The 65432-nt window shown below is 44.0% G+C and overlaps 2 protein-coding genes across 2 annotated transcripts in view; both read right to left on the bottom strand.

The window, feature by feature from the left end:
- Positions 1–4750: 4750 nt before the first annotated feature.
- Positions 4751–41550, bottom strand: LOC128848855 (uncharacterized). The gene is made up of 5 exons (XM_054049080.1): positions 41055–41550; positions 29541–29717; positions 24869–25075; positions 8346–8559; positions 4751–5752 (listed from the first exon to the last, which is right to left on the bottom strand). The coding sequence occupies exons 1-5, from the start codon at positions 41508–41510 to the stop codon at positions 5574–5576; spliced, it is 1233 nt and encodes a 410-aa protein (XP_053905055.1). The 5' UTR covers positions 41511–41550; the 3' UTR covers positions 4751–5573.
- A 21663-nt stretch (positions 41551–63213) lies between these two features.
- Positions 63214–65432, bottom strand: part of CLEC3A (C-type lectin domain family 3 member A) — a 6100-nt gene continuing 3881 nt past the window's right edge. Inside the window, exon 3 of the mRNA XM_054048966.1 lies at positions 63214–65222. Within this exon, the coding sequence (XP_053904941.1) occupies positions 64831–65222 (392 nt within the window). The 3' untranslated portion in view covers positions 63214–64830. The remainder of the gene's footprint in view (positions 65223–65432) is intronic.

Below are 65432 nucleotides of genomic sequence, written 5' to 3' on the forward strand. Positions count from 1 at the left end.
AAAACTTTAGATTTTAGTTACTAAAAGAAAAAAAGAGTTAATAAATCATATACATACAGATAATTGCAGAGTCCTTATATCAGGTTTGTTGCAGTGATGGAATAAACTGCAGGCTTGTAAAATTTCTCTGGTATCTTCCAAAAACATTTTAGTTGTAAATCTATAGTCCAGAGCAGGGATCGGCAACGTTCGGCACGCGGCTCGCCAGGGTAAGCACCCTGGCGGGCTGGGCCAGTTTATTTACCTGCTGACACGGCAGGTTCGGCCGATTGCGGCCCCCACTGGCCGCGGTTCACCGTCCCGGGCCAATGGGAGCAGCGGGAAGCCGCAGCCAGCACATCCCTCGCCCACACCGCTTCTCAACGCCCCCATTGGCCCGGGACAGCGAACCGTGGCCAGTGGGGGCCACGATCGGCCAAACCTGCCACGTCAGCAGGTAAATAAAGTGGCCCGGCCCACCAGGTTGCTTACCCTGGCGAGCCGCGTGCCAAACGTTGCCGACCCCGGGTCCAGAATGAGAGCAGTAAAGAGGCAAAATGGAGAAATCTCAGGATCTTTTATACCCTTTCCCATGCCTGGAAATGTACTGGGTCAAACAAAGCTCACAGCCTTTGTTTGTGGAAAGTTACTGACTCAAAATGGAGTCCAGGTTCACCTGAGCATATCACATGTCCTTAGATGGTTTGATGACTCACCTATATTCTTGCTGAGACATCCATAGGAAGAGGACCTGGAGAGTTGATTCTTCTTAATGGCCTGTCAAGCTTGAATAGTTATTCACAATGGGCTGGCGAGACTGGGAGTGTTACCCCAGGAACAAACACATTTGCGATACAGATACAGAGCCAATATTCATAACTTTAGATACAGCGATGATACATAGATTTAACCAGAATAATCGTACTTGATAGACTGTAACTTTTTCATTGACACCTTTCATGGTACATTTCATAAAAAATTTCCTGCAATTGTAAAACAGTGGTAGCAACAATGATACAAATGGACATTTTCAATTAGACAGCATCACGAAGGGTTATATTAAAGTACATGTATAAATACACTTCAGATCACACAGAGAATGACAGCAAGTTTAAAAGTAGGCGTGTGTGTATATATACACACATGCACTGTAAATAACCACTATCTTTCATGTGACATGTTCAGTATGAAAGATAAAATACAAAAGAGTTTTGTCTTAAAATCCCTGTCTTCGTGTCCATGTGAGATACCTTTATGGCATCCCTCAGGGTTTACAGTGTTTTCTGTGAAATAGCCATGTATCCAATATTACTGCTTCAGGAGTAGAAATATTTATATTTATCATGATAAATTACAAATGATAACACCCAGCTCTTTCCATCAGTAGAACTCAAAGCACTTTTTAAGGGCAATCAGTATCATTATCCCCCTTTTACAGATGGGTAAACTGAGGCACACAGATGAAGGTCCAGATCCTCAATCAGAGTTAGGCACCTAAATACTTTTGATGATATGGGCTGAAGTGACTTGCTCAAGGAAGGTAACCCAGCAGTCTAGAAGCAGAGCCAGAAAACCTGAGTTCCAATCCAGCTCTCTGTCCACACTGAAAACCCACTTTTGAACCGCTGCTTACTGCTTTTCACCCAGAACTAACTGCAGGTGAAAAATGGTTAACACTTAACTGTCTAACAATCTTATTTATGGGCACAATCAGAAACTTAGAAATGGAAGTTCTACCATTTACATCAAGAATTTATTGTGGGTGCTACTGTTTGCAGGCACAAAACGAGATAGGTCTAGGATTTAAACAAAAATCCTCTGATGATTTTTGGGTGTCTGATTAGTTTTGCATCCTTTCAGATTTAGTATACTTTAGGTATATGTTCTTATCTCAACACTCAATGATGTAGGGGTGAGTTTTTCAGAAGCATCTAACCCACTTAGGCATATCACAAAATCCCACCCTAAAGCACAGATTCATTTACAACATTCATTTCTCTCAGCATTAGTTAGGATTCAGTGTGTAAACCCATGAGCCCAAAAACACTGAGCTGAGTTACCCTAATGTAATAAAGTCCTTTTTTCATCATTTACGCACTCTGTACCAAAATTGCACACACACCTGTACTATTTTAGTTTTGAAAACTAAATATTTTATTTTTTAGTTTTGAAAACTAAATATTTATATACATATAGCAATGTTATTTTTACATCCTCTCCCCCCCCACCCTACCTCCCCTCCCCTCACCTCCCCATCCCAGACAGCAACTCTTTAAAATCACCAAGATAAAATCTCTTCTCTTACCTTTGTTTGGACAAGTCACCAAATACAAGTACTTCTTTGCAGCAATTACAAAACCAACTTTTATGAAACTTCTTGGGTTTAACCTTCAAGTCCCTCACATTTTATTAAAATGAAAAGCCACAATAAAATGGAGCAAGAAAATGTCTAGATAATCACAATGAAGCAGCCCTTTAAAAAAATCCAGAAATTTCACAGGATACATAAGACTCTCGCGAAGTTTTATTGTAAGGAAAAAATATGCAAGTTAAATTAAACTACTATGCTTTTGCAATACATGTGTCATGCAGCTAAGACAAAAAAGGATGAATTTACCACTTCGTGGAATAATACTTACCATTAATATAGCACTTTTCACCCATACGTCTCAAAGCACTTAATAAAGGTGAGTAAATCATTGTTCCCATTTTGCCAAAGAGGAAACAGAGGCATGGAAGTTAAGTGACTTGCCCATAGTCATGCAGCTAACGAGCAAGAGATGGGAAGAGAACACAAGCCTCCTCTGCCTGTCTACTTCAGTACATCAATTCTATGTTTTTTTCCATAAAAAGCCTTTACCATAATCAACACATGTTAATGCTTTATATTTCTTAACAAATCAGGTAAATTGTGCATCCAGAAGCGTGGCTGTAAACAGAAGACAAAAAACAGTCAGTCAAAACAGAATAATCTGCCTTGATCAGAGAATTACATCTTTTCAAGAAAAAAAATTTTCTAAGGCATTCTGCAGAGACATGTCTCTACCTAAATTAGTGTAATCCATCCCAAATATAGATGGGGTGTGAATCAGCAAATCATGTAAATGCTGTTGTGTATAATGGGGTATAGAAGGATAATTTGGTCCATAGTACATTATGATAGATGAATATTGTACTCAATGACAGTATTTATATAGAATGTCCTCTAAAAGAGTAGAACATTTCAAACAAGATTATTATTTTATGGACCAAAAATCTGCTCTAACAGCTATCCCCCTCTATGCAGCCCCAATGAAAATCATATTTCTTACTGGAAAAGTTTGTTTTCCAAGTTATATACATTTATTGTAAAAATTTAAACGAAGATCCAGATCCATAAAGCCCAGATTTAGGTCAATCTACAAAACACCTGCTCACTTACACTACAAAGTCATTCTCACTCTCTCTCTCTGGCCCGCTGTATATTCAGTACACAATAAAACAGCTTCAATGGGACTGAGAGCAGCCCACATCAGAATATTCCATAGTCAAGTAATTAGGAAACACACTTGGGAAATGAGAAACCCCTGTTCAAATCCCTTTTCTTCATCAGGAAGAGGGGGGAATTGAACGAGGTCTCCTATATCCCAAGTGAGCTCCCTAACTCTGGGCTAAAAGGTAGCCAGGTGGATGAAGAGGCCTCACATATGTTTTGTATGGAGTGACACATGTGCCACTTAGGTACCTAAGTATGGACTGGTGGGAGTTATGGGATATGTGCGCTTCAGATACACAGTCAGGAACCTCTCGTGGAGTCAGGTGCCTATCTTCCTAAGAGGTGTGAGGCTTAGGAAACTCCCTCAGTTTGGCATCTGATATTGGCTAACTTACATGGTGTCTTGTCTAGCATGCCAGGTTTTATAGAGCCCATTCTTTGGTGCCTGTCTCTCCCCATGCATGGTATAAGGGGCCTAGGCCCCTATCTCAGGATTTGTGGATTTCAGTGATTTCCAAGGCACCTAGAAGTTAGGTATTGTAAACACTTAAGTCCATTTATGGATCCAGGCCAAATTATTGAAATTCTTGTTTCAAACTAAATTTTTAAAAATCACATATAAGTGATTTTAAAAAGTAAAAAATATGTATGTGTGTGTGTGTGTGTGTGTATATATAAATTTTTAAAAATCACATATATGTGATTTTTAAAAATTTATATACACACACACACACACACACACACACATTTTTTACTTTTTAAATTCTGACTTGAATCAAGAATTTCAAGAGTTTAGGTTTATTATATATATGGTAGAAATACCATAGCAGTTATTTGCCCTTTTGACAAACACTAGCCAAAATAATCTGATACAATAAATAATAATTTGACCTTAGAACTGTGATTTAATGAAAGTGCGTTTCTGAAAATTGAGGATACATGTAAATATTTAGTTATCTGTACAAGAACCTTCCTAAGATTCCACTGACTGTAGGTTTTCACCAGTTTGCCTGTTGCAGTGGTAAGTAGAAGTCTCAAATACTTGTTTCATAATTCAAGTTGATACAATACACACTGGATTAACCTTTAAAACAAACCCTTTCTCTGTGGTAAAATGGAAAAGGGAGAAGGGGGGGGGGGAGAAACACCAAACCTCCTCCCAAAATAGGAAGGAACACCCCTCCCCTCCAATATTCCAAACGGAGTTTTTTTATTGAAAATTTCTGTGAAAATTTTCAAAAACAGACAAAAAATGTTTTCCCTTCCAAAACCTATAGAACAAAAATTACATCATACTCACATCTTTCACCATTTTATTTTCCATGTTTTGACCAGCTCTAGCTGGAACCATGACAACAAAATTTATACCCGAAGGAAACAGTTGCAGTCTTTACAATGATGTTTTGGCCACTACTACTTGATTCTCTTAGAGCAGCTGGGAATTTAACCCTACCCTTAAACTGCAAATTCTGACAAGTAGGGGACACATCATCTCTCAAGAGAGCACCCAAACCCTTTGCCAGATCCAGATTTATTCCCCAATCTACCAGCATTACTCTCATCTCATTTGTATTACCCCAGAGTAGGAAATAGATACATGAGTCTTCAACCAGACATCTGAGATTAAGCTGTGACTTCTGTGGAGCTCCATGTGGGCCCAAGGATCTGCCCATGTGCATCACATTGCAGAACTGGGGCTTGCACCACTGGAATCGGTGGGAGGTTTGCCAATAATTTCAATAGGAGCTGGACCACAATCTCAGAGGACAAGCTGAGGCCACTTAATTTTTTTTTCCCTATTAAGGGCTTGACCCTGCAGCCCGGTATCACATGAGCATCCCAGTGAAGTCACTCAGACTAGTCCATGGAGCAAGGACTGTAGGATCAGCAAAAAGAACATCAGTTCCTCCATTGGGGCGGGCGGGGGGGGGGGGAGGGGGAAGAAAGTGACTTTGGATCCTAAAACGGTTGAGCCACCCCTTTAAGTTTTAGATAGCTGTGCTGAATTTGAGGTCCTGGATTTTTTTTGCAGTCAGAGTTATGCAGTTACCACTCATTTTGTTTGTCCTATAAATAGGCCCAGATCTCCACAGGGCTGCATTGCATTCCTTCTACCTGTTTATTCAAAAACTGTGGTAAATAATCCGTTCTGCTTAAAATCCTCTGACACTTGCTTGGAGTGTCGTATCTTGGCAGACAGTGCTTCAAAGATATCATTCTGATCCACTGCTGTAGCAACCCTGTAAATTAATTCTTCCAAGGATTCCAAGCCTCTCAATCCAAGATTAACTCCACAGCCTGCCAGAAAAAGGGGATAAAATAAAAAGGCATTTAGAAACGGGGATTAATGTCACAATGAAATATTTGCCAATTAGCACATGAAGTAGAGTTGTTGATCTCCTTTGCTTTAAGCAATCAAAATCAAGTGTCTTATAGGTTTCACCACTAGAAATATTGATTTAAACTTGATTATATATAATCTGTTGGCAACCCTGATCCAGCAAAGCACTTAAGTATCTTCTTAACTTTAAGCATGTGCTTATGTATTTTACTGGATTGGGACCTGTATTGTCTGCCAGGGACTGGGGGATGGAAGAGGATAAAACAAAAGTAATGCTGATATGTTGCAGAAAGCAACCCAATGATCAGAGACAGATTAAGGTTTCCTGGGCCCCTGGGCTAGAGCAAGCGGGGGGCTCCTCCCCATCCCTTCTGTCTGCAGTCCCACCCCCATCCCACTCCTTCTGACTGTGGCCACTCCCACAGCCCCACCCCTTTCTGCCCCTTCCCCGGGAACCCGCCCCTATTCCTCCCAGGGTTCCCCCCTCTTCCACCCACACCACAACCTGTTTGCTTCTTTCCGCCCCCTATCAACTGCGGCCCCAAGACTGGAGAAGCTCTGGCCCCATGCCACGGCCACAGGGTCATAGCAGGAAGGGATTGTTCCTCCAGTCTCAGGGTTGCAATGGGCATCTGGGTCCTGAGGCTTCCCCTGCCACCCTCTGCGCTTCTTCAGGGAACCAGGGTCGGGGCGCTGGGGCTTCTTTTGGAGACTGGGGTCGGGGCACTGGGAGCTTCCTCTGCTGGGGATGGAGTTGCAGGCCACTGGGGGCTTCTGCTGGGGAGGCTTCCCCTGTTCCGTGGCTTCTGTCAGGGTTGGGAGAGCGTGCTGTGGTGGTTTCCTCTGTCCTGCAGCTTCTACTGGGGATGGGGTTGGGGGGCGCGGGGACTTCCCCTGCCCCACCCGCCAGGCGCGGAAGCTGGGGGGCCCCAGTTGGTGGGGCCCAGTGGCTATTCAACCACTGCTGATGATATGGCAAAGAGTTTATTTCACAATTTAGAGATATGATAAATTCCCTGCTGCTCTCAGATGATCAACTATCAGCAGCAGTCATGGTGTATTTATAAAGATAGCAACTGTTTCTTCCAGATACAGATCTTGTCTCCATGATTCATGCCTCAAGATTAGACTACACAGTGCATTTTACATGGGGCTATATTTTAAAGCCATTGGGAAATGATTGAAAATCTGTAGTAATATCTGACTCTCAGGCTCTTGCCCATTTGTAATAGTTCATATTTACTTCTATAGCAGAGCTAAGGACAGAGCTAGCTTGCTAGAAGCTACATGTAGGCCATAAAACAAGTGTACTACATCATTATTTAATTTAATTTAATTCCAATTTAAGATCATTCAATGTTATTGCAAGATCCATTTAAGCTTTCTAGATCCCTTAGTTTTTATTTAAATTTAGTTTTAGGAATTGCTAGTATGTCCAAGAAATTAATTTTAGTTTGTATCTTTTGCATACAAAGACAAACAAACAATCTCAAATATTTTGAGGTTGGAATAGGATTCAAATGGACCTTACTGATAAGTATGTTTAAATTTTCTCATTTCTAGCCAGAAGCAATCTTGTACATAGTTGGCATGATCAATCCGTAAATGAATTCCATCCATGGAATCCTGCATAGTTGGAATCACAGTCAGGCGGAAAACAAATTGAAGATAAACATTGATAACTTCTTAAACGATTCTCTGTTGCTCTAGTTATAACAGATAGTTTTGTAGTTCTGAAATTACACTTTTAAGGTAGACTCCAAGGTCAAGGCTGGTGAGGAGCAACAGTGATTTTTTCATAGTTTCCTAGATTACAAGCCCAGAAGGGACTACTGTGATCATCTAGGGAATGTCTACACCCAGCCGCTAATTCGGCGGCTGGCAATCAAAGTTTTGGGTTTGACTTATCGCGTCTTGTCTGGACGCGATAAGTCGAACCAGGAAGTGCTCGCCGTCAACTGCGGTACTCCAGCTAGACGAGAGGAGTACCGCGGAGTCGACGGGGGAGCCTGCCTGCCACGTGTGGACCGAGGTAAGTTCGAACTAAGGTACTTCGAACTTCAGCTATGTTATTCACGTAGCTGAAGTTGCGTACCTTAGTTCGATTTGGGGGTTTAGTGTAGACCAAGCCCTAGTCTGCTCTCCTGTATATCACAGGCTATAAAATTTCCCTGAATTAATTCCTGTTTAAACTAGAGCATATCTTTTAGAAAGGCACCCAATCCTGATTTTAAACTGCCAGTGATAGAGAATCCACCCCAACCCTTGGTAAACTGTTCCAATGGTTAATTACCCTCACTATTACCTTGTGGGAAACTAGCTGACCTTGATTTGCTTGTTACATCAGCTAACTGAGATACTGTTTGACTGTTCTAAAGTCCGTATAATTCTACCACTGCTTACCTTCATAGGAGCAACCAGATTGCTCAATTACTGATACTGAATAATAGAGGTCATTATCTCATTTTGTGTACACAGGATGTTTTTTCTCCTTTCTACCTTCTATTGTGGTGTTATGCTTACAAATCTGTAACATAAATTCCAACTCACCAGTGTCGAAATTCAGCACTCTGGCTGCTTCTCCTTCCACAGTGACCACTACATTGTCCCCCTCAATGAAGGCTGCTGTTACCCTCCTATGAGAAAGCATGATCTCAAAGAGTCTTCTACTACACTGGACATGATGGAGAGTCAATTCATTCACCCTGGGTTCAATATCCATCTTGTAGGCATTGAAAGATTGGTGGAATATGTTCTTCATTATCTAAAAAACAACAAAGTGACTAGTGAAAGGTAACAATCTTAATTGCAAACCCCACATTTGCACACCCAACAAACATCTGTGCATGCATATTAGGCAGTTGTGCATCTACACAGACGCACAAAGTTGGGTAATCATAGGCTCAAAGAGAGAAATAAATGTCTTGCACCTGGCAAGGAAAAAGGTGGGAGTGAAGAGTGAGCAAAAGAAAATTAGTGATGTTTCTTAGGGCCCCCTCTCTCAAGGCAGCAAAAACTTATGCACATGCTTAATTTTACACATGAATAAGGCTACCTTCAGAGGACATAGAAGTCACAGAATCCCTGACTTCTAGAGACCTCCCTGACATTCTCTGCTTCAGCCCCAGGGGCTGCAGGATTCTGGAGCTGGCAGCCAGCAGGGCCCTGGCAGGGTTCCAGCGACAGGTGACAGACTCCTGAGGGGGCCGTCCTCAGGGTTCTAGCAACAGACGACAGCCTTGCACGGGGGAGGGATGTCCCTTTTTTTCCCAGCCAATGTGGGTGGAGCGCCCCCCCAGCTGCAGATGGCAGAGAGGGAACCCGGCAGTTCCCAGCCACCATGCGGGCGGGGGAAACAGAGTCGCAGCAGCAAAAGTCACAGACAGGTCACGGCTTCCATGAATTTTTGTTTATTGCCCATGATTTGTCCGTGACTTTTACTAAAAATTACTATGACAAAATCTTAACCTTACACATGAATAGTCCAAATGACTTCAAAAAAGTTAAGAACATGGGGAAGAGTTTGCAGGTTGGGGGCCCCGGAGGTTCCTCAGGGAAGGGACTGCATCATTTTTGCTTCTGTATAACCCTTAGCAAAATGGGTTCTCATTAGGCCTTTACTCCATGTTTATTCCAGGAGTTCCTAATAATAAACTACTAAAAATGGAATGGGAAGGGTGATTACCAGTCCCTTTAGAAAGGAGAATGGAGTTGAACATTAACTACAAAAATGAAAATAAATGAAGCTTTCACTGTGAAGGCTTTAAAACGGGGGTTAGATAATTAGTTAATTACAGAGGAGAAATCAAGGAGATGGAGCATAAGTAAAAGGAAGTAAAAAAAAATCATTAACATTGTTTATGAATATTAATCACAAGCACTCTTTCTTCATCAAATGAGCCATCACTAGTAGCAATCTTCACTACTGATCAATGCTATCCTTAGTTTCTTTACACTGATAACAATACAAACAACCCCCATGCATGACACTGTTCCTTTACTTCTAAGATCTAAATATGTCTCTTAAAAGAAAGCAGAATGCTGTGTTCAAAGAATGTTTTTTGCCCATGTTCAAATAATGATTTGATTTGGTCTTTCTTGCTTGCTTAAACCATTTGCTCTGTAAGGAATTGGATATCAGAAGAAGCTTTGCTTACTTTTTGCGAATATCGGATGCTAAGTCCAGGTTCCCACAGGTTGCATGGCAATGTATGGTTATTACTAAAATGAGTGTGGGGTGGGGGGAAATCCAGGAAATTTCATGATATGGAATAATATCACTACACTTTCCCCTGAAACTGAATTATCCTCAGTTACATGTACAAACTTGAATCAAAAGAATCAATTCACTTATAAGAGGCTTCCACCCCCTCCCACCTCCAACACACACAAACCGGTGATCATCAGCTGGCTTTTCTAACAAACCAATTTCTTAGCACAAAAATTGTGACTCAGGAAAAAATGAATAGCAAGAAAATAGGCCATAATTTTTTGAGCAAAATGAAGCCATGACTACAACACAAAAGGCAGGGAAGCTACATAACTGTTATTGTTAACTACAGGGGAAGAAAAAAAGGAATACTAACACCAGAAGATAGCATCACAATGCTCAACACTTACATAGCACTTCCCATCAATAGCTTGGACTGATCCTTTATCAGTAATGTCAACACTATTTTTGTCATTTTTTCAGTAGGAACAAGATAAGTCCCAACCCTATAAACCCTTATTCATGTAAATTAATACTTATTCACACAATAGTTCCATTGAAGTCAATGAGACACTACTCCCATAAGTAATCCTTTCTTATGTGTGTCAAAGTTGAAGGGTGCAGCCCTAGCCAATCCTAACACCACTCCCATAGAATACAAGCCATGGGTATGATTCAGCAATGTGCTTAAGTTCCTGTCAAGTCTGTTAAAGCACATGCTCAAGTGATTTGTTGGTTCAAGGCCATGAATCCCATTTTGCGGAAGCTGAGATCCTGGAATTAAGTGACTTGGCCAAGGCTATGCAACGAGTCAGCAGCAGAGTTGAAAATATACCTCCAGAGTTCCTGGCTCCAAATCAGCCAGTCAGCACTTAAATTCCCCCCAAGTTCTGAATCACACTTGTTTTGCTAAGCAGCTGCCAGAATGCTAGGGATTCTTTATGGCTAGGGAGATGGTCCTTTTTCCTAGTGGATAGAGATGTCTATACTTTGTTCACAGAATTGACAAAACCATAGAGAACATTTATATTTTTAGTGCATTTCTGTAAAATGAAAGGAATTGACCATTTCAGCTGATATTTTTGCTAATAAAAGTCCTAGTTCTGTCTCCTCCAGAAAGAAATATAGCTGATTTTCCATGTAATGGGAGGGAGAAAGACTGCTAACTTTTCTCTTCGGGCTTCACCTCTACTTTAGGTTCTACCTTGTTTTGGGTGGGTTCTTGATTTCCTAATGGATTATTGTTCCAGCTAGCATGTAGCAGTGAAGTATATCAACCTGTTAGAGTGCCTGATGTTTCTTGAAGTTGCATTTTTGCATAGTTATTTAGTAACTTCAAACTCACTCACTTGCAGTGGGAAACTGGACATCCTTTCCCCCTCTTGAACCTCATGATTCTTCACTTTTCTTTCTTCTATCATTCAGCCTGGCTATAAAGAGTTAAACTATCTAATCAGACTTAACGGTGGTCCCTTCACTAAGGATAGAGCCATACTGGAAAAAACAACCACCATCCTCCAGTAGTGAATCTCAGAGCTCGGGTTTACAGACTTGGGCTCACAGTACAGCACTAAAAGTAGCCAGGTAGACGGAACTTGGGCTCTAAAGCTTTGGAAGTATGGTGGGCTTCCAAGCCCGAGTGCCAGCCTGAGCACAGCATCTACATGACTATTCTTAGCATTGTGACATGAGCCTCAGTCTGTAGACCCAGGCTCTGAAACTCACTGCTATGGGTTTTTTTGTTTATTTGTTTGTTTCTTGTAGTGTAGAGATATCCAAAGATGAGCTTCCCAGTTCACTTCACCATAGCATCTGCCAGTGGATAAATGCTGGGAGTTTTATCCTTAGTAATGGTCATTTATAGTCAAGCTCCTTAAACCAAGACACTGCAATTGTGACAGAGCGTGTTTAGCCTAAGGCTCACTCACCACTCTGTGCACTTGGCAAGTGTCACCACTGGGACAAACGGAGGAAATAATTGTTTAAGAACTGGATGATTAACCAAATAACAAGGTGATTCAGCTTAAGCAGGGCCAGAGAAACTGAGGATCTCAGGCAGGTAAGAATCCCTCACCATCCCCCATGTCTAAGAGAAGGTAAAAACCTGGGGAACAAGGACTTGGGGCAAATCTACACTACAAAATAGTCGACCTAAGTTATGTCAACATACAGCCACCACAGTAATAAAATTGCTTTTGCACGTCTACACTATGGTGGCCTGCGTCCTCACCAGGAGCTCTTGCACTGATTTAACTGTCAGTGTGGAGCATCGTGGGATGGCTTCTGAAAGGCAGCAACAGGCGATGTAAGCAACATGGCGTCTGCACTGACACTGCGTTGACCTAACTACACTGACCTAAGCACTATGCCTCTTGCGGAGGTGGAGTTATTAAGTCGGTGTAGTGGGCAAGTCACATCGGTGGGAGCTACATTTTAGTGTAGACGCTTACAGAGTTAGGTCGACATAAGGCAGCTTACATCGACCCTAACTCTTTAGTGTAGACCAGGCCTCATGGTATATAGCATAATGGAAATAAAGTACATGGTATCGAACTTGCCACAGGTGAGGGTAAGGACTGTATGCAGCAAGGAATCCAGGGTGAGGGAGACCTGCCCTGTGACAGCAACATTACATTTACTTTTAAAATGGGTTAACACAGTAGAACAGTCTCCTTTCAGATATTCTGGAGATACCCATAATGTTATCAGAGAGCTCAGTTAATTATTTTCTAGCTGAACGTGATTAAGATACTAGAAAAGTTTGAGTCGTTAACAGTATAATCATTATCTGGGCTGGACTTTTAACTGGTTGCCTCATTTTCAAGCTATTGCAGTATCCTAATTTCCATGCTACCGATAAAGGGGGAGGATTTTAGATTTTATCTGCATCATCAAAACTGCATACCAGCTTTGTGGAGGTGTGGAGTGGGACAGGAAAACACTGCACTTCATTTAAATAAAACAAAACAACAGAAACCAACCCTCTCTCATTGTAATTAGAAGAAAGAAGTGAACAATTCTCCAATAAAGTTAAAAGGGAGCTACAAATATTACATGCATTGAAGGGAAGTAGAAAACCTGTATTTGTGATACATGTTTTGCTTGGTTGGTTCCCCCCACCCCCACATTCATAGCAAGAGAACATGAAATGTATTTTGCCTGGCAGCACTACAGCTGGAAAATGAACAGCAGCTATATTTCAGGTTGGACGAGGTCTTCCATTCATCCTCCTTGCCAAGTTGTCAGTTTCTCATTACTTTTTTAAGTTTCCCCCTCTCTGGCTTAAGTTTCCTTAAATAATTAAAAATTCATTGAAGCAGACGGACTAGATCCTGGATCTCCCACCTTGAGTGCTCAGACTTCCTCAAAGCACCAGCTATGATGTCATTCTCAAGTTTGCAAGCTCCCTCTGGCTCAGGGAATCTTTTGTTGTATCCACCGTGGAATGGCTGCAATAGGAGAGGGACTATCTCATCAGAATATCCCATAGGCCACTGGCTAGAGCACTCACTTGAAAGAGAGCAGATCTGAGTTCAAATCCCTTTTCCCCCCTCTAGTGGAGTGGGGAATCTGAACCAGTGGCCTCCCACGTCCCAGGCAAGTGTCTTAGCCTGTGGGCTAAGAATAATGAGGGAGATCGTTCTCTCCCCCAGCTTTTTGCTAAAATAGCACAGGTGCCTAACACCAAGAGAGGGTGGGTAACTTTGAGAACCCGAAGCAGAGGGAGATGCCTCCCTGCACCTAGACATAAGCACCTATCTCTGAGAGATGGGGCGGAGCTTAGCACCACATCTCCCATTGGCTAGCAGAGGTTTGACGCTGCATAGCATGGTGACTTTTGTGAATCTCTCCCCATTAATTGTATAATGAGAGGAGCTTAGGAACCTTATCCAGGCTGTGTGAATCCCAGTGATTTTCTAGGTATGGTGATGCTCCCACTAACCATGCCCTGCCTTCACACACAGAGAACCAGATTAAAATCAGGCAACAACCCAAAGGTCAATTATGTACAAACCAATAGAAAGATCACTAATGAGAAGCAGAAACCAGTCACAGGGGGCATGATTTTGCATTTATCTGGAAGCGTACAGCATGTTTGCTTTAAACATATCTATCAATAAGAAAACAAATGTACTTTAATAAAGAACAGTGAATTATCCACATTTATCTAATATATCAAGCAAAGGGCATAAAGTAATTCTATTAGGGAACCAGTTTATTTCCTTAACTTGTTTTTCTTAAGCACGCTAGTACTGATCCTGTAATGTGCTAAGCACTCACAGCTTCCGTTGACTACAATAGGAGCACTGGAAACTGATCTTGGAGCGGAGTCAGAATTTCTTGCCTTGTCCCTGTCCTTCGTATTAATGATGGGTTGAACCAACTTACTTTCCAGATTTCAACAGCCCTGTAGATTGTGCAGAGTAGGATTAAAAACTGGGCTGGGATTTGGATAAGGTTCATTTAATTGCCTCCCTTCCAAAGGGGGGGGGAGGGATAGCTCAGTGGTTTGAGCATTGGCCTGCTAAACCCAGGGTTGTGAGCTCAAGCCATGAGCGAGCCATTTAGGGATCTGAGGCAAAAAAATTGGTTCTCCCTAGTGAAGGCAGGAGACTGGACTTAATGACTTTTCAAGGTTCCTTCCAGTTCTATGAGATAGGTATATCTCCATATATTAAAGTGATACACAAAGAGCAAATTAAACATCTGTACTCAAAAAAGACTCATTCTTAACTTTTTAATTTGACAAACAATGAATAAATTACTCAACTGCCTGGTTAATGTTCTCCATCTGAGCTCAATGCAGCATGGTAAATAGACATGCATAGCTGGAGATTTATGGTCTGTCCTTGCCAATAGATAAAGAGCAGAAGTTACTGGTTAAATGCAGACAAGACTTTTGTTCTTTCAAGGGCTCCCTTGAGATTGAGAGTGTTTGTCGCAAATTTGTTGCTACTGTAACATATTTTAATTGTGAAACTGCTTATCTGAGGACTTTCTCCATAGAATAAATTCCATTGGCCAACCCCGAAGTTCCTATTTTAAATAAAGAAACCAAGCTCTTCTCTCTTTGGGGGGGTGGGGAAGGATAGGTGAAATTTTAAGGATCTAGGGCTGTGTGATTTTTAATAAAATTGGCAATACTTTTTTTGGGGGGGCTCTTTAACTTTTCCAGAAGCACTGTTTATCGAAGGCCATAGGCTCCAGTCTTGGTCTGGCCACTTTGCACAGCTCAAACAGAACAAAGCAGCCCTAAAGGGAAACCTTTACTCCGTGTAGGGGGCAGAGGAGGGAGGCCAAGGTCATGGCTAGAAGTAGATGGGGACAGGGCTGCAGTGCAAGGCACTCTTCCCAATACTGCTTGTGGGGCTGCTGCTGCTGTCAGTGTAACACAGAACAGCCTGACCACCTGCCCTTTGAAAATCAAAATGCCTTAACTTGGGCATCCAAAAATTCAGGAATCCATTTGAAAATTAGGCCAGTATATACAGCTTGTGTGTTCAAAACCTCAGCTCCCAATTTAACTGTCAATCAGGAGCTTTGCCTCATTACCCCAGTCTTTTTCAGTGAGAACCTGGAAGCTTTAGCCAAGAATTGACTATTTCCCTGGTAGGTTTTATAGAGCCTGTTCACATACCGGATTATTTGTATACAGAGATTGATGCTGCTTGCTGGACTGCTGATCACCAATTCCTTGGATATTTAATTTAATTTAATTTAATTTCCAGAAGAATCTCTGGTGCCAGAATGCTAAAGTTACTGAAAATGCACTTGGAGAAATTGTGTCATTTTGGGGAAAAGGAAAGGGTGTTCATGCAGGGGGTAACATTACCTGCTAAGCTACTGAAGCTATGTGGTCACATGGCTGGCTTTATAGTAGACTGTTTAGAGTGGCACAGAGTAATACCCATCCTTACGTGCCATTCTATCCAAGATGCATGCCTAACTGACCTCATTGTTTCCTTCTCCTAATCTCATTTGTGTCTTCTTCCATGTGTCCTGCTATGCCCAGAACTCCTTTCCTAGCCTGTTCTGACATGTGTCCAGCCTTGTCTCCTGAAAACACACTTCTTCTGTGAAGTCTATAAACCCTCATCCTCTCCATAAAGAAGTGTTATTAAAAAAGAAAGACAACTGAACAAAAGATAATTACTCTACACCATGGTAAATAAGCCAAAATGGTCAGACTTCCTGGCATTTTGATCTTTAGTAAATACTAAGATTAAAGAATAGAGAGTAATTGTATTCCTTAATATTCATGTGTTTCAGGGCATGGCCAAAATTGTCATATCGCCAGTGTTTATGAAAACTAGTATGCACCACTCTGATCAATATGTACCACGCAAACAAGATTAAAAACACATGTAATTCCTAAGGCTAAAATTAGCTCGGACGTCCTATACTCATACTTCATGGTTAATGAATAGTTCTATCATCAACATTGGTATTTTATAGAAAAGCAATTATCTTAAAAAATGGTGGTATCAAAACAGACAACTTATGTTACAACAATAAGCTAACTAGTCACAGTATTCAGCCCCAACATCAAAAGTGTCTTTGTTGCTCTGAGGCTAAATGCAAGGTTTGGTTTGGTTTGGTTTTTGAGTACTTACCAAACCACTATACATTGATAAGTCGTAGAAATGAACTGTTGACTTTTTGTAGCAGATGCTTGCGTCACTCACAAAGAACATAGTGATTTTATTCAAAAAATTCTAGAGTTCAGTAAACAAAAAATGATCAGAGATTATTTAGAAGATGGTAGGTCTGCAGAATTGTTTTTCCTGTTAACCTTTAACAATAATTTCACCTTGTATAAGATATTCATTGTGTTCAAATAAAACATATTATTCAATTACAAAAGGTAACCAGCTTAGAACTTGTTCTAATCTCTTCCTGGTGCAAAATCTTATCTTCTTCGCAACTGTATCTGCCTAACATTTTGCAAAGTAAAGTTGTTTGCTTTTGAGAATAATCTCCAGCATTCTTCTCTGAAAAGGCTCGTTCTATGCTAAGATTCACTCAGCACAACAGACAATTGCCACTTAAGTGGTAACTAAGTAACCACATGGTCATTTCCTTGATCTGGCAGGTTAGTAACCTAGCACAAGACTATTTATGAAGATGACTCACCAGTATGACTATTAAACGCTGATGATATGTAGAAGAAAAGGTATTATTTAGATATAGAAAAAAAGTCAAAAGGAAAGCACAATATTACTACAAAATAAAAATAAAACCCGGTCCTGTGCATTTCAAATAGCCATATTGTGAATGGGGAAAGAGGGAAGGAAAAATCCTTGCTAAACTGCCGTGAAGAAAACTATTTCTAATGTATAGATTATATCAAATAGTGTTGAATTTTGTCAAAGGCTGACTCTGCTATGATAAGTCATGCAGTAACAGGGCTCATACAATGATAGGGCACCAGAAACAGGAAAGAATAAAGAACAAAACTGCGAGGAAGGCATTTCAAATTGAGGATTGTGGTGTGCATTTTCAATACTCATTCTACTCTCCCCTTCACCCACCTGTTATATCTTTCCTTTCTCCTGTAACGTATGCTGGAACTGCAGAAACTAGTAATGCTGCTACTAGTAAAGCAGGATCCTGCAACGTAGTAGGGTTAGGTGTGCTTACTCAGAGTAGTTAGATAGGGTTACCATATTTCAGCAAGCAAAAAAGAGGACGGGAGGAGCCCTGCCCCTGCCCCTCCCACTTCCTGCCCCCCCAGAATCCCCAACCCTCCCCCCGTTCCTTGTCCCCTGACTGCCCCCTCCTGGGACCCCTGCCCCTAACTGCCCCCCAGGACTCCACCCCCTATCTAAGCCTCCCTGCCTCTTGTCCCCTGACTGCCCCAACCCTTATCCACACCCCCACCCCCAGACAGACCCCTGGGACTCCCACGCCCCATCCAACCACTCCCCACCCCCTGACAGCCCCCCACAGAACTCCCAACCCATCTAAACCCCTCTGCTCCCTGTCCCGACTGCTCCGATCCCTCTCCCCACTCCTGCCCCCTGACAGCTCCCCCCCAGAACTCCCAACCCCCCACCCCCCCGCTCCTTGTCCCCTGACTGCCCCCTCCTGGGACCCCTGCTCCTAACTGCCCTCCAGAACCCCACCCCCTACCTAAGACTCCCTGTTCCTTGTCCCCTAACTGCCCCCTCCTAAGACCCCCCCCAACTGTCCCCCAGGACCCTACCCCCTACCTGTACCCTGACTGCCCAAAACTTTCTCCACTCCCCCCAAAAAGCCCCCCCCCGAACTCCCGACCCCCCCGTCTCTTGACTGCCCCCTCCAGAACCTCCCTGCCCCTTTTCCTGCCCCCCCTTACCCTGCTGCTCAGAACATGGTGTTGGGCTCTGTGCGAGCCGGACACGTGGCTGCGCTCCCCAGCGCAACACACAACCCGGTCCCTGCCCCTGCACAGTGCTGCGGGAACAGGGCGCTGGGCTGCAGGGGAGGAGGAGCTGCCGGCTCAGAATGCGGGGAGGGAGGGAGGGGGGGGAGGAGGAGCTCTACAGCTGCTCCGGAGTCCAGCCTGCGACTTTCCTGCAGCCCTCCCAGCCGCTCGCTCTGCTCTGCCTGGGGGGGAAATCCCGGACATTTTGAGGATTTACAAATTCCCCCCCGGACGCTATTTTTAGCACAAAAAGGAGGACATGTCCGGGTAAATCCGGACGAATGGTAACCCTAAGTTAGACTCAAAGACTCTAAGGCCAGAAGGGACCATCATGATTATCTAGTCTGACCTCCTGCACATTGCAGGCCACAGAACCTCACCCACCCACTCCTGTAATTGACCCCTCACCTCTGGCTGAGCTACTGAGTCCTCAAAACATGATTTACAGAGAATCTACCATTTACTCTAGTTTAAACCTGCAAGTGACCTGTGCCCCATGCTGCAGAGAAAGGCAAAAACAAAACAAACAACAAAAATCAGCCTCTCTGCCAATCTGTTTTTAAATTGTATCTATCTAATTCAGGGGTGGGCAAACTTTTTGGCCTGAGGGCCACATCGGGTTTCCAAAATTGTATGGATGGCTGGTTAGGGGAGGCTGTGCCTCCTCAAATAGCCAGGCACGGCACGGCCAACGCCCCCATCCAACCCCCCTGCTTCTTGCTCCCTGACAGCCCCCCCACCCAGGATTCCTGCCCCAACCCCCCCCCTCCCTGTCCCCTGACTGCCCCCACCATCCCGTCCAACCCCTCCTCTCATTCCTGACCCCCCCCCGGGATCTCTGCCCCATCCAACCACCCCTTCTCCCTGACCGCCTCCTGAACTCCTGCCCCGACTGCCTCTCGCTGCCCCATCCAACCTCCCCTACCTCCTTCCTGATTGCCCCCCGGGGACTCCTATCCACACCCCTGCCCCCTTACCGCGCTGCCTGGAGCACCGGTGACTGATGGTGCTACAGCCACGCCGCCCAGAGCACCAGGACAGGCAGCCGCACCGCCCGGCTGGAGCCAGTCACCGCACAGCACAGACCACCAGGTCAGGCCACGGCTCTGCAGCTGTGCTGCCCCAGGAGCTCGCAGCCCTGCTACCCAGAGCGTTGCGCTGGCGGCGCAGTGAGCTGAGGCTGCGGGGGAGGGAGAACAGCAGGGGAGGAGACGAGGGCTCAGGGGCCAGGTGGGTACTGTGGGCCGGTTGTGGCCCATGGGCCGTAGTTTGCCCACCTCTGATCCAATCTGTACATTTTCAGAATGATTGCACTCTATGTATGTTTAACGTGGATTACACTAACAAAATATTTGGTTTGGAAAAATCTAGGGCCCAATTCTAGATGTCATTTATACTGGTGAAAAAACTTACTTCAATGGTGGCATTACCCTTGTTCCTGATTTACACTACTAAGAGTGCGATCAGAATCAGGCCTTTTGTGTTAAGCAATTTGGGCAAGTTAAACAAAGAAGGATCATAAGCCTTTCTGTGAAGTGCCCAACAGAGGTTCTTTTGGCTGACAGGCTGACTGTACATTGAGTAGGGCTTTAAAAAAAAAAAAAAAGAGCTGAACAAAAACCTTTTGCCTCTCTTTTCCTCCACTCCATCTCTGATTCCAACCTGCTGCTTCTTGTGCCATCTCAGTCACGTCTTCTGGCTGCAATCCTATCTTTCTCACACTAGCAAGACCCTGGGGATGTACGTGTTACAAACATCCACTTGTATAACAGCATAGCAACCTCTCTGAATAAAACTTGTTTTAAAGATGCTTTATCAATGAGTGCAGAATGTTCGGCGGCTTGGACACGTGACAGTGTTGAGCATTTTAGACATGTCTCTAAGTCTGTAGAAAAGGTGACAAACTGAAAAAAGGGACACATTTAAATTCAACTTGTAGTCATTCATATCACCCTTGAACTACAGAAACAAAGTACACCATGAAGACCTTTATGCAATTGCCATTTGTAACCGAGCCATGGTCAAACCACCCTCAGCTGGTGCTCAGATACCATGTGGCTGGTTGTCTTATTATAACCCAGATAAATTAGCATAGTATCCTTAAATCATGCAATTGCGGGGGAAGGCACAACATCATGGGTTAATTCTAGGCCTTTATATTGTCAAGAATTGTGTAAGATATCAACCAGGTCCTTTTAAAGTCAATGGGCTTCACCCTTGTAGAACTGGAAATGGTACCCCAGAGGCTCAGCCTTAACCTTAAATTGCCACTTGAATAAAAAGATATTTAATACCACTACTCCCAGCTCCTGTCCCTGAAGCATTCCACTGGATACTTCTTAGTTGTTTATTGCCTTGTTTATGGTCTTTTGGCCAGTTTTTGATTCTGATTCAAAAACAATTTGAACTAGTTTCAAATAAAGCTTCATGAGACACTATCAAACACGTTAGTAAAGTCTAGCTATATTAGATCAATTGCATTCTCCATCAATTTTGTAACACCAGGAACAAATTTAAAAAGCAGTCGCATTTGCTTAGCCTGCTAATGGGTTGTTTAGCTGATCCAGTGAGACCACAAGGAGTTATATAAATGAATGTTAAAGGTTAAATTGTGTTTAATTGCAGATATAAGACAGGGGCCTGAAAAGCATATTGCAAACTTTTCACTGAATGATGTGTCCAGATAGGACCAGATTTTCAGAGAGGCTCAAGATGTTGGGTACTGATTGCTTTTGAAACTCTGATTGTGGGTGCTAAGCACTCAATAAAATCTGGTCATAAAGTAGAGCTGGACAACAAGATTTGGTCCTTTGCTTGCCATTTCAAAAAGCCACCCACACAGTTTCCTTTTGATTTTGAACATTTTTAAACTATGATTGTTAAAATTAAAAAAGAAATTTTGAACCAAAATTTAAATCAATTTTTTGGATTTTTTTTTTTTAATCTAGAACAATTTGGTGAAGTCAACATTAATTCATAAAATAATTTGGTGTCACGGACTGCATCTTTTGCTGAAAATTCCACCCAGCTCTAGTAATGATTTTCTTGAAAATCTGGCCCTTGCTCCACAAGATGTTTTCACTGATGCTTTAATTTCTCTCACTGAACCTGAGTTTGTTTTTCAAGAGAGATTGAAGGGGAAAGTTACTCCCAAAAAAGGCTGCACTTACCCAGCCTTTTAAAATGAAAAATAGATCTTTGAAGACTAGTGGTTTACAATGTACCCTCATTGCTCACATTTCAATTGCTTTTCTTGGCACAACCTATGTATACACAGGGACCTCCATTCCTAGTTGGATGGAATCCAGCATTTTAAATCTGTGATTAAACTCGTAAAAACTTCATGTTTACTGGATCTCTGGTGGCATGAGCTCTGAAACCCTGTTAATAAAGCCTTCAGCACACACTTGTGTTCCTGCGCTAGGCATGGTACGCACACAGACTTCTTCTGCAATACATATTCTCTTTATGTTCTAAAGGCTCAAAAACGTTAAACATGACAGTGGTAAAAAACAGAGCTCATTCCTACTAAAGGCAGTGAGTGTCTGGGTTTGCTGAGCCAATTTTGAAAGTAAAAAAATTGCTTGAGCCCCAGCACCTCTTTCAGAACAAATTAAGCACTGACTAAAGGCCAGGTTGCTGCATGTTTTTCACAGAATATGTTGGACTCTGATAACAAGTGTGACATTTTGTGAGCTCGGTTTGATTTCCTCCCTCTTTATTAATGGTTCAGTTGAGTCTTGACCCTACACAGCTGTGCGGGTGAGTAAGGCGTCCACACACTTCTGTGTATCCATGTAGGACTTCCTTGGATTGTGGCTCTGGGCACAGGGAGGAGAGCAGGAGTTAAGCACCTGATACACCTCCCCTGAGCAAGAAGGTGGGAACGGGAGAGCCAAGACTCCATCTTCCCCAATGTGCTAGCCAGCAGACCTGGCTGACTGCAGTAGAAATAAGTTGGCAATGCAGTAGGAATATACTACACCTTGGAAAAGAGTGTAGTAGTAAGTTACCCTCACCACCACTAAAGCAAAGCAGTAAAAGGGAAGGAATTGTTACTCTGTGGCACACCTCCTTCTCAGCTGCACTGCCCTGGCAGGGCCACTATGTGCCACGCCTTACTTAGGATTGAGCCGAATGTATGGGATTGCCCCTAGCATGTATGTTCCCATCAGCTGCTGTGGGATTCATACGGATAAGCCTCATTAATGCTAATAGATAGAGCTAGCCAAAGAATGACAATTGAGTTTTGGCACAACTTTCTGAGGTTTTGAAGTTTGTTCTGTTTTCATGAGAAATGAAAAATCATCATTTTTTTTTTCTGGTTAAAAGGCATTGTGTTAAAAAGGTGTCTCTGGTGAAGTCACCAGAGACTTCACTGTGGACCTCAGAAACCTTCCCAAGAAAAGCTTACTCAAAATGGATGCATATTCATAAACCATTTCAGCTTTGAAGAAACAATTATTCAACAACAACAAAAACTTCACTGACAACGTTCTCACCAGCTCTGCTCTTAGGAGTGTAATGGGGCAGGCTCCTTCACCATTCTCACATACTGGACAGAGCTTGAGAGGTTTCTGGGGGAAGTGACAACTTTGTGTGATTTATTTACATTCCCATCACCAAATACCAAGACAGCTCTGTGCAGCAATATTTACAGTGCTTTTCTACTGTTAGCCCTTTCCCACAGGGCCAAGGAAGAACACAGATTTCCATTTCTTGAGCTGTTTGAACACACTCCACACAGCTAGCCTGAGTCCGCACTCCTCCCACTTCCTTCCTGTGTCTTGTATATCCCCCCCCCCCCCCCCCCCCCCCCCCCCCGCAGCTGATGGGCTAATTGGTTTATCAGCCTTCCCAGCCTATTCAGCTAATTAGCTTGCATATCCTGAATCAACCTTTTCCTGGGGAGCTGACTGATGCCTAAGTGATCACAGTGCTGGTTCCATTGCTAGCTTCCAGCACTCTGTCATAAGGAGATACACATGAAAGTATCAAAAACACAGTGAATATTTCTGAAGAGCTATAGTCTCTCACAGCCTCAGAGAAGCAGCAAACCTTAGCTGACTTAGAGTATATCTACACTGCAGCTGGGATCATGCCTCCCAAGCCCAGCCCACATAGACAGACACGCTAGTTCTACTTGAGCTAGCATGCTAAGCATAGCAGTATGGATGTTGGGTACAGGTGGTGGTGCGAGCTAGCCTTTAGAGCAGAGGTGGCCCGCGGGCCACATCCGGCCTGCAGGACCCTCCTGCCCGGCCCCTGAGCCCTCGGCCCTTCCCCTGCTGTTCTCCCTCCCCCACAGCCTCAGCTCACTGCGCCGCCGGCGCAACGCTCTGGGTGGCAGGGCTGTGAGTTCCTGGGGCAGCGCAGCTGCAGAGCCGCGGCCTGACCCGATCTCTGTGCTGTGTGATGACGTGACTGGCTCTACCCGTCCTGGTGCTCTGGGTGGCGCAGCTGTAGCGCCGCCAGCCGCCAATGCTCCAGGCAGCGCAGTAAGGGGGCAGGGGAGTTTGAGGTGGTGATCGGGGGGCGGGGATGTGGATTGGGGTTGGGGCAGTCAGAAGGCGGGGAACATGGGGGCAGGGGTCCTGGGGAGGCAGTCAGGAAGGAGAGGAGGGGTTGGATGGGGCGGCGGGGGGCAGTCAGGGGCAGGGGTTCTGGGGGCGGTCAAGGAGAAGGGGTGATTGGATGGGGCAGAGGTCCTGGAGGGGCAGTCAGGAGTGAGAGGAGAGACTGGATGGGGCAGCAGGGGACAGTCGGGGAGGGAGGTCTGGGGGTAGTCAGGGGACTGGGGGGGGTGGATGGGATAGGAGTCTCAGGGGGGCTGTCAGGGGGCAAGAAGCGGGGGGGGGGGGGTCAGATAGGGGGCATTGGCCAGGCCACGCCTGACGGTTTGGGGTGGCACAGCCTCCCCTAACCAGCCCTCCATACAATTTTGGAAACCCGATGTGGCCCTCAGGCCAAAAAGTTTGCCTGCCCCTGCTTTAGTGTACAAGCCAGCCTGCTCCCCTGGGGTCCTTGCTCAGGTAGCTAGCCCATGTCACAATGTTCACACTGCTATTTTGGGCATGCTAGAGCAGAGCTAGCATGTGTCTGTCTACCTTGACTAGGAGGCACGTTCCCAGCTGCAGTGTAGACATACCTTAGGTACCCAGGTATAGATTGTTTCCCATATTGCTCATGAGAAAGAAGTAGCTTTAACTGAGTGTCCAGTCTTTGCGACTGAAACCTCAACTCTTTACACAGTGGCTAAAGCCAAGAACGTGTGCATCCAATCATAGGTTTTGGGCCAACTTTCTGCAACCGAACAAAACTCCAGTTGACATAAATGAAAGGGCTTGAAGGGCTACATAATTTAGCTTGGTGTTACCAAATTTAAAACATTGAAAAATAATACTCTTCTCAAAGAGTTTCCTGGCCCTTTGAAAAACGATAGTTCTGAATACTCACTGAGGAATTGAGAGTATGCCGTAGAAATCTAACAACTTTGGAATCAGAAGCTGGACATGCCAAAGCCATGTATCGATTACAGAATGTCCCATAGATTTTCAGATGAAATCCTGGCTTCAGAGATTCCTTACCCGTGGAAGATATATCCATTCCATAAGCAGAGAGATCAAAATATAGACTGTGAGCACGGATCTCTGGAGTTGGCACCTATAAAGTGCAAAAAAAGGGAAAAATAATTAAGGGCTAATCTAACTAATGTGTTCATTTCACAGATTCTACCTGACGACCCTCACATGGGATGCCTTGCAATGAATTAAATATTTAGAGAGTGAGGTTTTGTTTCCGGATAAGAAGAATTCAGAAAGTTACCCTGTGCATTTGCATTGCCATTTCATTTCCTTCCCGTGTTGTTCTAGATCAGGGGTCGGCAACCTCTGGCACGCGGCTTGCCAGGGTAAGCACCCAGGCGGGCTGGGCCGGTTTGTTTACCTGCCACGTCCACAGGTTCGGCCGATTGCGGCTCCCACTGGCCGCGGTTCACCGCTCCAGGCCAATGGGGGCGGCAGGAAGCGGCACGGGCCGAGAGATGTGCTGGCCGAGGCTTCCCACTGCCCCCATTGGCCTGGAGCGGTGAACTGCTGTCAGTGGGAGCCGCGATCGGCCAAACGTACGGACGCGGCAGGTAAACAAACCAGCCCGGCCCACCAGGGTGCTTTCCCTGGTGAGCTGCGTGCCAGAGGTTGTCGACCCCTGTTCTAGATGATTTTTCTTCATGCTGAAGGCTGAGAAAATAACATTTCTGGGATACTAGTATATCATGTTTTCAGCACAGTGAAATTGCACTAAGAACTCTAAAAGCAAACTGCCTTTTCCATAGGAACACCGCATGGTCCAGTGTACTGGGCACTGGTTCAATCATGAGATCAGGGAACTTGATTCTACTTGTGATTCTGACATTGCCTTGTTGTGTGATCTTGTGCGGGCCATGAAACCCCCGTGCCTCAGTTTCCCCATCTGTTAGTGAATAATGATACTTTATTCTTTTGTAAAATGCTTGGAAAGTTACACATAAGGGCAAAATATTCTTAGAGAATAATTTTTCAATAAGGCTGTGGGGGTGGTACTTTTGTGTTATTAGAAATTAACTGCCTCAGAAAAGGAAAAATCTCTCTGGACATCATATAAAATGCAGAGTTAATTGCAACATTTTTAATTAACTGAACATGTTTATAATTTATAAGGCAGTTATTTGAAGCTGCCCAGGCACATTTGCTGTGTCAGAATTCTTAGGGGGAAAAAAGAGACCATAAAATTCCAACATGACTTGTGGCAATCGTAAATTACAAACAGACATATCTTATACTATACATGTACAGGAAATTAATTTCGCATTCAAAGACGAATCCATTGATCTGCAGGACCCAGATACATTACAATTTGTCCCACATAATAATGCAAAGAAAAAAAGTTCTGCTTGTGTTAAGACTATTGTAACTTGAGATCGTTCAATAGAGCCAGTTTTGTCAAATAGCCAGTCTTTGGGTACGTCTATACTTACCTCCGGGTTCGGTGGTAAGCAATCGATCTTCTGGGATCGATTTATCGCGTCTTGTCTAGACACGATAAATCGATCCCGGAAGTGCTCGCCGTTGACGCCGGTACTCCTGCTCCGCGAGAGGAGCATGCGGAGTCGACGGGGGAGCCTGCCTGCTGCATGTGGACCCGTGGTAAGTACCTTGTAGTTTGAACTAAGGTATTTCGACTTCAGCTACGTTATTCACGTAGCTGAAGTTGCGTATCTTAGTTCGAACTGGGAGGTTAGTGTGGACCAGCCCTTTGTTCCATATATTTCAGCTTGCTACTACAGCACCAAGTTCTTCAGCCTTTACTCACAAGTGTAAAGTATTTGTTAAGGTGGGTAAGTAAAGTCTGATGTAGTCTGCTCCAGCTCAGTATGGCCAAACAATAGCATGGGCTAGTGAGAGGAGAACTGGGGACCAGAGAATGGCTTTCTTTCAGCCTCTTTGGAGCTATCCAACTGTGGAGCCTCCCTGTATATTCCACCCTCTCCTGGGCACCCCTGTAAAGGTCTGCTCCACTCTAGCACTATAGAAACATTAGAGATAAATCCCTATGGAGACTCTTATTGCTTATTGCTAGTTTTAATATGGTTGTTTTCTACTCCTTTGGAAAATTATTTAAATACGTCACTACTAAAGATGTATTTTCTTATCCTGTCTACTAGTTGCGGATGTTGGGCAAAATCACTTCGTTATCTCTCATCATGACATTGCTCACGTTGCTAGGTATTTTTCTATATCTTCTCAGCCCTTGTCTTACACATGAATTATCACCATAACTCTCCCTTCCTCACCAAAAAGAAAGTTGGAAAAAGGCTTGAGGCCAAATCCTTCCCTCTAGTCTATGGTTCTCTACTATGTCTAGTCCTTGTGACAGGTGTGCAGAATAGGAAGTGCAGAGGACTCCAATGGACCACTCATGTTCTCAAATGAGTGTGTAAATGAATGCAGGTCTGGGCCAAACTCATTTCACAGGCCAGCAAGTCAGATGTATCAAACAATAATGGCTTCCAGTCACTACCAATTGTATTGGAGAGCAATTTGTTACCTAAAGATTAAATTAGGGCTGTTGATTAATCGCAATTAGCTCAAACGATTAACTCAAAAAATGTATCATGAATAAAAAAATTAATGGCAATTCATCACACTGTTAAACCATAAAGTACCAATTGAAATTTACTAAATATTTTTGGATGTTTTTCTACATTTTCAAATAAATCGATTTCAATTATAAACACAGAATACAAAGTGTACTGTGCTCACTTTATATTATTTTTTATTACAAATATTTGCACTCTAAAAATGATAAACAAAAGAAATAGTATTTTTTCAATTCACCTCATGTAAGTACTGTAGTGCAATCTTTTTATCATGAAAGTGCAATTTACAAATTTAGGATTTTTTGTTACATAACTGCACTCAAAAACAAAACAATGTAAAATTTCAGAGCCTACAAGTCCGCTCAGTCCTACTTCTTGTTCATCCAATCACTAAGGTAAACAAACTTGTTTACTTTTATAGGAGATAATGCTGCCCTCTTCTTATTTACAATATCACCGGAAAGTGAGAACAGGCATTTGCATGGCACTTTTGTAGCTGACTGTGACGGGTTGGATCACAGAAACCCCCTTGGGGCTGCCAACTGATGTGCCAAGACTACTTCTGTCCCTGCTTTCCTGCCCTGGCAACTTAGGACTTCAGTGCCCTGCCTGGTTTGACCCAGGCCTACTGCAAACCCAGACCCAGGGTCTGAACCACGTCCCCTAACATCTGTAGGCTTAACTGAAAGCAACTTACAGAAGTGTTCCTGTCTTTAACACTCAGATCTCCAACTCCCAATGGGATCCAAACCCCAAATAAATCCGTTCATAAATTGTTCGCCCTCTATAACACTGATAGAGAGATATACACAGCTGTTTGCCCTCCTCCCCCAGGTATTAATACATACTCTGGGTTAATTAGTAAGTAAAAAGTGATTTTATTAAATACAGAAAGTAGGATTTAAGTGGTTCCAAGTAGTAACAGACAGAACAAAGTGAATTACCAAGTGAAATAAAATAAAACACGCAAATCTAAGCTTAACTCTCAATGTCTGTCATTAAATAATTATTGTCTCACTCCCCAGATTATTTGACCCCACCAGAATTTCCCACAGCTGTGAAAATGTATATAGATAGAAATAAAAAAAAGCTTAAAAACAAACATTGGTATTTATTGCAATGATAAAAAAATTGAATTATGCCTAGCCTATTTGTGAGCTCTCTTCTCAGAGTCTATGTCCCTAGATAATGAACAACATCTCCTAAGCCTTGCATAAAGCTTGACATTTCCCTTACTATTCATTCACGGCTTGTTTCTTTCCTTTCAAAGGATGACAGGATTAGGACAGCAATACCAATAAGCAATGCATGGAAAAGGCAACTGGCATAGTGTGCAATTCATCTATTCTTGTAATCTTCCCTTTAATATTCTAGCAGTCAAACTATCCACTGCACATGGTAATCATTTCCTCTAATCAGTTGTTCCTTTATGTAATCTTGTTCAGCCCTACTTACTATATTTGCCAAGAAAGTTGAATACGAAGCTGTTGGGGTTGTCTATTTTTCTTAATATTGAGAACAAATTAATTTGAACTCAGGCAACAAAATAATAGGAAAAGCATGTCTGTTATGTAACATTCATAACCTTACGTAAGGTATTGATGAGGTAAGAAATGATTAATATATATATTTTAAGAAATTGTTATTCAGTTGTTACAGGGCCCAACTGGTCAGTAAGTTGCTTATAACCATAAGATCTACCAATGTACTTAGAACTATCTACAACACATACATGTCCTCTGTAACATGTTTAGGACATCTATTAATAATTTATTCACCCTTTATAAAGCCTTTTAAAATGTACCCCAGAATATAAAGCATCACCTATTTAAGTCAGTGGGAAAAATACTTTTCCTTCACCTCCTACAGTTTGCTTGCAATGTCATATGGCAGCATAAAAGCCCTTAAAACCCCACCTTATTTCTATAGTATAGAGCATCATACAGCAGACGGGAGTAAACAGCTGATAGCAACGAGTGTTCTTCTCATTACCTGTCTCTGATCACGCCTCTCAATAGCTGCATTTGCTCCATAAGCATTACAGGATTCCACAATGTAATCTGGACTGATTCCAAGAACTGAGCTTGATTCTCCGCAGGATCCATCTGCTATCACAATTATTTGTGGCCACTCAGAGGCTAAACTCTTCCTTATAAAGTCATCTGAGAACTGAAAGAAAAGGAGACTTGACCGTGAATGTTATATGTCGACCTGTTACAGTAAAACACAGACTTTAAGACGTGGATCTCCTCTGAAAAGCAACAGTGTGAAAAAGCCCTACCTCATTCATAGAATCATAGAATATCAGGGTTGGAAGGGACCTCAGGAGGTCATTTAGTCCAACCCCCTGTTCAAAGCAGGACCAATCCCCAACTAAATCATCCCAGTCAGGGCTTTGTCAAGCCTGAACTTAAAAACCTCTAAGGAAGGAGATTCCACCACCTCTCTAGGTAACACATTCCAGTGCTTCACTACCCTCCTAGTGAAAAAGTTTTTCCTAATATCCAACCTAAACCTCCCCCACTGCAACTTGAGACCATTACTCCTTATTCTGTCATCTGCTACTACTGTGAACACTCTAGAGCCATCCTCTTTGGAACCCCCTTTCAGGTAGTTGAAAGCAGCTATCAAATCCCCCCTCATTCTTCTCTTCTGCAGACTAAATAATCCCAGTTCCCTCAGCCTCTCCTCATAAGTCATGTGCTCCAGCCCCCTAATCATTTTTGTTGCCCTCCACTCTTGGACTCTTTCCAATTTTTCCATATCCTTCTTGTAGTGTGGGGTCCAAAACTGGACACAGTACTCCAGATGAGGCCTCATCAATGTCGAATAAAGGGGAATGATCACGTCCCTCGATCTGCTGGCAATGCTTCTACTTATACAACCCAAAATGCCATTGGCCTTCTTGGCAACAAGGGCACACTGTTGTCTCATATCCAGTTTCTCATCCACTGTAACCCCTAGGTCCTTTTCTGCAGAATTGCTGTCTAGCCATTCAGTCCCTAGTCTGTAGCAGTGCATGGGATTCTTCTGTCCTAAGTGCAGTACCCTGCACTTGTCCTTATTGAACCTCATCAGTTTTCTTTTGGCCTAATCTTCTAATTTGTCTAGGTTCCTCTGTATCCTATCCCTACCATCCCGCATATCTTCCACTCCTCCCAGTTTAGTGTCATCTACAAACTTGCTGAGGGTGCAGTCCATGACATCCTCCAGATAAGTGATGAAGATATTTAACAAAACCAGCCCAGGACCGACCCCTGGGGCACTCCACTTGAAACCGGCTGCCAACTAGACATGGAGCCATTGATCACTACCTGTTGAGCCCGATGATCTAGCCAGCTTTCTATCCACCTTATGGTCCATACATCCAGCCCATACTTCTTTAACTTGCCGGCAAGAATACTGTGGGAGACCGTATCAAAAGCTTTGCTAAAGTCAAGGAATATCACATCCACTGTTTTCCCCTCATCCACAGAGCCAGTTATCTCATCATAGAAGGCAATTAGGTTAGTCAGGCATGACTTGCCCTTGGTGAATCCATGCTGACTGTTCTTGATCACTTTCCTCTCCTCTAATTGCTTCAGAATTGATTCCTTGAGGACCTGCTCCATGATTCAATTGATTGGTTTCACAGCTCCCTACCCTGAGCTGTTCTGGCCAGTCCGAAGAACTTGGTCCAAGGACCTGGTCCAATTATTCCAATAGTATTACTCCAGATTTATACCTGGGTAAATGTCAGAAAAAAATTAGTCTTCATCTAGCCCAGCAGCACCCCTTACGTTATCAAAGATAAATGATCAGTGAGGCACAACACTGGCAGCAGACAGATACAGGTCTGGTATGTGGTGCTTTCTGCAACCATCAAATTTCCCAGATCTGGGCTTGTACTAAGGGAGTAGCCTATGCACATGGAGTTTTGGTTCCACTCTAGGGTCAGTGGTTTACCTCCAGCATCTAGTAAAGTGATTACTAATGCTGGGAAGATCACCTGCAACAGATAAGTCAAAAAATGTAGACCAAACCTCATTGAGGTCTACTATTATAATGTAGCGGAAAAGCATATTACATTCCTTTAATTTGGCCCCAGAGATGTAACCAGAAAATAGTAACACTTCACATTTCTTGATAGACTTCCACCAGAGAATCTCTAAATTCTTCAGCAGCATTAATTAAATTTATAATCTCATAACACACTTGTGGTATAGCTAAGAGTTGTTGTCCTACTGTTTCTTCATCATATTACTGATGAAGAAACAGTCAGCGAGAGATTAGAAGCCAGAACCTGATCTCATTTACATCATGTAAATCCAGAATAATTCCAATGAGAACCTTGTGCAGGATTATTACAAATAAAAGAAAGTTCTTCAGACAGCACACAGTCAACTTGTGGAACTCCTTGCCTGAGGAGGTTGTGAAGGCCAGGACTATAAAAGGGTTTAAAAGAGAACTGGATAAATTCATGGAGGTTAAGTCCATTAATGGCTATTAGCCAGGATGGGTGAGGAATGATGTCCCTAGCCTCTGTTGGTCAGAGGGTGGTGATGGACGGCAGGAGAGAGATCACTTGATCATTACCTGTTAGGTTCACTCCCTCTGGGGCACCTGGCATTGGCCACTGTCGGTAGACAGCATACTGGGCTGGATGGACCTTTGGTCTGACCCAGTAAGGCCATTCTTACGAGTGTGAAACCCTTGTTACATGAACTGACATCTAAACAGAGTGTTCATGTTATTAACTATGCATGGCAGATTAAACGGAATGTACTAAGTATTGTGGCCTAAGGGGTTTTTAGAGTTGCCCTTCAAACAAATTTTGTAATGATCAAACACAGCTACAACAGTTGTTCCCAAACAATATTCTCAAACATATATTGTAAATGGCAAAGTACACTCTAAATGGTAGAATTAATGTGTCTGATGTTTTTGCAAGTATTTCTGAGCACTCACAGCTCTAGTTCACCTGAAATTGCTAAGCATTTCTGTATTGATAGATATTTCATATATGAACAAGCTTTGATATAAGGTAGCTGTGGCAATAGCATTAACAGTTGTACTTATCAATTGAAACTGTTCTTATTTGAAACTCTCAGCTTGTGCTTTAAAGAGATTAATAAAAGGAAAAATATTTTTTTTAGAATGTTGTGAAATGAAAAACAAAAAAACCCTACTCATTCTAGTGAACACCTATCTGTATAAGTAGTCTGTTCTCTGTAGGTTCCTATACTACAGTCATCGCCCTCCAGTAGCACATTAAGCAACATTAATAGGCAGATTTAAAACAAACAAAAGGAAATATTTTTTCACACAACGCACAGTCAACCTGTGGAACTCTGCCAGAGGATGTTGTGAAGGCCAAGACTATAAACAGGGTTCAAAATAAAACCAGATAAGTTCTGGAGGATAGGTCCATCAATGGCGATTAACCGGGATGGGCAGAGATGGTGTCCCGAGTCTCTGTTTGCCAGAAGCTAGGAATGGGCAACAGAGGATGGATCACCTGTTCTGTTCATTCCCTCTGGGGCACCTGGCATTGGCCACAGTTGGAAGACAGCATACTGGTCTAGATGGATCTTTGGTCTGATCCAGTATGGCCGTTCTTATGAATAACATATATCATGTGTTTGTCCTCTTATCCTCTCCTTTGGGGGAGAGGCATGTGCAGTGATGTATCTTGTTTTGGTAGGATTTTCAGGGACTTTTTAATTTTGTTTAGATTCCCTCCCACCTCCCCCTGTTTTGTACTATGGCTTGTGTAAAGCTTATGACAATGGGCACTATTTTATAATTATTATATATTTCATGTTAGAGTTTCCAGAACAATAAACCCACCTACATCTAGTTTGCTGAAACACTCATATGGTTTGGTTTTGCTTTTTATTGGTGAGGGTGCAAACAAACTTAACTGGAAATGCCAGTTTGGCTTGAACTGTTGCTTAATTATAGGGTACTGTTACTTGCTTTCACTAGTTAGATCTGCTATATCTCTAATGTATACATAATTCCAAATCAGATAAGATGAAAGTAGCAAAAGAATCTTTGTTTGCTTGACTGTTCTTGGTTATTAATCCAGTGGTCTTATCTTTGCGTTTGCCATATTTGACCTTTTGTTCACCATAAAGCTCACATTTAAAATGATCTATTTATATTAACTATGAAAGTGGTCAAATAAAACCAACAACACTAGAGCAACAGAGCCAGTCACCCATGAATAAACATCTCAGAAGATCGTAAAATTTGAGCCTGCATCTTTGGTTTTTATGAGTTGGAGACATTTATTGCCTAGCACTACTACTGCTACTAGGGTGTTATTGCTTATATAACCTTAAATTTTCCCATTAACTTTGATTTGCTCTGAATTATGAGGCAACATTTTACTCTCAATTTCTACCTTTGTTGCACTATGCATGATTAAGGATACGATTTAGTCACGGAGGTCACAGGTTTCGTGACTTTAACAAACCTCCTTGACTTCTTCAGCTTTAGACCCCACCACAATGCTGGTGCCCCTTCGCCTCCCGAGAGGCTCGGTCTTCCATCTCCTTCGCAGTCAGCCCTCCCTCCTCCCCACTGTTATTTTTAGTAAAAGTCACGGACAGGTTGCAGGCTTCGGCGAATTTTTGTTTATTGCCCACAACCTGTCTGTGATTTTTACTAAAACTAACTGTGACAAAATCTTAACCTCATGCATGATACATATAAATTTGCATCAGGGCTGGAAGTTTGCTTTTTTTCCCTTCCACTTCTCTACCACCCTAATAAAGATAAAACGTTCTAAACATATTATTAGAAACAACAGTATTATGGAAGTGCCTAGAGGCCCCATTGTGCTAGCCACTATACAACCACAGCAAGACACTCAGAGAGGGAAAGTGACTTGCCCCAAATCACATAACAAGTCACTGGCAAAGCCAAGAATAGACTACAAGTGTGTTGGATCCCACTTCAGTGCTGTAGTCACTGGCCATGTTGCCTGTCCAAAAAACTAATAGTATAAAATGAGCAAGAGTGCAAGATCAATCTAAATACATGCCGGAATATTTCAGACTATACAATTTCTTAGCTATAATTTTGTCTATGTGCTGAATTTTATCATGAAGAAATTTTACAGCAATAGGAATTAGCTGCCAAAACCAACTGAGCACGTGTAATACATCATCCTCTCAACCCAGGTGTTTCTTCCTCACACCTAAGGGTGTTCTCCTTTTGTTCAAGAGGTAGAGACCTATGTTTGATGCTAAAGGGCCTGGGTTCTTCTCTGCATGTATGTCTGTGGCCAGGGTTTGATACATGGGTACAATAGTGATATGTATGCCATTCTTTTCATACAAATGCCAGAAGGCTCTACGGAGTAATCAGTACAGTTCCACAAAGAAGTAACAGCAAGAGAGAGGGAGAGATGTACAAGAGACAAGAGGTTGGGGTCCCCCCTCCAATCTGAGAGTTTCAGTGAAATGGAATCAATGGTACAGGGAGGCTATTTGAGACAAAAGGAATTGCACAAGAGAAGACTCTTGGTTCAAAAGAGGCCAGATTGTGCAGAGGAATGGTTGAGGAACTCAGTGCTAGATTAAAAGAAGGGGAAGGATGTGACGAAAGGAAAGGTCCTTGAGGTAGGCTGGAGCCAGTCTACCATGGCATGTAAAAACAAAAACACATGGAGGCCTTACCTCACTCTTCTAATCAAGGAAGTACTCCAAGGAAGTGTTTACTTTTCCACTCTCCCTTTCCCTGTAGGCTACCCTTTATACTTTTAAAATACATGTGCATCATACATATATATTTGATGTTCAGAACAAATAATAATTTCTTCTGGCACTGCTGCTTATTCCACTCCATAGATCAACTACTAGGGGATATTGGAGAATGATTTAGTGTGCCTGCACCCCTCAGTACATAAGTGTCATGCCCTTTTTGATGGCTACCTCATCTGGCAGCCGGAGGTACTCCTTAAACCAGGTTTCCAAAGAAATTGTGAATTCTAGCAACACATTAGGACCTGACTGAGAGGCATTGACTTCAATGGGAGTTGCATTTGCTCAGTACCAGACAGGATCAGGCCTATCATTTGGAAAATGTCCTGTTTGAAATCAAGCTCATCTGTTATACTACAAGAAATGGAACACTATTCATGCTTTAATTTGTCCCCATTAGCTGGAAATTATCCCATGTCCCACAAACAGCCAATATTGAGAGAGTCTTCTTGTTTGTTAATATGGAGTTCTTAAAATTAAGGAGTATGCAATATTGGGTCACAGCCTCAGCTGGTGCATAGGTCTGCTGACTTCAATGGAACTACATGGATTTATACCAGCCAAGATTGGACCAATTTTCTTTTCAATCTGTACTCTGTTTTCATAAAGACACAGAGTGAAGCCTTGTGCGGACATAAAATATTTTGATACATTGTATAAACACATCTAATGAGTTGGACTATCCCTCTTTAGTTAACAATATTACAGGCTATGTTTTGTGGTGAGGACTGGATGATGACAGATTGGTAATGTGATGTATACCCCAGAGCTATATTCACATCTAGGTCAGTATTGAGCTGAATTTGCATAATCTGATAGCAATTTTGTTCTCAAGCCCAGTTCCTGGGTAGGTATTGATATCACAAAGCCACTTTCACAATTGTCACCCTTGTTTACAGTCTAATAAAGGCCAAGGCTTGAATGGACATGGAGAATAAAATAGCCCCTTGTAGGCTAGTGAGAAGAGCCCCTATGCAGAGAAGATGAATAATAGCCTCATCAGTGGCAGTTTTAATTACTTTCTTCAGGGCTTTCTTTTACTGATTCTTAAACAAAGGATTCCAAACAAAAACAAGCCACTCCGAATAGTAAGTTCCAATGGCTAGAGACCTGTCCAACTTCTTGGTCAGCTGGGAAGGGAAGACATACTCTTCCCCTTAGCTAGGTGCTATCACAGCTATTTCTCTATCTTTATATCCCTACCATTTGATGATCCATGTGACAGACAGGAGTCTGGAACCCCTCATGCACTAGGACTTGTGGAGCACCTTTCTACCTGGTCACACCCTTTATCCCTACAGGTGGTCAATCCAAGGCAGGTTCAAAGCGCATTGATGCAGTGCTGTATGGAGGGAAGCTTGCACTGCCAATGCTGTCCCCCTCCTGGGTTAACTAGAGGATTTCGATTTCCAAAGCTGTCACTTCAGTTCCTATAAGAAGCACAAAATTAAGTTAAAAGTTAAGAAATTAAATGACAATGTTTAAAGATGTCAAGATGAATACTTTCCCCGGCTGTTTTGAAACTGGCTCACAATTTTGCATCTCTGTTAATATAATTGAAAAAGAATGGGGATGATATTATTTCTCCAAAATAGGAATAATGGGACAGATCCAAAGACTGGACTGATTTCAATGAGGTTAGGATCAAATGTGCAGGACTTGATCCAGCAAAGCATTTGCTTAAGTTTAAGCACATGAGTAGTCCCCAGTGAAGAAACAACCACCAAATGCTATGGTACTACTCACATGTTTCAATACTCTGCTTGATTAAGGCCTTAGTAAGGGACTAATAAGAGTATAGGCAAATATTGTATAGGCTAGTGCGATGCAAGCGTTCCGGTTCTGTTCAATACTTTCATCTATGATTTAGATAATGGCACAGAGAGTACACTTATAAAGTTTGCGGAAGATACCAAGCTGGGAGGGGTTGCAAGTACTTTGGAGGATAGGATTAAAATTCAAAATGATCTGGACAAACTGGAGAAATGGTGTCTAGTAAATAAGATGAAATTCAATAAGGATAAATGCATACTACTTCACTTAGGAAGGAACAATCAGTTGCACACATACAAAATGGGAAATGACTGCCTGGGAAAAAGGACTGCAGAAAGGGATTTGGGGGTCATAGTGGATCACAAGCTAAATATGAGTCAACAGTGTAACACTGTTGCAAAAAAAGCAAACATCATTCTGGGATGTATTAGCAGGAGTATTGTAAGCAAGACACGAGAAGTGATACTTCTGCTCTACTCCATGCTGATTAGGCCTCAACTGGAGTATTGTGTCCAGTTCTGGGTGCCACATTTCAGGAAAGATGTGGACAAATTAGAGAAAGTCCAGAGAAGAGCAACAAAAATTATTTTAAAGGTCTAGAAAACATGACCTATGAGGGAAGTTTGAAAACATTGGGTTTGTTTAGTCTGGAGAAGAGAAGAGACATGATAACAGTTTTAGAGTACATAAAAGGTTGTTACAAGGATGAGGGAGAAAAATTGTTCTTCTTAACGTCCGATGATAGGACAAGAAGCAATGGGCTTAAATTGCAGCAAGGGCGATTTAGGTTGGACATTAGGAAAAACTTCCTAACTTTCAGAGTGGTAGAGCACTGGAATAAATTGCCTAGGGAAGTTGTGGAATCTCCATCATTGGGGATTTTTAAGAGCAGGTTGGACAAATACCTGTCAGGGATGGTCTAGATAATACTTAGTCCTGCACTGAGTGCACGGGACTGGACTAGATGACCTCTCAAGGTCCCTTCCAGTTCTTTGATTCCTCACATCGCTCTGTCAATGCAATAGAATTGCATAAGCACTCCCTGCTATTTCATGTCCAGGACTCACTTTTAGCACAGATGTCGTAATGCTTGAATTCTGCTAGTGTATGTGGTGGGTTGTGCAGAGAGAGGAGACCAAGCTTGTTTGAATTTAGGTCCCTGGAGCTGAATATCTTAATCCTCAGTTGGGTAGGATGGATTTAACCAAAGCTAGCTCCATTGTTAAATCTGGACAGTCTTTCTAAATTATGCTCACATCCAAACTGAACCTTCTGAGGACACCCTTCAGCATCTCTGTTCCCTGCTTAATTAGATGCTGGCTATAGTTTGTTTAGTGCCTTCAATCTTGATATTTTTCATTTTGTTTACTTTAGCTGGCTGAGACAGATTACCCTACTAAATATATAAGATGGTAATTAGTTTAACAGCATTAGATTTATAGATCTGTTCAATAACAACTCATTATTGGCTAAACTAATCCTGTAATGTACACTAACTTAATTATTTCATACATGCTGAAGTAAATATAAAACAGCAGTGTGTCAATGTAACCCTTAACATAATGTCATCTGACTCATTACACTGGAATCAAGAAAACATATGCTGCCTGGAATCTAAAAATAACATATAATAGCAAAAATAAAGATTGCGTGTAATAAAATAAATTATGTCATCCTATTTTCACCCTGCAAAGGAAGATACAGAACAAGTTTCAGATTCCAAGTTACTGTCTATTAACTGCAGTTCTGGTCAAACACTACAGGTCTAGCACTAAGGATGGTCTGATGGTTAAGGCTGTGGACTGGGACCCACAAGAAGTAGGTTTCTATTCCCTGCTCTGTCACAAACTCCATGCGTGACACTCATGAACTTACTAATCTTTCTGTGGCTCAGTTCCTCATCTGTAAAATGGGGATAATCATCTTTCCTTTGTCTGTTTTGGTTGTAAGATCACTGGGGCAGAAACCCTATAACTATATCTGGATGATGGGATGGATTACACCCTCAGCAAGTTCACAGATGAAACTGAGCTGGCGGGAGAAGTAGATATGCTGGAGGGTAGTGATAGGGTCCAGAGTAACCTAGACAAATTGGAGGATTGGGCCAAAAGAAATCTGATGAGGTTCAGCAAGGACAAGTGCAGAGTCCTGCACTTAGGAAGGAAGAATCCCATGCACCGCTACAGGCTGGGGACCAACTCGCTAAGCAGCAGTTCTGCAGAAAAGGACCTGGGGATTACAGTGGATGAGAAGCTGGATATGAGTCAACAGTGTGCCCTTGTTGCCAAGAAGGCTCATGGCATATTGGGCTACATTAGTAGGAGCATTGCCAGCAGATCAAGGGAAGTGATTACTCTCCTCTATTTGGCATTGATGAGGCCACATGTGGAGTATTGAGTCCAGTTTTGGGCCCCCCACTACAGAAGGTATGTGGACAAATTAGAGGGACTCCAGCGGAGGGCAACGAAAATGATCAGGGGGCTGGAGCACATGACTTATGAGGAGAAGCTGAGGGAACTGGGATTATTTAGTCTGCAGAAGAGAAGCGTGAGGGGGGATTTGATAGCAGCCTTCAACTACCTGAAGGGGGGTTTCAAAGAGGATGGAGCTTGGTTGTTCTCAGTGGTGGCATATGACAGAACAAGGAGAAATGGTCTCAAGTTGCAGTGGGGGAGATGTAGGTTGGATATTAGGAAACACTACTTCACTAGGAGGGTGGTGAAGCACTGGAATGGGTTACCTGGGGAGGTGGTGGAATCTCCATCCCTAGAGGTTTTTAAGGCCGGCCTTGACAAAGCTCTGGCTGGGATGATTTGGTTTGGGTTGGTCCTGCTTTGAACAGGGGTTGGACTAGATGACCTCCTGAGGTCCCTTCCAGCACGAGTTTTCTATGATTCTATATACAGCACCTAGCACAAGGTGGCCCTGATCTCAGTTACAGAATACTAATTCAAAAGATAAGAAGTCCTACTTTAAAATAAGTTAATCCTGCAAAATACAGGGTGCCTGCCGGATAGTGCTAGTTGTAAGCCTGTCCTGCCAACAATGTTTATTTTCCCCTTCTCTTCCTGGGGACCCCACAGTCCTGGTGTCCCTAACTCTCCCCCCCTCCAGAAGCTTAACAAATAAACATGATTACTAGAGTAGGTCGAAAGTTTTTAAATGACAAAAAGGGTGTCAACGAAAGTGGAAATTCCATCGAAAGTCAATTTTTAACAAAATATTTGGGGGAAGTGGTTGTCCAAAACAGGCCCTCCCAAAACCCAAGCAACTCTCCACCCCCCAAAAAATATTTGGAAACCAACATTTTTTTAAAATAAAATTATGAAAACCTCAAAACATTGCAAAAATATTGGGGTTTCCCCCCCAAAAATGTGTGCACAGGAGACAGAACCATTTCCCAACGAGCTTTTCCAGAGAAGTCATCCCACACGCCAGTGACAGGAAGGTAGCACTCCACACCCAGAACATCTTTCCTCTCTCCTTTCTACCTTTTTTCTTCCCATGTGTTTTGCTCTGATGACGGAGACAAACTGCTGATGCTCCCTCCCTGCCCTTCCCGCCTTAGCAGGGGGACTGCCGCCTGCACAGTTCCGTCTTGACTCGGACACAGAACTCCAGGGGAGGTCCCTCCCGCAAGCAGTGAGCCCAGCCCGGTGAGGTGCTGGCCCCCCCACCTCACCGAGTTCAGTGGGATCGGGCCCTTTCTGAAGGAAGTTGGGGGGAGGGGAAGCCGGCGGGGACAAGTTTACTCACCAGTCCTCAGGGGCTCAGACCTGCACCCCAACTAAATCATTGGCAAAACAGCTCCCAGTGAGTCTAGTGGGTCAGGCCCTAGCCCCGCACTCCTCCCTCTCCCCCTTGTAAGGAGCCGGAGGGGGGGGGGGGTGAGTCACAAGCCGAAGTTAGTCCCCAGCAGAGCCAGTGCAACTCGGAGCGTCCCTGCAGCTGCCGCGCGGACTGCAGGGGGCCGGGTACTTGCCTTGGTGCCCAGCAGGATCCGGATCTCCTGCCTGTACTTCTGCTGCTCCAGGATGCTCAGCAGGTGCTCCTGGAAGACGCCGATGCGGGTGAAGAAGTGCTCGTTGTCCCAGCAGCCCTCCATGTTATCGAAATCCACCCCCAGGGCCAGCAGGAACCGGACGCTGCGCGACTGCAGGGCGATCTGCTGGGGTCGGCAGAGCAGGGCTGCCCGGTAGCGCTCGTCCAGGAGCGTCAGCTTCAGCACCTTGCCCGAGCGGACAGCGACCAGCGCGGCCGTCAGCCCCACGGGGCCAGCCCCCACGATCAGCACCGAGACCCTCGCCCTCCAGTGGCGGAGCCTGTCCACGCTCACCTTCACCGCCACGTACAGCAGCACGGCCAGCAGGGTGCTCAGCGCCGTGTCCAGCGCCAGGCGCTCGTACTGCGCGTCCAGGCGGCCGCCTGCCTCCTCCATGCTCCCCGCGCGGCCAGCAGACCCCGGTGCCGGGGTAGAGGAGCGGCTCTCCCGGTCCCCCCGCTGCGCGCCCCAGCCCAGGCTCCAGAGAAGCTCCAGCCCTGGCGCGCACGCCCTGGCAGCGGCGGATCCTCCTGCCCCCCCGCCCCGGCGGTCACTCCCCCTGCTGCACCGCTCGCCTCTACTCCTTGTTCCCTGTGGCTCCCAGCATTATCCCCCCTCCTGTTTCCTGGTGAAACCAAGGGCCCTCCTCCTCCACTAGGGAGCCAGGATAAACAAGGGAGGAGGTGCCACCCAGTTCCCTTTTCCCTTGGGTGGGTGGTATCCCTACCCCAAGGGGTCAGTGCGGCAGGGCGACGTGGGGTAGGCGGGGAGCTTTGGCGGAAAGCCATGCTGGATCTATCCAGCTGATTTGTGGGGGCCAAGCCCTGAAATTGTACAGTCAAAACCAGAGATCAAGTCAGGCAGCTTCTGCTGCGCCAGGGAACGCCAGCTGCGTCCCGGAGCAGGAGGGCTGCTAAAGAAAACCAGATCCAGCAGCAAGGATGCTGCCACGTTTCGGTTCCGAGCCCTCACTTTCTACCGTCTAAATAGAGCCAGTCTAGTTCCTCCCTTCCCCCCAATTCCAGACCCTGACACATCCCCGCACATTAACATGGCAAAAATGCAGATCCGGCCCTTGGCTGCCTCTGGCTCCTCCCTGGCAATTGTTGGCTCCAAAGTATACACAAGTGAAACTGCTCTTCCTTCAGGGGACAGGTCTGTACTGCAACCTGCGGTAGTGGCAAATCTCACTGGCAAACTGCCGGTCTGGTCTGTGGACCCTGCTCTATGAAGACACTTTTTCATCCTTGCAACATTTCACGGTCTAAACCAGGGGTAGGCAACCTATGCACACGTGCTGAAGGCGGCACACAGGCTGATTTTCAGTGGCGCTCACACTGCCCGGGTCCTGGCCACCAATCCGGGGGCTCTGCATTTTAATTTAATTTTAAATGAAGCTTCTTACACATTTAAAAAACTTTATTTATTTTACGTACAACAATAGTTTAGTTATATATTATAGATTTATAGAAAGAGACCTTCTAAAAATGTTAAAATGTATGAGTGGCACGCAAAACCTTAAATTAGAGTGAAGAAATGAAGACTCCGCACACCACTTCTGAAAGGTTGCCGACCCCTGGTCTAAACAGAGAAACCATATTTAGCAATTAGGAGTGCACTCAAGAATCTAGACGCGCATTGCAAAGCGATGGAGGAGCAGCACCAAAAGGCACATACAGCATCTGGAGCCTGCGGGATCCAACAACTTTTTTCGGTTTGTTGGTTGGTTTTTTAACCCTCCCACCTCAAATTGATCACTCCTACTCAGATTTAGGAGCAGGTTCTCCATTTTGAGGATGCAACTTTGTAGCAGAACACATAGAGTTATATATCATAGAATCTCAGGGTTGGAAGGGACCTCAGGAGGTCATCTAGTCCAACCTGCTGCTCAAAGCAGGACAAATCCCCAAGTTTTGCCCCAGATTCCTAAATGGCCCCCTCAAGGATTGAACTCACAGCGCTGGGTTTAGTAGGCTAATGCTCAAACCACATGTCAGAGTCTGGCAGGATCCCAGTAGATCCAGCAATTATCCCCCCTCCCCCCCCCCGTGAGTTTCTTCTGCCATTCCAGGCTGCTTTAGAAGCTTACAGGAGTCATCCATCCCAGCCAGGAGGGCTGTCTGTTTCTTTAGCCGGGGCGCAGGCGCAGATTGGCAGGGAGCAGGGACCATGGGAATTTTTCTCCTTCCTTTGCAGCATGGGGCACTTGCTGGAGTGGGTGAGTGAGGGTTTGTGTTCTGCGATGTGCAGGTCACACTTGATGAGCACAAAGATCCCCCTTCCCCTCTGGCCTTAAAGTCTATGAGTAAGAATGGAATTTTTACCTTTGGCTGGAGGATGAAAGATTCTTCCAGCCCTGGTAGGTCTGGACTTCTCTTGCCAGTTGGACTGTGTTGCTAGTCACTGCACGGAAGGTTTAGGATGGAATCTGGTCAGATTGGTCTCCAGCCTCAGGGTTGTGAGCAGAGTGGTTGAAGAAGCATGATTTTCTCCCCATCTTTTTTCCATTGAAATTTTGATCGAAATTCTCACTGATATTTTAACATTTCAGATACTTAAACCAGCTCTACAGATGGTAAAAGAGTAGAAAAACATTTCAATTATTTTTTCAGATCCCCCCCCGGTTTTGTTTTGTTTTTGCCAAAACTGGAAATTGTGTAAAATAACTGAAAAACGGAAACATCGACATTATGACACACTAACTGATCAGCTTTGTCCAACCCCATGAAGGGTGTGTGTCTATCAGGGTTCTTTGGCTCCACAGCCAGTGTGGTGATAGGACATTGTCTGATGCTGGTTCTTGGAAGGAGCTAATTCCTGATGATGGATTCCATCTCTGCTCTGGGAGCATTAAAATGGGTTGACACCGCATGTGCCCAGAAAGAGGATAAGCAACATAATTGCAGAGACCTGTCTGCCTTTGAACAGTTCGCTGCACCTATCTGAATCCCAGTGGTTGTAGCAATTTGCCCTCTCTCTATTGGTAAAACAACTTTAAAGCAAGCTATAAACATGCTGTGTTACACCAGCCATGTCTTTTAATGGTGTATGATAAATCCTTCAAACTGAGCCTATTATTTTATCATATTTGGGATTTACTGGACCAGGCATAACCTAGCTTTTTAAAGTGGTGACCTTGGTCTTGTTTGCTATAATTTGAAGAATAACCTTAAAACGTGCTTCTACTGTGCGAAGAGGCTGTGTAAAAATGGCACCTTTTTATGGAGATCCAAGTCTTAGGTGGAGTCGGAAACATTTCTGCTGTCTGGGATAAAAATAGTTTGTACCTATTAGAGCCAACGGCACAGCCAACGCAGCTAAGCGAGTCGGAGCTGGATTGTGCTCTGGCTCACAACAGAATTGTTCATTCAGTTCCAATTGCAGGGACCAAATGGTGCCCTCACTTACAACTTTTAGTGTAACCCTGCTGAAAGCAATGGCATTGTACTCATTTAACCAGAGGCAGACTCTGGGCCCACATTAACCAGAAAGTAAGTAGCTTGAGTTTCAAATTCCAGGTTGAGTTTGCAGAGCTGCAGTCCTTTCCTGGGAAAGAGTCCCTGCCAACTTGCAGAGAAACGGCAGTGAGCCTATCCTAAAGATATAGATATATCAAGCCTCAGCTTTAAAGCCAAATGTAGGGGGTTGTTTAATGAGCTTGCCCAGGAAGGGTGGATCTAATGCACTATTCATTTGCTAGTTGTGTCACACAGGAGCCCAGGCTTCATCTTCATGCAGGAGAGGGAAGGAATATTTGGGATGAAGATTAGGGATCTCCAATGTGCATTTTCATCTATCCATTTTTTTAAATTTAGGAGCAAAGCTTCAGTGCTCCACTTATTAAATAGATTCAATAGTATGGGCTACCATTTTCATCTACAAAAGACTTCTTAGTAACCGCATGATCTTGTTCTTAAACATGGTATGCTTGCATCTGCTCTTCCTTCTGTACTGCATACAAACATGTCTAGATTTAACATTCAGAAAGATGCTCTCGGAAATCACGTAATTAGCTCTTGCATTTATACTAATGCTTCACAAGAAGACGCCCATCTCAGCATTCTTCTATCCTCTGTAAAACACCCCTATTCAGCAAACAACATGGTTGATATATAATCAAGAAAAGCTTATTCATAGGAGAGAACCAATTACAATACACCAAAGGTGCTTAATTAGGTTTTTGCAATTCACTTATCAAACCAGATACTTAATGTTGTTTTGTGGTAGTTGCCTTTACAGCTGCTTGTCCTTTTCAGTCTATTTAGAAAGAGACAAAAGCCTTGTATAAAATTGGCAGAAAAGTTATTGTCCATACAAGCAAACACTTTTCAGAATTCATTAGAAGCCCTATTGGGCTGTCAGTATCATATTAGTTGCAATCAACAGCCTGCATTAAAGATCTGATCCAGAGACTATTGAAGTCAGTAGGAATCTTGCCATTGCCACAGGTTTTATTTCCAAGACTGTTTATTTAAAGCACTTAAATACCACCATAGGCCAGTCTTTAGTTATACAGAATGCTAAGGGCCCAATCCTGCTCCCACTGAAGTCACTGGCAAAATGTCTATTGACTTTGATGGGGGCAGGATCAGGATGTAAAGAGGGTACATAGGTGCTGGAACTATGGGTGGTGGGGGGGTGCTACAGCACCCCCTGGCTTGAAGTGGTTTTCATTATATACAGGATTTACAGTTTGGTTCAATGGCTCTCAGCACCCCCACTATACAAATTGTTCCAGCACCCCAAGAGGGTAAGCTGTAGTCAAGGGGATTACAATTTATCTAGTAGTTAGGTTTTCAGGGACTGGTTCCAGCAAGAAATTGTGCCAAATTAATTTACATGTGAGGTCACACAAGTCTAAAACCATTTAAAAACTGCATGAGGCAATCTAATGTACAGTATCTTTTTCCATTTTCCCCAACCTTGACTACTGGGCCTGGTATACACAAAATTTATACTGATATAACTGTCAGTTAGAGGCATGCTTTTTTTCTGATTTAGTTATCCTGTTAAGCCATGTGGATGTAGTTATATTGGTATAAGAGTTTCTTGTGCTGGTATAGGATAAGCAATACTGGTTGTAAGCACTTTTATACTGAAATAACTGTGTCCACGCTTGGGGGAGTTTTGGAGCTTTATGCCAGTAATATTTTCTAGGGGAATGCAGCAGAGTTGCTGCTGCATCACACTCTCAAGGAGGCGGATGTGGTGTTAGTAGCTGTGTCCCAGTTTCCCCTCTTGTGTTTTGCGGCCTATTCTGGCCACAGGAGTGGCCTGACCTCCGGTCAAGACACATTCAAGCATTTGATCCCTTCTGGGGCCACAGAATCCTTTAACATAGGGGTAGTCAATAGGCAGACTGTGGGCCAAATCTGGACTGCCAGATGCTATTGCATGGAGTAAATTTTTATTTACTTATTATTGTCATTATTGGGTTTTTAAATTATTATTTTCTTGGGAGTCTGGACCTTGACCAAGAAATTTGGACATTGACAAAAAATAATTGACTACCCCTGCTTTAACACATCCAACAGAAATATAAAGACAACCTTCATCCCTAATCGGGCTCAGCTGACCACCACTGTCCTTCAGAGGAGACCCTCAACTATAGTGTAATATCCTCAGAGCAGAAGACTACCTATTTCTCTGTTCTTCCAACCTTCCATCAGGCCCCTTCCCAGCAAGGGGAAGCTCACTATCTTCTCTCTCTCCTCCTTTAAACCCATCCCCTTCACCTGCCCAGACCCTCCTTAGGTGCAGTCAATTCTGGTGCCTGTGTGGGGTCTACTGCCTGTCACATGGAGACACTCTGGTATGTGGTTACATTTAAGCATCTTTACATTGCTCTGCCAGTATACAAGGCCCATACAGTAGGTGGGAATGACATTTAATTATATGCTGAAGGCCGTTTATGCTGCCCAAGCAGTGCAAGGGAGCTGTAGTAGAAGTAAGAATCAGGCCTAGTTCACAGAACTGAAAAAAATAGTCAAAATAAACAGTGTTTATGAAGTGGGGTTTTTTAAATAAATAAATGTCTCAGCTACTCAGCAGAGTATGTATGAGAAAACTAATAGTTCATCTCATAACAGGTTATTTTTTTCCTGTCTCCATATGTACGTGCTAGAAGGCACTGAATTCACAAGGATATGCCGGTACCCAAAGTAAGATTGGCTTATTGGGATTTCTCAGAATATACTACAATACAGGGAACTGACAATCCAATTCTAAACCAACATTTGCCACAGCTTTGGATTTTTAAATTACCCGCTATTCATTTGTATTGCTGTAGCACCTACAGGCCCCCATTGTGCTAGGCACTATACACAAAAAATGAAAAGGGAGTCCCTGCCCCAAGGAGTGTGAACTTCTATTTCTGAGGAAACCATCTGAGGAAGCCCCTATTTAAACTGGTCCCCAGGTGCTCTTATGCTCATGCACACCGCAGGCTGACTTTTCATGAGAATACCTTTCATGAGCAAAAGAAAAGAGCAAAGCAACATCTGACCTAAACTGGAGAATGAAGCAATACATAAGATTTAGCTTTGCTAGGTAATTATTTAGAATATGATTTAGCCACGTAAACAGCACTAAAGAAACTCTGAAGCAAGCTAAGGAGGCATAAAAGTGTTTAAAGATAGAACTGGTCTGAGATCAAGAAAACCCGATTCTCACAGTAATAATTTAAACAAAAGCCAATGTTAATAGAATTTACACTTATGGGTCCAGGATAAATTACTTTATACTCAGATATGTATACATTACAGAGCAAATGTGAGGGAGGGAAAGGACTGAAAATAAGGCTGAACAATGGAAAGGAAAAGGAACACTGAAGTGAAGTTTCTAAATGAAGTTTGAATATAGGAGGCTTATAGGTATAGCATGTAGTACCCGGGCTACTTTTACCAGCCGTTCATTTGTAGAGAATTAGGATCAAATCCTACTCTAGTTCATGAACAAACATTAATTTTGTGGTTTTATTCAAATTCATAGGGCAAATTCTGCCCTCAGCCCCACCAGTGTAAATCCAGAGTAACACCATTGCAATCAATAGTGTTCTCTTGCACTTACACTGGTGGATGTTAATGCAGAATTTGGCTGAATCTGGTTGTCTGGTGAGCAGAATTTTTATACTTCCAGTTATTTCAGCAGGTCTGTTTCATTTAGACTGGGATTTTCAAAGGAGCCATAAGAAGTTAGGCACACATCTCTCTTTGATTTTCAAAATGATTTGGGCTCCTAATTTCTTTAGGCTGCTTTGGAAAATCCCAACCTTTAAGGATTGTTGTACTCATTTTGTCTTGTTTTCTATTTACAGGTGGCCAAAAGCTTGTGGGGTGGTGGCGGAGAGAGGAGGTCTGATCACTGAAGTCAGTGGGGGACTTTCCCTGGATTTCAGTGGCTTTGGATCAGACACTAATCCCGGGCACATTTTTAAACAATAAAAGGACATTTGCAACACAAGTTAATTTAACAAAAGTAGCCGAAAAGGGGTCCTCTTTCCACAAAACAGACACAGCTACACATACAAGGTGGGCACATACACGATGCAAAAGGTGTCATTTGGTGCCCTTCTGGAATTGTGGGTAACATTACCTTAATTCATTCCTCTTAAGGGTGAGTGGGAAGCTGAAGAGAAGCTTAAATATCATGGGAAACCTTTTTATAACTTTGGCTCAAGTTACAATTGCTAAGAGAAGAGTGTTTTGTTTAAATTCGAAGAGTTTATTCTGACAGCTTCGTGATCCAGCCACCGTACAGAGAGAATCCAGCCCATCACAACAGCATAGTATTTATTTGAAGAAGCAGGGGATTTTCAAACTCTACTTTTACAAGTGTTGGCCCCAATTTCTTTTGGAAACATTTTCACTGCAGAGCTACCATTTTGTTAGCCTATATTCTTTTGCTACCCTGACAACTTGGTCAATTTGTGCAGAATTTTCCATACTGCATTTCCCTGGCAATATGAAGGTAAGTCACAGTGTTGTTATACATACCACATGGTTTTCAGGTGTGGATAATGCCATTTTCCTCAGTACTCTGGCCCCAATTCAGCAAACTCACCTTAGCCAGCATGTGCTCACAGGTGCTTTGCTAATTAGGCATGGACTTCAGCACATGGTTTGTGGAAACAGGACCTTTGATAGGGGTACTATATTGTGCAGGCACAAACTCAGGCAGGCATGTCCCTGCTCTCTGGGGGCTGCTCTGTGTACGTGGAAGGCTGCTCCCTTCATTTAGCTGCAGCAGAGCACTCCTGCATTCATGCTGGTCCTTCTCTCTGAACCCTGCCCTCTCCCCATCTCTCTCCACTCCCTTTTTGTCAACTTATTCTGGGTGAGGTGCAGAGGCCAGAGCACAGGGAGAGCAAGGACTGCTATTGTGGGAGGCTCTTACAAACAGGGGGCCTGGGTTCTTGCACCTCCATCTTCTTTGGGCACAGGCCATCAGACCTAAGTCAGTTGTTTTAGTTAGAACAAACTTTGCTTCGCAGAAGTTTTCCTCTCTTCCATTTGAGATACCAAAGAGATTGGTGGATTGCTCTTTGATGCTGTGCTACAATAATACGATGCCACGATACCACTGCTACAATGATCCAACCCAGTTCATTAAGCCAATACTTGAACTCAGCCCGTTCACTGGACCTTCCACAAACATGCATTTCAAAGAGATCAGGGCCCCAAACTCAATGCAAAGCTTATTTAAAACTGCCAGTTTTCTCCTTGTTTCATTTCAGCACTAGAACATCACAGGCCTCTGATAAGAAGTCACAAAGTGCTACACGTTTTCTCAAAACCATACCCATTGTGCTGAGTCTTTAACACAGAAGGCCCCCTCCAAGCTACAATGGCAGCACAAAGGGGAGGAAACCACCCTCTGAATATACCCCTGGTACAAAGGCTGGCATAAAGGCACTGTGCTGACCCTGCTCCCAGCCACTGGTCCAGGGGGTGTATTGAGGATGGGAGAGGGGACTAGCTGGTCTTCACTGTGTTACAGCTGCTCTCTGCTCCCCAGTGCCCACATACTGCTGTAACTTACACCAGAGGTTGAGTGACCCTGACTGCTCCAGAATATGGGGAGTGCAAAGTAACTTAAAAGCACCTTTATTCCCCGCTTCCATTCCTACCGCATACGTAGGCAAAAGGAAACCAAGAATCAGGACCATTGACATCTGTGGAGTGATTCCTGATTTACATCATTGTAAGAGAGAAAGGAACCAGGCCCTAATTACGTAATATAACATTCCTAGGGCGCCCATCAGTGTAGTATCTGAGCTCTGACATTACTTGTCTTGTTAACTAAGCTGATCACAGATAAGGAATTTAACAAAAAGCAACTATGCCGGAATAAGGCTTTGTAGGTGAAAGCCAGAAAACAAAACCAAACAAAACCCTTCAGTCTTCTAAATAGAAAATCCATAGGGAAGGAAATAGTTCCAAACTCTCAACAGTAATGGCAAACCACAAAGGATAAACAAAATAAACCCCACAGTGTAGCAGAGCTCTTTTTAAAAGACACGATATAAATATTAAGTTTTACTCTTGTTTCCCCCCAAGGACCAATTCCAAAAGAGTCACAGATTGCATGTGAACCATCCTAGATAGGCCACATTCTGCCTTCATCTATATAAAGGCAACAACATGGAAATCAGGGAGGGCAGAAAGAGGCCTAGGATTGTACATCAGCACATTCTTCTTTTTATTTAAAAATCTGATCTTCAAAATCATGTCAGCTGGAGTAACCTCTAATAGGGTCTGAGGAGGAGATGGCTGGTTTCTGATGGCCCTTCCCTCCCCGCCGACCGGAGCGGTGTGGAACCCTCCTGGCAGGTGGCGTGGCGGTCAGGGCCGCGTGGCGACTGCCCCGCTGAAGCCCTGGCCACTCCCCTTCTCTCTCTCCCCCCACCACTCCCTCCCCCTATCCCCCGCTAGCCGGGGCACGTCTGCAGTGCAGGGAGTCCCCCTGCACCCTGGCTCCGGCCACACCGTGTTTGTTTTGTTTTGTTTTTTTTTCTTTGCCGTTCCGGCTGCCCCGATTATTATTATTATTATTTATTTATTTTGCTTGGGGCGGCAAAAAAGCCAGAGCTGGCCCTGACAGGGCTGTCACATCCCTTCCAGATGATAATGAAGGACCTTATACCCCAGCACAGCAGCTACTGTGGTCTATAGAGCTGTTTTTTATCGCAGGGGAAGGTTTAAACTGAGCATTCTGAGCAAGAATCCCGAAATTCAAAATCTGGAAACTGTTTCCCAGTATATTAGTGGCTCCCTGGTTCATTTTAATTAGAAACCTCTAGGCTACTTTCCTCTTTGCAGACTATTTGTACTTAAATCCATTGCACATGGACATCCACCCTGCAGATGCTACTGCAGCCAAAACCAGCCTAGTGGAACTTCCCACTGTATTCTAAACTTCCAAGTGAGAAGGGCAATTGGGGCACAAAATTGAACAGTCACTTGCCTAAACTCATAGAGGACCAATGATATAGTCATGAATCGGACCCAAGAGTCCTGCCTATCAGTTCATACTGAGGTAAAATATCACTTGTAAAATCTGTAAAAAGGCAAGAACAGCATAGTGGGGAAAGAATGAGAGCCCAATACATATATGTGTGTGGGGGAGGAAGAGGAGGGGGGACCCTGTTCTTATGTCCAGTGGGTTGCCTAGCAATGACAGTATGAGATTAGCACCTCATGCCCTAATAAGAGTGTTTGCCTAATATGACAAGCTGAAGCTAATTGTATTTTTAAAAATATTCATTATTGAGTTGTAAGTGTTTGGGGGTGAACCCTTTATACAAGGGACAGTTCCCTGCTGGTGCCTCCCCAATAAAGATAGGGTGGTGAGGCTGGAAGGAACAGAGTGAGAGACTTTTCCCAGGGCAAGACAAAGGCAGCAATGACTAGAAGAGGACTCCTTGCGGGGAGCTATTTCCAACCCAATCCTGAGCTCCTGGAAGGACGTTTCATTGCCATCACCAGAGGCCAAGGTGGAAGGATAAGTGGGGAGAAGAGCACATGATAGGAATTAGCCCGGGATGCTGATAAACTGCAGGCAAGATTTTTAGTTTTTACAAATATTGAACATTTTGAGCCTCTTCCTTAAAGTTTGTGTACCAGGCCCTATGGCTGCTCAGGACTTCCCAATGGTCAGCACAGAGTTCAGAGGCTCCAAAAGCATAGGCCCCTTCCAGTAGAGCTAAAGGATGAATCTCTGTTCTCTGTGAGCAATTTAGGATCTATGACACACAGCCAGGCAGTTTTCAATCTACAAAGAAGAGCAATACTAGTTAAAAATGAGTTGCTGTTTAATGGAAGCTATATTAACCATTCACTTAAATATTAAGAATATGCTAGAATCTTCATTAAGCTATGAATAACTTCTGGGTTTTTTTAGTTCAACATACATAACATACAGCAGGACCTTACCATTGACATTGCTTGTAAAGTGTCAGGATTATACTAGATAATACTTAGTCCTCCTTGAGTGCAAGGGGCTGGACTAGAACTTCTTGCAGTCCCTTCTAGTCCTACACTTCTATGATTCTGTAATCTGACGTAATCTGTGTCAACTCACTGAGTGCTGTGCCTAAAAGTCAATACCTAGCAAGTCCATTAATGATATATGCGAAGTATTTCTCACTAGCTTATACTAACTTCATTATGCAAACCTTGGAAGATGGTGCACCTGCTTATTAGATGAATGCACAAGTGCATGTATTAGATCTCTAGTCCATTGTGATATGGCTGTATCACAAACTCACTAAAAAATGCACAGCCATTCTCCAGAGACTTTGCTTCCATACAAGATAACCATTCGCTCTGTCCTTCCATGTCTCCTGCTGCAAGTCTTAAATTGTCAGTATCTGTAGTAGTGAGGTATAGGACCATCCAGCTGTAATAATCCTAGTGGATTCAGAGGGAATATGATCTGGCAGAAAATGTTCCGTTGTATTTATTAAGCACAATGAAACCAGATGCCCGAGAAACACCAGGATCATTCTTTTTCCAGATACCAACCTGCAGCTGGTTTCTCAAATACATAGTAGTAGCAGCAGCCTTTTAGACTCATTACTTATTTGTGACATTTATGGCCTAATCACTTAGGCCTGGTCTACACTAGGCGTTTATGTCGAAGTTAGCGCCGTTACATCGAATTAACCCTGCACCCGTCCACACCGCAAAGGTATTTAGTTCGACATAGAGGTCTCTTTAATTCGACTTCTGTACTCCTCCCCGACGAGGGGAGTAGCGCTAAATTCGACATGGCCATGTCGAATTACGCTAGGTGTGGATGGAAATCGACGCTAATAGCTCCGGGAGCTATCCCACAGTGCACCACTCTGTTGACGCTCTGGACAGCAGTACGAGCTCGGATGCTCTGAACTGCCACACAGGAAAAGCCCCGGGAAAATTTGAATTTGAATTCCTTTTCCTGTCTGGCCAGTTTGAATCTCATTTCCTGTCTGGACATCGTGGCGAGCTCAGCAGCACTGGCAACGATGCAGAGCTCTCCAGCAGTGATGGCCGTGCAATCTCAGAATAGAAAGAGGGCCCCAGCATGGACTGATCGGGAAGTCTTGGATCTCATCGCTGTGTGGGGCGATGAGTCCGTGCTTTCCGAGCTGCGATCCAAAAGACGGAATGCAAAGATCTACGAGAAGATCTCTAAAGACATGGCAGAGAGAGGATACAGCCGGGATGTAACGCAGTGCCGCGTGAAAATCAAGGAGCTGAGACAAGGCTACCAGAAGACCAAAGAGGCAAACGGACACTCCGGATCCCATCCCCAGACATCCCGTTTCTACGAGGCACTGCATTCCATCCTCGGTGCGGCCGCCACCACTACCCCACCAGTGACCGTGGACTCTGAGGATGGGATAGTGTCCACGGCTGGATCCTCGGACATGTTAGCGGACGGGGAAGATGAGGAAGGAGATGAGGAGGACGAGGCAGTCGACAGCGCTCACAACGCTGATTTCCCCGACAGCCAGGATCTCTTCATCACCCTTACAGAGATCCCCTACCAACCCTCCCCAGCCGTTACCCCGGACACAGAATCTGGGGAAGGATCAGCCAATAAGTGTTGTAAAAATCTAAACATTTATTTGTAACAGAACAGGAATATTAACAATTTAAAAAATGGGTTTCTCATGATTAGTTTGATTAGCTTAACGGTTCAGTCATGGGCAGTGCAACTATTGAAAAAAAATCTAGCAATGTCCGGTTTTGCATGATTGTCCTGCCCAAGCCGCTCTACTGGTTAGTCACTGCTACAGCAGCTACAGTAAAATGCGGTCTATATGTCCGGGGATGGAGCAGAAATCCTCCTGTGACATCTCGAGGAAGCTCTCCTGGAGGTAATTGGAAATCCGCTGCATTAGGTTCTTGGGGAGAGCGGCCTTATTGGGTCCTCCGTAGTAGGACACGTTGCCACGCCACGAGACTATCAAGTACTCTGGAATCATTGCTCTGCACAGCATGGCGGCATACGGCCCTGGTCTTTGCAGGCTTTCCCGGAGCATTCTCTCTTTCTCGCTGTCAGAGATCCTCATGAGGGTGATGTCGCTCATGATGACCTGCTTTGAATGAGGTAGGGGAATGTTAGTGTTGGGACTGCTTTGCCGTTCCTTTACAGAACTGTAACCGCTGGTTTGCAGCCACGCGGTGGAGGCGGGAGAGGGGCAGCCGAAAGGGATCGTTCCCGGGGACAGCCGCGAGGGTGTGGGACAGGAGCAGACTTCCTGCTTGCCGAATTGCTGGCAGCAGGGACTGACATTGATTTCAATGTGAAATGAGGCCATTGCTAATATTAAAGTTTTAAGCTGCCACAAGTCTACGGCTTACCATGTCTGCCTGCAACAGAAATTCCGTTGTCCTGACACGGTTCTCAAATGTGCTGTGCAAGACCCCAGGCACTGAATGCGAAGGCCGAGAATTCGACCTTGTGCTGAGTGCGCATGTGAGAGGTGCTGTGCATGGTCTTGTTAACAGAGAAAGACTATGTTCTTTGTTCACAACTACATTTATCTTTCTGAGGAATTCACTCCCTTTTTCCCATTCCCACAGCCCCATCTGCGACTGTCTCACAACCTAGCCTGTCATCACACTCCCAGAGGCTAGCGCGGATTAGGCATAAGAAGAAGAGGACACGGGAGGACATGTTCTCGGAGCTTATAGCCTGCTCCAGAGCCCAGGCAGCACAGCAGACCCAGTGGCGGGAGAACTTGACCCGAATGCACCAAGCCAACATGGATCGGGAGGAGAGGTGGCGTCAGGAAGACCAGCAGGCGACTCAAACCCTGCTTGGACTAATGAGGGAGCAAACGGACACGCTCCGGCGCCTTGTGGATGTTCTGCAGGAACGGAGGCAGGAGGACAGAGCCCCGCTGCAGTCCATCTCTAACCGCCCTCCCCCGCCACCAAGTCCCATACTCCCCTCACCCAAAGTGCACAGAAGGAGAGGCGGCAGAGTCCCTGCTAACTCTCACTCCACCCCTGCAGAGAGCTCGAGCAGCAGAAGGCTCTCATTCCCCAAAATTTGACAAGTTCTTTCCTTCCCGCCTGACACAAGCCCCCGTCCAAGTTTCACTTTCCCAGTTCCATGTTTGGTTGATAATAACTACTGTTTCCATCATGTTCTTTTGCAGGAGGGGGGGATAGGGGGTTGGTAATTCGACAGGACAGTCACCTTTGGCAGGGTATATAGTTGGGGGCAGGCACAACAGCAGGGCACATACATAGTGCAGTGATGCAGTGACTAGTTACCCTGGTTAGTCTGGGAGGTTGTTTTCATGTTATGTGGTGGGGGGTGGGTTGCTCTGTGACTTTGTGGCAGGGGAGGGCAGTTACAGATCTTAAGCGGCGGTCCTTAGGCAGGATCACAGAGCCACACAGCAGGGGATCTGTAACCGTCCTCCCCCTGCCACAAAGTCACATAGACCCCCCCATACACACAGTCCCTATCAGGAGGGGTGACAGGCTCCGTTGAAACAACCATCCCACCGCAGCGGAGCCTGTCAATCCTTGAGTTTAGAAGCTGCATTCGCGCCACTACAGTACACCCGCTCCGCACCACAGTCTGCGTCCCAGTTTTAAAAAATTCCCGCGAATACAGTATTAAAGAAAACGGTGTGCTTTAACAAAGTAGAACTATTTTTATTTTGAAATGTGTGTTGGAAGTGGGGTGAAGGGGGTATGTAACTGGATAGGATAGTCAACATTAACTGGGCAAAGAAATGGGGGCAGGTTTAGCTTCTCAATACACAAACTTTAAAGTCACAGGTTACCCTGCTCACTCAGGAACTTTGCTTTCAAAGCCTCCCGGATGCACAGCGCTTCCCGCTGGTCTCTTCTAATCGCCCGGCTGTCTGGCTGTGAGTAATCAGCAGCCAGGCTATTTTCCTCAACCTCCCACCCCGCCATAAAGGTTTCCCCCTTGCTCTCACAGAGATTGTGGAGCACACAGCAAGCTGCAATAACAATGGGGATATTGGTTTCGCTGAGATCACAGCGAGTCAGTAAGCTTCTCCATCTCCCCTTGAGACGGCCAAAAGCACACTCCACCACCATTCTGCACTTGCTCAGCCGGTAGTTGAAGAGTTCTTTTTCAGTGTCCAGGGCGCCAGTATAGGGCTTCATGAGCCAGGGCATTAGCGGGTAGGCTGGGTCCCCGAGGATGACTATAGGCATCTCCACATCCCCAAGAGTTATTTTGTGGTCCGGGAAGTAAATACCTTGCTGCAGCCGTCTAAACAGACCAGAGTTCCTGAAAACACGAGCGTCATGAACCTTGCCCGGCCATCCCACGTAGATGTTGGTAAAACGTCCCCTGTGGTCCACCAGTGCTTGCAGCACCATGGAAAAGTAGCCCTTTCTGTTAATGTACTGGCTGGCCTGGTGTTCCGGTGCCAGGATAGGGATGTGAGTTCCATCTATGGCCCCACCGCAGTTTGGGAATCCCATCACTGCGAAGCCATCTATGATCGCCTCCACGTTTCCCAGGGTCACTACCTTTGGCAGCAGTACATCAACGATTGCCTTGGCTACTTGCATCACAACAACCCCCACGGTAGATTTGCCCACCCCAAACTGGTTCGCGACTGACCGGTAGCTGTCTGGCGTTGCAAGCTTCCACAGGGCTATGGCCACTCACTTCTGGACAGTCAGGGCTGCTCGCATCCGGGTGTCATTGCGCTTCAGGGCAGGGGACAGCAACTCACAAAGTTCCAGGAAAGTTCCCTTCCGCATGCGAAAGTTTCGCAGCCACTGGGATTCATCCCAGACCTGCAGCACTATGCGGTCCCACCACTCAGTGCTTGTTTCCCGTGCCCAGAATCTCCTTTCCACGGCATCAACATGACCCATTGCCACCGTGATGTTCTCGGCGCTGGGTCCCCTGCTTTCTGAGAGGTCTGTGCTACTCTCAGACTTCAGGCCATCACCGCGTTGACGTAGCCTCCTCGCCTGACTTTTCTGCATCTGCCTCAGGGAAAGGTGTATGATAAGTTGCGAGGCGTTGAGAGCGGCCACAACTGCAGTGATGGTTGCAGCAGGCTCCATGCTCGCAGTGCTGTGGCGTCCACGCTGTCACTGACTAGAAAAGTGCGCGAACTGATTTCCCGCCGGCGCTTTCAGGGAGGGAGGGCGGGAGTGATGGACGGATGACGACAGTTACCCAAAAGCACCCTGGACACCTTTTTTTTACCCAGAAGGCATTTGCGGCTCCACCCAGAATTCCAATGGGCAGCGGGGACTCCGGGAACTGTGGGATAGCTGACCACAGTGCACCACTTCCAATGTCGACGCTTTCCCCGTTAGTGTGGACTCACAAAGTCGAATTACTGTCCTTAGTGTGGACACACACGTTCGACTTTGCAATATCGATTCCAAAAATTTGATTTAAGTAAAATCGAACTACTCTCGTAGTGTAGACAAGGCCTTAGACTCTTCAGCAGCTGTCAAGATGACTGTTAAATATAATTATTTCATGCACATTAAGCCTACACCGTAGTGTCCCTGATAGCTGGGTAGATCTATTACACTGCACTGATTTCTTTAGCATTGAATTAAAAGGTGGGGGGGAAAGCAGTTTTAACAGTACTTATTACTGAGATCATCTGGCATTTTAAAAAACAAAGTAGGAACCACATTGTTTTGTTATACCACTAGGTGTCACTACTGCAATTTCTACTCCAGATCTTGGGTATTTTTACTGTAACTTACTTAAGAGTGGAAAACTATGTATCACATTGAACGCCCTCCAGCCCATGCAAAGGAAACAGCTGATTTCCAGGTCTGCCATCACAACTATTCCCTAAGGAAAGTCATCAGTGGGAAATCACTAACTAACCAACCACCTACCATACGCTGCTCTGACAGTGATCAAAACAAAGCGACCCTGGCTGCGTTCAGTGGAGACTATCATCATTTGTATTGCAGGGGCATCTGGGAGCCTCAAAAGAGATCAGGGCCCCATTATGTTAGGTGCTGTACAACCAGGTGCAAAGAGCAGGGACCATCAGAATTTGGAGTCAGGGGGAAGGCAGCAGAAGGGGAATTTGAAAGAAAAACATCTGTAGGATTACAGGTGGGGTCTGGGAATGCAAGGTATTAACAACTGGAGGGTCTGGTTAGGGGATGAATCAAGATCCATGGGTCATGTGACACATTCCATTATCAGGAGGAAGAAGGAGGGAGTATAAGCTGTTTGGAGCAAGGACGGTCTTTTTCTCCTTTGTTTGTACAGCACCTTGCACAATGAGGTCCTGATCTCTGACTGGGTTACCTAGGCAATACTAATAATTCATATGAAGATGAAAGCCCCACATCCCAATCAATGAGTTCAGACAATAGCACACCCAAGCCCATCTTAAGTTCAGGCCTTAAGTTCTCAGTGGTCATGGGTTTCACAGGTCCTCAAAGCCATTATCAGTTCTTATCATACTTGTTTGGTTTTCAGTCCTTGACATATACTGTTAGCCAAACCTGTATTTTATTATATCAAAGCAAAAAATCATTTGAGGGAATTGGTAGCAGTGTGTGTGTATTTATGTAGCTATAGTCTGAAAATCTTTCTGGGTTTTACTAAGGAAAGGTAGACCTCTGCTGGAAGAAGGAAATATGGAGACTCCTGACATACACTATATCTGTATAAAATAAAATGCTGATGCAGATTACAGGTAGCCAACATTTTTCAAACAAAAACATGTTTTATTGGAGAATGGCCTGTTTTCAGAAATAACTTTTAATAAAATAATAGTTGACACTGTCAATTTTTTCACAAAAGAGGAGGCCTTTTTTTCCTTCAATTTTTAATCAAAACAATTATCAATATTTCTCATTTACCAAAGACCAATTTTTTTAGTAAACACAAAATGTCTAGAACTAGTTCATTAACATTTGCAATACAAATGGTGAAAATTTAAAAAAAAAAAGCCCTCAAGTATTTTGAAAAAAACAACTATTCATTGTTCCATTTCAAACATTTTGAAATGAAAACAACTTTGAAGTGATGATACGCATGATAAAACAGCAGCTAAATTCTCAAAAGGCTGTACTCATTGTTTTGAACATAGAGAACAGAGGTTGTATGATTCCTACTTGACTTGAAAATAACTTTATAGTGTGTTCAATCTAATGATTTATTTGTATCATTTTGATTCTCTTTAACCAGGAACCAATATTTTCCTTGGTTTTTTATTTTTATTTTTTGTGTTAATTTATTTCACTAATAATCCAAGTGAAAGAAAAAGAGCTAATTAAAAATGCCTTACAATTAATTGCACTTACAACCACAGATGAAGAAACAAAACTATTTAACATGTAGAAAAGTTGGCAAAAAATATTTTGTAAATGGTTAATTTCCTTCTGCCTGTCTGATCTCTAGTCTTTTTGTCAAAATGCTTACGTGGGTTCCATCCCAGTAGTGTCTGAGCACTTGGGACAAGAATTCTTCAACAAAGCTTCACTCTCTCTCTTTCAGAGTGAGTAGGATTTATGTCAGTGTTCCCAAACTGTGATTATTTACAGAGAAGTATGATTTTCACTTTGCCAATGATAGTTTGTGGCTCAGTGCTGTTTGTGCTGCTTACCAGCTTGTCCCTCTTACCTTGACCCCAAGAGCAGTGTGTTGCTTTGGGAGCATTCTCCATTTCACTCACCATTCTGGGATAAAAGTGGAGCAACAGCACAGAAAGGCTACTTGGTTAGGAAATACATTCCCCTGTGAGGCTCTGATGAAGTCATTCAAGCCATCTGGGACAGGCTTGTTTCCTTATCAGGCATCAAACACCCATCCCCTAATGCTAAGTCATCCTGGCTTCATGCAGCGATATGATCACAGTTAGAGGAAAAGGAGGGGAATGTGGCAGTTTGTGCTTTGCTGGTGCACTCAGATCCTTTACTGGTGACAGTTGGTCCCTGCAGTAGGGAGGCCATGCAAGCCCTCTTGGAGGGAGAGGAGCAAGTAGGTGAAACTGACTCTGTTTTCTGTGGAGAGAGGGCAATAGTCACTTCTGTGCAATTGCTACATAGTATCTACAGGATGGGGTAGGCTGGGTGGAGGAGTGAGGGTGGGGGCAATGGAAGAAGATTGTCTGTGCTATTTAACAAGGTCCTTCTAGGACTTGCTAGTCACTACTGTCTAGATCCACAACTGCAAAGCTCTGTGAAGCTCATCAAGTGACCTATTTCATGGATGTGAGTGAATGGGGGGAGAGGAACATTTTTTGCTTTGGCCCAATTACTGGCAATTGACTCTTACCATCACTCTGTTTCCTCCTCTTCATCTATCCCAATTCCTCTCTCTCCCCTGCCCACTCTTAACTTCCTGCCAGCCATACCATTCTCTTTGCCCTGCCTTTTTCACCCCATCCTTCTGGTCTACTTCAGATATCCCAGTTATTAGACAAAGCATCTGGCTGGGAGTGTTAAGACCTAAGTCTGAGTCCCCCATACTGGCTGTAACTTTGTGAACTAATTAATTGGCACAGATGTCTGTTTGTTTAACAAAGTGTATGACATCTGCTGTATATGGAAAAATGTCCCCCAGTAGTGTCCATAACCAGTTTATATTGCTATTACTTAATGTAAATGGATGAAAATTGAGTAGAAATAAAAAGTAACCCCCTTGGAATTCGGTAGGTATTTGTGCTACTGCACATGTGAATAGGTTTCCAAAACTGTGGTGAAATTACATGTTGAACATAAAGTAATTTCAGATATATTTATATAATTAACTAACCCAATGAACTGGCATATAAGAGGCCATATCAAACTACTGTAGGGCTCTCCATTTATTTAAATCACAGTTTAAAAACAAAACCAAACGGGGACCATAGCATCTGCTGAGCTTAATAGAGACGGATAGATCCTGATAGCCTGCTTTGCTCCCATAATTTAATTCAGAGGATGGCTAGCAGGGTGGACAGTTAAGCCTCTATTGCAGGTTCCTCATCTAGAGAAATAATTATTTCACCAATGAAGGTGCAGTAATAATAACTATTCATGTATAAAATGGTTCTATATGTACAGGTACCATTGCCCACTATTGATGTGTGGCCATTTCTGGAATGGAAGGGGGCAGCTGTTTGCCAGTACATAGCAACACAACAGCTAAAGATGAGGAGAAAAGCTTATCTGATTGAAATTTCAGGAGAATTTAGTTAGCCAGAATCTAACTACCTACAGTGAAATCTGCCTACAGAACTCACTTACTCTCACTACTCTTGTGATAAGGGCTATGGACAGCAAAAGACTAGAGGGGGTCAGGATTTTGGTGTAGCATCTCACCTGGAAGATGATCCCACAAACATGTCAGTTCCTTTACTGCCGTACTGGAATGCTGGATCAGTGAGAAGAGTGACCCCTATCAAAAATGACTACACCATTTCCTGCTGCAGCATCTTGCACCGTCTTTGGTGGTCTCCCAGCCAGGTGCCAACCAGCCCTAATGGTGATTAGTTTTTGAGAAATTATGTGACCTTGGCCCTAGCTGGCTAGAGAAATCTGTGGGTGAGCAAACCACTTACCCAAAGGTATCACATTCCACTTACAAATACTAGGGATGGGCCCAACTGGAAGTGGAACCTTCATTCTGAGTCACCGATACCCAGCAGTGCAAGTAGGGTGGTACAGTCCAGTACACCGTACCAGCAAGATATTTATAGGTGGCACGGCGTACCGGAAAGAAAAGCAGCAAAACACGACTGAATGAGCTGGATGGCCCCATGCCAGCAGCTGTACCGGCCCCAGCCCTTCCACGCAGGGTCTCCTCCATCTGTACAGCAGCAGCCCTGCCGGAGGACAGGGCTGGGGAGGGTGGGGATGGGGCGGTACAGCCGTTGGGGGAGCTGCAGCCCCACGTTCTGCTCCTTTCCCTGCTGTGGTTCCAAAGGCCCAGCGGGAGGAGGACAGAGCCCCCGCCTCCCCAGGTAAGGGGTGTGGATCATGGGAAGTGGACGGGAAGAACATGGGGGCCCCGGGCTGGGGGGTGGGGAGCAGTCACATGGAGTGTCATGTGAGAAGGTCACGTGCCCCCCCCGTTCCCTCCCCTCCCGCCCCCATACCGGTAAGAAATAGATTCCATTTGTACCACTGCTGACACCAGACCTGCTGCAATAGCTTTGGTTCTTAGTTGGAGCTGAAATCAGAAAGGGCCTATTGTCTGTATCTCTCATGTGACTTCAACAGCATCAGACTCAGCCCAAGATGGCAGAAATGTCACAAGAACAGCTGAACTCTTATGATTTCTATTATTTTGGCCCACAGTCTTGCAAGATTTTGGTGACATTAGACTCTGATCCTAGCCCAGATTTGGCTTTGAACGTGAATCCAAGCCCTATCCTAAACCTAATCTGTGTCTGAACCCTGTCTTCTCAATGCATCTTGAGCAAAGCCCGCCTTAAGTACTCGATATTATGGAATAGCAGCTTCACTCAGATTTCTCTCAGCCTCAGTGTTGATGGAATTCTCTCTCATACAGGATGTATACACAATATTTACAGAACCACAATACATGTAACCTTGTACACTTTATCTTTGAAATGCTGATTGTACATGTCTTCATGTCTCAAAAAACAACAACAACCCACTAGTGAATTATATGTTTGATTTATTAGCAATTAAAATGTATTGTATAATTAAAAGGAAAACTAAGAGTTGACCTCCAAATAACAGAATTCATGTTCTAGGATGCAAGAGGTTATTTGCAAACTGCATTGTACATACCATTAAGATAAAGCATACTTGGGTGATGCAAAGCAAAGTATATGGCTGGTTTCTGTTTTTCTATCGTTTCCATTTCTCTAAACGTATAGGATTTATTTACAGTTCTTTTGAAAGATTAAGAATAGCAAAAAATAAACAGTGTAATTCCTCCACTTTCAAACATCAGGTGCTTGACTGGAATTTGCATGTAAACAAGTCAGTGCCGGAACACAAGGACAATATTTTCCAAATGACCAGTACATACAAAAAATTTCCACAGCTGGCGTTTCGTGAGGCTAGATTGTCTCTTTGATAATGAGGCTCATAGAGATGTAGGTAGGGGCAAAGAGTCCCTCTCTCTTTGTTCCACACTGGCGCTGTGTTAATTGCCATGCTCGTCCTCGGGTGGAGTGCAGAGGCTGTACCCTAGATAGTTCCCGTGAGGAGCAATTGAGAGGGGAGTGGGAAGGAGCAGGTGAAGCCATGGCTTTGCCCATCCCTATATGCCAGGCAACGGAGCGGGTTTGCTACTAGCATGTTGCATCCTGCAAAGGGTTGTCACCAATTACCTCCCCCCCCATTACAACCAGGGAGCGCCACAAGGCAATATGTCTTTGAGCATACTGCTCCTGCTGGGTGGTGTGCTTGTGCACTGCCCCTTATTATGGATGGCAAGCTGCAAGCATGACCTAGCCCTGAGGTTGCACTTCAAAATGGGCAGAAGAACATTCCGAATGACATGCTTTACATTTAAAAATAATAAAATCAATCTGAGTTGAAGCAAACATTTCTAGCTGGGCTGCTGTCTTGATCGCTAGTGGGAATATTTCCCCAACTTTCTAGGAATGTGTCATTTTTAACTCCATAATCTTTTAGAATAACATCAGCTTCTATTCATTTTTTTTCTTCCTTCTGATCAAAATTTTATCTCCGAGCTACATTGTTGAGCTCCAGCAGAGGAATTCCATCCATTTGCAGAGGTTTATACGCCACTAAAGTTCTACTTAATAAGCTTCCGTAGCTTCATGCTGGCAAATTTCACTCTCTAGTGAATGTTCTATGTGTGGAACTTTCATAAATATTGACCGGAGTTCTGCATGGGGTTCAAGCAAACACTAATGTATAAAGATATGTAGTGTGGGTCTGAAAGATGGATTTTGACTTTACGATGTTGATAACATCGTATCAGATGTATTGCATCATATTTTGCAATACATCTGATCTGTGAGTATATGGCAAAATATGATGCAATATATCTGAAAACAAAACGTACAGCATATGCCACAGTTGCATGGTGAGAGACCTCACTAAACACAACCTTTTTAGCAGTTGAATGGAAAATAAATTAATAAAGAAAATTCCTGCCTTAAGGCAAGATTTGTGTATTGTGGGAGATGTGCATTTCAATAAGTATTTTCAATTCACCGCTGTAAGTAGAAGGAACTACTAACATGCAAAACCTGCACATTAATAACCAAATATTGGTGCAGCTAATGGGAATGGAATTACGGGATTAGAAATTCACAAATATATCTTTTGACAGTACGGCAGACTTCATCCCCCCACTTGCCTTGAGATGACTGGGAAAACAGGACACAGTTTTCACGCTTTCCCCCATTTGGTTGGGAGCGATCCCAGTTAAAATAGTTTAGAGCCATCCCATTGACATCAACAAATTTCCCTTCGTTTACCATGTCGGTGATACCCAGCCAAAAGTCTGCAACCCCTGGCAGACTTTTCTTGCCATGGTCTTGAAGGGAGTTGGTTTCATCATTATCTCTGGGGATAGCCAGTGTCCCTCCCTTGGCTATGCAGTCTTCATTGGCTTCATGGAAATGCTTGGCACCTTCAGATGCCAAGTAGCACTTCTTATGGATCTTTGTTCCACGAAGACAGACTGTGAATAGATATGGTTGAGCATGTTGATTAAGAAACGGAGTCACATATTAGAATAGGGTCTGGACCAGTTCTAGGAGCAGGCGAGCAGGGCAGTGCCACTCAGCTTTTGTTTTTTTATTTTGTGCATTTGGCTGCTCGTGTGCAGGTTTGTGGGGGTGGGGAGAGCACCAAGAACATTTTCTGCCCTGGCTGGCAAAATGGCCAGGGC

This window comes from Malaclemys terrapin, chromosome 14, assembly GCF_027887155.1.
Source record: "Malaclemys terrapin pileata isolate rMalTer1 chromosome 14, rMalTer1.hap1, whole genome shotgun sequence".
Classification (NCBI taxonomy): domain Eukaryota; kingdom Metazoa; phylum Chordata; order Testudines; family Emydidae; genus Malaclemys; species Malaclemys terrapin.

What these genes read in the sequence shown, in the direction of transcription:
- LOC128848855 (XM_054049080.1), bottom strand. Translation starts at nt 41,510, where the DNA reads ATGGAGGAGGCAGGCGGCCGCCTGGACGCGCAGTACGAGCGCCTGGCG. An exon ending in AGAGGCGTGATCAGAGACAG is followed by an intron (nt 25,076 to 29,540) that starts GTAATGAGAAGA and finishes TGCACTTTATAG; the next exon opens with GTGCCAACTCCAGAGATCCG. An exon ending in GGCATACTCTCAATTCCTCA is followed by an intron (nt 8,560 to 24,868) that starts GTGAGTATTCAG and finishes GTTGTTTTTTAG; the next exon opens with ATAATGAAGAACATATTCCA.